The sequence below is a fragment of the Prionailurus viverrinus genome, chromosome B3 (assembly GCF_022837055.1).
Source record: "Prionailurus viverrinus isolate Anna chromosome B3, UM_Priviv_1.0, whole genome shotgun sequence".
Taxonomy (NCBI): domain Eukaryota; kingdom Metazoa; phylum Chordata; class Mammalia; order Carnivora; family Felidae; genus Prionailurus; species Prionailurus viverrinus.
Genome location: NC_062566.1, coordinates 92,370,639 through 92,442,727, shown reverse-complemented (window position 1 = coordinate 92,442,727; position 72,089 = coordinate 92,370,639).

Genomic DNA, 72,089 nt, shown 5'->3' with positions numbered 1-72,089 from the left:
GCTTTACAGTTGCCATGAGGCTTACATAAAAGATCTCATAGATAAAACGTCCATTATATGCTGATAGCAACTTATCTTCATTTGCCAATAAAATCTCTGCCCTTTTGCTCCTCAACTTTTATGTCAACTTTGATGTCACAATTTACCTCTTTTTATGCTGTGAATTCATTAACAAATTATAGTAGCTATAGTCATTTTTAATGCTCTTTCCCTTTAACCTATATACTATAATTTGTTAACACACCTTTCTAGTAAAGTTCCAGTTTTCTAATTCTATTTTTCACTTTTACCAGAATGTTGTATACTTCCGTATGTTTCCGTGTCCCTGATTAGCATCTTTTTTCTTTAATTCCAATGTAATTAAGGTAAAGCATTACATTAGTTTCAGGAGTACAATATGGTGATTCAACAATTCTATACATTACTTAGTGCTCATCATGATAAGTGTAGTTTTTAAAATGTTTTTATTTATTTTTGAGAGAAAGAGTGAGAGTGGGGGCAGAGGCAGAGAGAGGGAGACACAAAATTGGAAGCAGATTTTGAACTGTCAGCACAGAGCCCGACTTGGGCCTTGAATTCACCAACTGTGAAATCATGACCTGAGTTGAAGTCGGACACCTAACTGACTGAGCTCTATCCCAGGTATCCTGATAAGTGTACTCTTAATCCTCTTCACCTATTTCACGCATCCACCCAACTACCTCCCCTCTGGTAGCCACCAATTAGTTCTATGTATCTAAAAGTCTGTTTTTTGGTTTGTTTCATTTTTAGTTTGTTCATTTGTTTGGCTTAAGTTCCACATTTTTCTGATTTACTTTACTTAGCATTATATCCTCTAGATTCCTCCATGTCATTGCAAATGGCAAGATTTCAGTCTTTTTTGTATGCTTGAGTAATATTTCTTCATATATACATACTACTTCTTCTTTATCCATTCATCTATGGATAGACACTCGCATTATGTCCACATTTTGCCTGACATCTTTTAATTTCAGCATGAAGAATTCCTTTTAGCATTTCTTGCAAGGCAGTTATTTTTTTTTTTTTATTTTTTTTTCAACGTTTATTTATTTATTTTTTTGGCGACAGAGAGAGACAGAGCATGAACGGGCGAAGGGCAGAGAGAGAAGGAGACACAGAATCGGAAACAGACTCCAGGCTCTGAGCCATCAGCCCAGAGCCTGATGCGGGGCTCGAACTCCCGGACCGCGAGATCGTGACCTGGCTGAAGTTGGACGCTTAACCGACTGCGCCACCCAGGCGCCCCAAGGCAGTTCTAATAGTGGTGAACTCCCTCAGCTTTTGTCTAGGATAGCCTTATTTCTTTGTACTTGAAGGATAACTTTGACAGATAAAGCATTCTTGGCTGGCAGTTTTTATTTTTCAATACTTTGAATATGCCATTCCATTATCTTCTGGCCTATAGAGTTTCTGCTGAGAAATCTGCTAATAGCCTAATGGGGGTTCCTTTGTAGATTTCCTTTTTCCTCTGACTGCCTTTAAGTTTCTTTATTTTTGACAGCTTTATTTTACTAGGTCTTGGAGAAGGTCTTTTTGAATTATAATAATAGGGTGTTGTATTAACTTTGTGGACTTTATGTACAGTTCCTTCCCAAGGTTTAAGAAATGCTTGGCTGGGGGTGCCTGGGTGGCTCAGTCGGTTGAGCGTCCGACTTCGGCTCAGGTCATGATCTCACAGTCCGTGAGTTTGAGCCCTGCGTCGGGCTCTGTGCTGACAGCTCAGACCCTGGAGCCTGCTTCAGATTCTGTGTCTCCCTCTCTCTCTGCCCCTCCCCTGATCATGCTCTGTCTCTCTCTGTCTCAAAAAGAAAAAAAAAAAAAAAGAAAAAAAAATGCTTGGCTGTTACTTCTTTAAACTCTCTGCTCCCTTCTCCCTCTCTTCTAGTACACTGATGATTCTTGGATTTGACTTCCTAAATGAATTTGATAGCTTTCTAAATGAACAGTTTTTTTTTTAAACTGTTCTCTTCTCTGAACTGAATTATTTTTATATTTCTATCCTTGAAGTCACATATTCTTTTTTCTATCTGGTCTGCCCTGTTACCAATGCTGCCAATGTATTCTCCAGCTCCAGAATTCTGTTTGGTTCTTTTTAATAATTTAAGTCTCTTTAATCAACAGAAGGAGGACTTTACCAGTATTATTTCTGAGTTTTTTGGTAATTTACAGAATTTCTTTAAAACAGCTATTTTGAATTCTTTATCAGTTAGATTGCAATATTCTATGCCTTTGAGTTAAGTTATTGGAGAATTATTTTCTTTTTTTGTGACACCTATTTTCTTGATTTTTCATGTCTAACGATTCGCATGTAAAGTAACAAAGACCTTCCTGGGGTAAGGATTTATGTTTACTTTGTCTCTTATAATTCAACAGTCTGGCAATTAGAATCCTTTCTTTTGCATACTAGAAGGTGACTATTACTCAAGTTTGTGATTTCTCCTTCTGCAAGAGCTAGTTGCAGAGGTGGGAAAGATGTGTACTTAGCATCTGGGGCTTTGGGGGGTGCCCACTTGCCCAGTAGGGGGATATTCAAGTGAGGCACTTCCCAGAGGTTCATGAGAGATCGCCTGCTGAAATCTTGAAACAAACATCAGGACCTATGTTCATTCAGTGCCCTTTGATAAACTTGTCTGCCTCTTTCACTTTCCTCCCAGAGATCTTTCCTTAGCAATTCAGGTGCTGCTGGCGAGAAATGGATCCCTTAACCTGTGACTCAATCAACTGGGGCAACTAGGTAGTCACTTGTCACTTTTTGCTTTCCATCTCCTCTGTTGGAGAGGTAGCCTTTTATGCTACCAAAAGCTCAATGCTGACTTGGCAAGTTCTGTCTCCCTTGCCTCAAAACTTGTCTTTATTTCTCACTGATGGCATGCTGGATTCCCCTGTCAGGCAGGCTGGACCTCTGCAAATTCTCTACCTTCCAATGGCATCCATCCAGTTTTTTACCCTCTCCATTCCCCTTTTCCTGATTGTGTTAAACTGGGGTAGGACAGGTTCACCCATTCCCTTAGATCCACTGCCCACACTGAGGTCCTCTCTGCTCACTTTGGGATGCACAGGTGTGTAAAAAATCCTGGGTGTTCTGTTCTAATGTGCAGAGGCAATAGTGACAGTAATGGATGTTCAGGTGGCCTTAACTGATTATAGGAAAATAAATGCTGTTTTCAAGCCTAATCTTCTATTAGAATTTCTATGGTGAGAAGACACAAGCTAATAGAACTTGGGGGCTGTTTTTTTTTTTGTTTGTTTGTTTTTGTTTTTTTAACTTGTAAAAGTAGTACTAAAACTAATAAAATACTTGGGGTGTGAAAAAAAAGATTAAACTCTTGAAATTTGAGAATTGTTTAAGATTTGCCACTGCCATTTTCATGGAATATTCTCTCTAAATATCTGTGTTTCCCTGATATTTTCTCATTTTTCAATAATGGAATATTCTGGAAACTGGTACTGAATTTAAAAAAAAGGAGAATAGTAACCACTTACCTATCCATAATAATTCATGAATTTTGATTTTATTTTAAAATATTGCTTTTAAAATTATTAATAACAAATATATTTGCTTTTGTATGTTAAGGAGTTTCTGGAGAAAAAAGATATTTTGCTGTTTATCTTTAAAGTGTCAATTTATTGTAATTAATTTAATGGAGGATTATATTAATTGTGGAATTTTCCTATTGAGTAAAAAAGTAGATAAAAATCATTTTGCACAAAGCTTATTTCATGTTCTGACCATAAACTGGTATATTCTGGAAAAGTCTGTTGAGATAATTCAAGGGTGTTTAAAAAATAATATTGTTTCAAGTAAATGATGGATTATTTGTGGCCTAGAATGAGATCTTTTGCAATAACATGTATTGATGGCTTGATTATTTTTAGTTCAGTCATAGAAAAATGCCTGAAACATTTGGAAACTGTTGTTGAAGCAATTCAGAAAGTTCGCTTAAAGGTAAAAGTAATTGTTGGTTTGGATTTCCTAATCTGCATACATAATTATTAGGATACTGTATGTGGAGTGAAATGAACACTTTTTCTGAGATAGTGTTGAGGTCTTTAACATGGAGAGGGAGTGCTCAAAAAACAAAGACCATTTCTTTAACAAATTATTAGAATTTGTGTAGTTCACTATCGATAGACCAGAAAGGGGAAAGAATGCTATTATTTGTGCAATTTGTGGGGCTATTACAGAGAATAGTTTTGCCATCCAAACACCAGTCTACTGCTGGAAGTAATAAAGACTCCTGCTCACTTGTTCGGGATGGCCTGTGGTATAGAGGATACTTTGTATAACCATCCTTACTCTATAAATGAAACTGTGTATAAGCCTATATAATAATAGACCAATATAAAAACTGAGAAAATATGACCACAAATAAAATTAAGATGATAGTATAAAGTTAAGATGATAGTATAAAGTTAGAGTTACAATTAGTATATAAAATAGATCTCATCAAGTCCCGGAGTCCATAGTCATTAGAAGTGATTATGTATTAAGTATTGTACTTCCTGGTGGCATAAACAAAGAAGGAAAGCAAATCAGTGAGTAAAATTTTACAAGGCAAGAAAACAATGTTATCTATCTAAGCAGCTTTCTGATTATCTAGTTTGATCTAAGGATAAAATCTAACAAAATGCAAATCCCTTAATTTTGGAGCTTCTATGGTTAAGTCACATTAGGTCCTTATTACCTTGCAGATCCCAGTACTTTATTTAAAGGTATTCTATGGACCACAGGTTGCCTTAAACATGGCTTTAAGCAGTCTTTCATGAATATTGTGTGAGTTAGAATTCTATTCAGCTGGAAGTGTGGAACACTTAACATCATGGGCTTAGATGAGGGGTACTACTCCTGTAACAAAGTGTGAGGGAGAAAAGACAAAGCAGTTCCTCAGCATCATGGAGGACCTAGGCATCCTATCTTGTTGCTGTGAAATCTTTAGCATGTGCCTTTAGCCCATTCAGTCACAAAATTTTTCCTGTACCTTCAATGTATCCTATTTTAAGCAGGAAGAAGAATGAAGAAAGATGCAGTCTTATTCTGTCCTTTTGAAAAAAATTTCCAAGAGACCCACCTGTTATATAATTCCTCTTATTACATTTCAGTCACTTGAACTAAGTCACATGCCTACTGCTAGAAGCAAGAAAGTTTGAGATGGTGGCGACTGTAAACAAAATGTATGGCTGAACCATAGAAAAAGCAAAATTCTCTTAATAAGGGGCAAGAAAAGAATGTATCTATGTCGGCATATGTATCATTTCTTTCTTTTTAAAAAAATTTTTTTAACGTTTACTTATTATTGAGAGGCAGAGCATGAGCAGGGGAGGGGCAGAGAGAGGGGAGACACAGAATGTGAAGCAGGCTCCAGGTTCTGAGCTGTCAGCACACACCCCGATGTGGGCCTTGAACCCACAAACCGTGAGATCATGACCTGAGCCAAAGTCGGATGCTTAACTGATTAAATCACCAGGCACCCCTCATTTTGTGTAACCAAGCTTTAAGAAAAAATTATTATCAGAAAGATCAAGGCTATATTTTATGTCAAGAATATGAAGTGCAGTTTTGCTATGTTGCCAGGGAAGGGTACCCATGGGTTTGATGTACAACTGAGCATAGAAAAGTGCTGATAGACTTTCATGAAAGTAAATAAGCCTCACTAGGATACAAGCTTCATATGTACTCAACCTTCTTGTGTCCAGGTTTATACGAAAGGAATAATTGGGATGGAACAGGAGCTTGTCTCAAAAAATAGCCATGATCCCATTTAACGCATTGAGAAAAAGTGTGCTAAGATATTCAGTAAATGATCAGTTCGTTCAGAAAATACGTTTGTGTATCATTTATACAAAGCTTGTGCCTGTTCCTTCTTTGTGTCATCCATAACACTTGGTATGTGCCACATGTATAGAGTATTGTTTGCTAGGAGAGATTCATATGTACAAGTAGCTATTAAAATCTACAAACTATGACAAATAACATAAAATATATCAGTATATATTAGGAAAGAGCTGACATAATTGCATGAGATTTGTATTTATTTCCTGGTTGTGGAGATAGAAACAATAAAACTGAAGATGATCTAGGTAGAAGAGGGTGATGGTTTTAAGACTTTGGAGCCAAAAATCCTAGGTTCAGTGTCTATCTAGATAAGCCACTCTCCACCTGTACAATCTTGCATAGAGATGAAGCCAGCCTCACAGGGTGTGTGTGTGTGTGTGTGTGTGTGTGTGTGTGTGTGTCTGTCTATCAACAGAGAGAGGTCAGTTAAACCTTTATCAACTACTGTAGGATGGTTCTGATTTTCAAAAAGTATAGATTAAAAAAATCTGTTAATTTGATATTACATGTTTGCAAAGAAATAGTCTCCAAAATAGCAATGCTGTACTACCTTATTTTCCCTCTGGATCTTTTTATACTTTTACAATCTAAAACCCTTAATCTTAATTAAAGGTCAAATATCTCTGTTGCCCAGGAAATATTAAACATTTTAGGGTAAAATTAACATGAAGATGTAAAAAATAACATCATCTATAATGCATTCTTATTTGTATATAATAAGCCTGCAGTAAATTCTGAATAGACATATCTTAAATCAACATTACTATTTGTGTTAACTACAGTGTGGCACATTGAATAAGTGAACTCAAAAGCCTTATTCATCATTCTCCTATGATATTGGCCTCAAGATATCCCTGATGATATGCACAAAATTTTCAGTATGAATGCTAAGTAGTATTAGTATTTGAAGTAGCTTAAGTATTTTGAAAATTCTTTACAATAGGCTGAGTTAAATATATCACCCCTTGTACCTGAAACTTTGAATTAAATTGGACTAGAAGCCCCCTTAAACCATTAGCTTTCTATAACACATTAAAATAGTCTTGCAAATTTAATACTGACTTTTGATAAGGCCTTTTTATTTATAATCCTTCAGAAAGTTGAGGACTTTAATAGAGTATGGTAAGTATGTTCGTAATTCCCAAGTATAGTTCTTTGTATAGATTTGATTATGATACACAAAATAACAATCAGATGTAGTTTTAGCTAATATTTTCCAGTGAATGGATAGTTCTTGGAGTAGGAACATATGACTATCCCTAGGAAAAGAAACCTATTTTCAATAAAACTTCATCATTTATGAACAGATAATTCAGTAATGAATCATCTCTTAAACTCTCAAAATGGGTTAATTATAATGGAAAACAAAAATTAGGTAAGAGTAAAATTCAATTACAGCTATTCTTTGATCACCAAAGATGAGAGATGACTTGAATATTATCTATACAAGTGTCATTATTTATTAGCTGTGATGAAATTGATGGAGTTTAGATTTTTTGACAAGCTTACATCCATAAGGATATAAAGGATTAAATCATTGAAGACTATCAATACATTGGTGTTGTTTTGAGGGGCAGTTGCCATTACTACCAGAACAATTGTTGTAGCCGACCTGGTAGAGTCCTGTGTAACAGGGACATGTGGTTCCATTAGATATTTAAGATTTTCAAACAATAGTTCTCTCAGGGAATAAAGAAATGTTTTAGTTGATTCATACAACAAATGTTTTTGAGTAGTAACCATATTCTGGGTATGGTTGTCGCTGGAATTGGTTAATGGTCATAACCAGAGGAAATATTAAATTTCTCCTGTAAACTTCCAAAGCAGGGGCAATTGGTTGTTTTTTATTGTCTGAATGTTACTGGGACAGAGATTTGTTCTGACTGCTATCGATCCCATGATACTTTTGTAAAATCCCATTTCTGGATTTGACAAGAGATTTCTCTATTATGAAGCTATGATACATGATTTTTGTAATCCTGAGAAATGAATGTTGGTCTCATCCATTTCTAACAGTTCTAAACTATGTCAATGTGCTTTTCTCCTTTGACATTTTATGTAATTAAATTTTCTGCCTTGGGGTCAGTTGATTGAATGTTAAAGGCTGAAGTGAAGAATACTTAAGGGAAAAAAGTAAATATTCAGTTTTGATATTTAAAGCAGAATTTTGCAGTAAAAGCTCATCTTGAAATCTGAGATTAGTGGATAAAGAAAGGATTTCCTTAGCTTTCATTTACTAGATCATGAATGAATACTAAAAAAATTATAGTTTGAATTCTTCCAAGTATTGAAAGGACATCTCTTTGTTCATGAAAACTAAGTTTTCTGCATTAGATAAAAGAAGGAAATAATGCTGAGGAATTAAAAAAAACCTAAATCTTGAACCTCCAGTTTCTAGTGGGTTGTAGGGAGAAGTCGATAGGAGAGAAAAGAGGAAGGACATTAAATGGGTAGGATGTCAGTTTCTGCAGGATTTGAATCCAGAGTTGGTGGGGATACCTTAGAAATATCCTAATCATCCAAGTTAGTATTAAAACATGGAGTGACAATATTCTACCTGTGGCACACTTGCTTTAGGAGATGCCTTAATCATTGGGCTATTACCAGAATAGCATGCAATGATTGATAGTCAACACTTACGCAAAGGAGCCTGAATTACTCTTCGTCTCTGCACCATAGGTAAGGAAGCCACAAGGCTCCATATGTCCCATGTTGGAGACTCTTAATATCTATCTGGGAGGTTTGGTAGCCTAGGTAGAGGTGGGGCAAAAACTTTGAGATTGTAGGAAATTGTTGGAGGCGTAGACTGTATCTAACATTCAGGTAGAACCAGTTGCAGTTCAGTATTTGCCCAGTTATCCCTGACACTCAGGTGGAACCAATCACATGAGCACCCACCACTCCAACCACTAGTTCAAAATAGAAATGAGAGAAAACACAAAAGAGCACTAAGTAGATCTAAGGCTCCCCCTCTTAAGCAATGAGGCTCCATAAAACAAAATTCTACTCCAAATACTTAAGTCAGTCTTGGAGAAGTAAAAGGAAAGGAGTCAGAAATCCAGAAGATTTCTACTAGAGAAACCCAATTAAGATAATCACTTGGGACTGTATTTTCATCCTTTCTGTCCCAATCCTAAGGATTAAAGACATACAATAGTTTAGAAGCAATCAACCATCAGTCAATTATATTTTTGTTGCCTATTTGAGAAAATTTCTAACCTCTTTAGCATTTGTAAAATTCCCTATGAATATTAATGTACTCATGTGTGCAGCATATATAAAATCTTGATAAATATGAGTTCCAAAGAACTAAAATCAAATATTTAAAACCATCATGGATATTGGGGCACCTGGGGGCTCAGCTGGTTAAGCATCTGATCATTGGTTTTGGCTCAGGTCATGATCTTGTGGCTTCGTGGGTTCAAGCCCTGCATTGGGCTTTGTGCTGGCAGCATGGAGCCTGCTTAGGGTTCTCTCTCTCAAAATAAATAATAAACTTGAAACTTTAGTGAAAATGGACTAAGTGAAATTGCTTTCCAAAAGGAACTGAAGATGCATTTCATAATGCCTAATATTTAGTACTGACTTGGGAGTTGGCAATAATCCTATTTTTCTTTGTCAGAAGTTGACATTGTATGAGGTTGACAAAATAATCTGAAGGAAGTATTACATACAACTATAGGAATTCAAAGGGAACAGATGCCTAAAGGTAAAAGAGACATGAGTTGATAAAATTAGTTGAATACCTCATGTTCCATTTGGTATTCTATTTAATTTTTATTTTCTTCTAACTTGTTATTTCCCATATGATTGTCTTATTCACTAAGCCATAACCTCACAGAAATCTGTCCATCAGTTTTTTAGTTATGGGGGAGAAATCAGAAATGTGTATGTTCTGCTTACCTAGGGCAAAATAGGGTAGGTATTGCTTCAAAGGGAAATTTTCATGTTTCTAAAATAATGACTACATAAAATACATCTGTATATAGTGCATATAAAAATAATTATGCAGCTATTCCTCATACTAAGTAGATTTTTAATAAATGATATTAAGAAAATTTAAATTCAAAGTTACTTGATTCTCAGTCATGTAAATTTTATGGTATGAAGTGTTTAGATAACAGAATTTCAGCTATACTTGAGAGTGAATAGTCTCTGAATTTTCCTGCATAAGTGTCAGTAATATGTCTCTTATTACAGGATTTTCAAGGTTATCATTTTCTACATAAAGAGGCTTAAAAACAATGAGAATGAAAAATTAAATGCCCCAAAGAGGTGGCTTGTGGTGACCTATATGGGTGTAAAATCCACTGTAAAAATATTCACTATTTAATTTATTCTGTCGAAGTGAGATTGCATTTTTCTCCTGCTTATCATGTTTCATGAGCAACTTGTATTAAAGATGAGAAAAAAAGTTTAGGATTTTTTTTTTTTGAGATTCAAGACAGGTATATATACCTTATCTATAATTAAAACATTTAATACTTGCTGTAAGTTCATTCCACTTACAATATTTTAAGGCTTTTGCTTTTTCATGCATGAAACCAGCTTATGTAGGAGGTGAATCAGTGCAATTGATATCCTGAATGCATCCAGGTTCCAGAAATAACAGCTGCAACAAGAGGGTAAAAAAGGTAGATAAAAAGAAAGGGAAAGGAACTTCCATTCATATTTTGTGACAGGCACATCTCTGTTAGCTTATAAGGCCTAAAATGAATAACTACTGCAAAGAGATTTGGACTGATGAATCTAAAATTTGAGAGTACTTGACATGCCTGGGAAGGCAGCCATGTGAAAGATTAAAATAGCCCACTCTGAGTTCAGCTCCATTGAAGAATAACAGAATCAGTCATGGAAGAGGATTCAGAGGCATATTTATTTCAGTGTGATGTTATTGTCACACAGGAGCCATTTATTTGCTGATAAAATTATTCCTAAGGTTTTTAATTTTACTCTTGTAATACTTGGTTTAGAATTTTTTTATCCCATATCTATAAATATGAAGCCTAATTTAGATACATATTACAACTGGTTAACATGTACATAGCATAGAAAGAAGAAAAGAGTCCTGCTTCCCCCAATGTTATGTTGAAAACCTTTGAATTGGGGAATTTTTTGAATTTTTCTTAGTTCGACTTTCACTTCCTATAAATTTGGTTTACCCTGTCACTCAAAAATGCAAGATTGGGGTTTACTAACTTTTTTGGGGGGAGGATGGTTACTGACTTTTTAATTCCTGAAGAGCTTACTGCCCTTGAAAATATGATTTTTAAACAAAGGTTCACCCTCAGCTAACTTGGAGTTTACTCAGTCAACAACCCTGGTTTACAAGACTGCATAATAGAATAGTGGTTAATCCCTCATCCCCAGGTCAGCAAGAACCTGTTTGGAATCTCAGCTCTGACTCTTAGTAATTGTGTATTTTAATTTTTCTGATCTTAGAGAAATAAACATACTTTATATGTTAAAAAATAAACTACTTTATAGAATTATAGTGAGGATTTAAATGAGATCATGAACATAAAATTAGCCAAATACTTAGCAATGAAGTATTAAAACTTAGTGATTATGCACCAACCATAAAATACCTAAGAATAAATCTAACCAAAGAATTGAAAATCTATACACTGAAAACTATAGAAAGCTTATGAAAGAAATTGAAGAAGCACAAATATTGCTTCAAAAAACAAGTGGTAGCTTTTCCCAACAAGGTAGAACAAATATTGTTAAAATGTCAATACTACCCAAAGCAATCTACATATTCAATGCAATACCTATCAAAATAACACCAACATTCTTTTCAGCTAGAACAAACAATTCTAAAATTTGTATCGAACCAGAAGATACCCCAAATAGCCAAAGCAATCTTGAAAAAGAAAACCAAAGCTGGAGGCATCACAGTCCCAGACTTCAAGCTGTATCACAAAGCTGTAATCATCAAGACAGAATGGTACTGGCACAAAAACAGACACTCAGATCAATGGAACAGAGACCCCAGAAATGGACCCACAAACGTATGACCAACTAATCTTTGACAAAGCAGGAAAGACTATCCAATAGAATAAAGACAATCTCTTCAGCAAGTGGTGCTGGGAAAACTGGACAGCGACATGCAGAAAAATGAACCTGGACCACTTTCTTACACCATACACAAAATAAACTCAGAACAGATGAAAGACCTAAATGCAAGACTGGAAACCATCAAAATCCTCAAGGGGAAGGCAGGCAAAAACCTCTTTGACCTTGGCCGCAGCAACTTCTTACTCAACATGTCTCCAGAGGCAAGGGAAACAAAAGCAAAAATGAACTATTGGGACCTCATCAAAATAAAAAGCTTCTGCACAACAAAGGAAACAATCAACAAAACATAAAACACAACTGATGGAATGACTGAAGATATTTGCAAATGACATATCAGATAAAGGGTTAGGATCCAAAATCTATAAAAAACTTATCAAACTCAACACCCAAAAAACAAATAATCCAGTGAGGAAATGGGCAAAAGACATGAATAGACACTTCTCCAAAGAAGACATCCAGATGGCCAATTGACACATGAAAAAATGCTCAACATCACTCATCATTAGGGAAATACAAATCAAAACCACAATGAGATACCACCTCACATCTGTCAGAATGGCTAACATTAACAACTCAAGCAACAACAGATGTTGGCAAGGATGCAGAGAAAGAGGATCTCTTTTGCGGTGCTGGTGGGGATGCAAACTGGTGCAGCCACTCTAGGAAACATTACAGAGGTTCCTCAAAAAATTAAAAATAGAACTACCCTACAACCCAGCAATTGCACTACTAGGTATTTATCCAAGGGATGCAGGTGTGTTGTTTCAAAGGGGCACATGCACTCCAGTGTTTATAGCAGCACTATCAACAATAGCTGAAGTATGGAAAGTGCCCAAATGTCCATCAATGGATGAATGGATAGAGAAGATGTGGTATATATATACAATGCGTATTACTCAGCAAGCAAAAAGAATGGCAAGATTTCATTCACAACTACATGGATGGAACGAGAGGGTATTATGTTAAGCAAAATTAGAGAAAGACAAATATCATATGACTTCACTCATATGAGGACTTGAAGATACAAAACAGATGAACATAAGGGAAGGGAAGCAAAAATCATACAAAAACAGGGAGAGGGACAAAAACATGAGACTCTTAAATATGGAGAACACACAGAGGGTTATTGGTGGGGTTGTAGGAGAGGGGATGGGCTAAATGTATAAGGGGCATTAAGGAATCTACTCCTGAAATCATCATTGATGACGATGCTAAGTTGGATGTAAATTAAAAAAATAAAAAAAACACAGTGATTATTTTTTCAAAATGTTATTTAAGAAATTTAGACAAGCATGTATGTAGGTGACAAACAGAAAAGGACCAGTATAATATTTACCATTTAAAGAATACATCCAAAAACAAGTGGCAGCTTTTCCCAGCAAGACTGTAATAGCATTCTATGGGACTAAAATGGATGTCCAGGCATAATTTTTAATAAGGAATACAAATATTCACAAAGTGTTACCTGGGTGGCTCAGTTGGTTAAGCTTCCAACTTTGGCTCAGGTCATGATCTCGCAGTTTGTGAGTTCAAGCCCCACCTCGGGCTCTGGGCTGACAGGTCGGAGCCTGGAGCCTGCTTCGGATTCTGTATCTGTCTCTCTCTCAAAAATAAACAGTAAAAAACAAATATTCACAAAGGAAAAGAAATCATTAGCAAACCCAAAGACTTGGCAGTATATAAGAAATGAGATACTATCCTACTGGAGCGTAGTAGAGCAAAACAGCAGGCATGTGGTTTGACTTTTTAAAGTAGAAAATAAGACATAAATATTGGTAAAGTTTTTAAACCTTTCATTCCTTAAATATCAAATTATATTTTAGTCATTTAATGTTTGAAAATATTTGAATTCCTTTAACATCCAGAGAAGTAAAACTTGAGATTATTCTAAGTCAAGTTTTCCTTTTACTGATCAGACTTGCACTCCTCTGGGCACCTGGTGGCCCAGTTGAGTGTCCGACTGTGACTCAGGTCATGATCTCAAGTTTTGTGGGTTCAAGCCCCGCATCAGACTCTGTGCTGACAGCAGGGAGCCTGATTCAGATCTGTATCTCCTTCTCTCTCTGCCCCTCCCCGGTTCATGCTCACTCTCTCTCTCAAAATTAAATAAACCTTAAAAAAATTTTTAAGAAAACAAGCACTCTCCTACACTGCTGGTGAAAAATCAAATTTTTACAATCTTTTTTGTCCAGCAACCCACTTCCAGGAATGTAACCTAAAGATATACCCAACAAGGGGTGGCTGGCTGGCTTACTTGGTAGAGCATGCTGCTCTTGATATCAGAGTCGAGTTGGAGCCCCGTGTTAGACACAGAGATTGCATAGAAATCTACATGTATACAATAAGAGTTTCCCTTTGGAAGATACATATCCCCAACAGTACAAAAATATACATGCACAATCACTCATTCCAGAATTGTTTTGGAAAACGTAATTTCTTATATGACTTTATTTGGATAATGGATGAGAAAACTGGTATATTCACACAGGGAAGTACATTTCTTTAAAAAAAAAAATGAGGAAGGTTCTATGAACCAATATAGAATGATGTCCAGGAGAAACCAAGTGTCAGGTGAAAAAGCAAAGTAAGAAAGAGTATTTTTAGTGTACTATTATTTTGTAAAAAAATAAGAGGAAATAGGAAAATATATAGATAGATGCACATTTTTGTGGAAAGGAATTCATGAAGAATAAAATGAGCCTAGGAAGATTGGTGACTTATAAGTAAAGAACAAAGTGGAAAGGAAGAAATGTGGGGAGGGGGTAAAGACACTTCTCTAAACATAACCTTGATGCAGTTCTGACTTTGGAACCATGTTATTGTCTCATGCACTCAAACACAATTTTTAAAAATCAACCAGATTAGGTAAAAATCCTAAAAACCACAAAAACAAATGAACTGAACCATGTTTCACATGAGTCCTCATTGAAGGGAGGGGAAGAAAAAAATTAACTTTTGAATATTTATAGACACAAATACTGAACTCCAGTTAGTAGGTATGCTTTTTCAGTTGTATAGGTTAGCAGTTCACAAACTGTTTTCTGTGTATTCTGGGATTAAGCAAGTTAGTAAATATAGATTTCTGAACTTACTCTCAAAAGGTATAGAATAAAAATTTTAAGCATATATGTGTGTGTTGTAAAGGCAAATACAAATTAAAAAGAAGATTATTCCTATTGAAAATAAGTGACTTTCCTTCTCTCTTTTCATAGAGCATGAACTTTAGACAACTTGTACGTGTATTCTCAATATCTTTGAAAAGTAAGTAAATAGAAGCTAAATTTTAGAAGCTAAATAAGCCTCTTGTCAGCTTTCAGCTCCAGGAATAATCTTTTTTAAAGACCTAGGAACCATCTCTGAAATATAATCATCTAGGGAAAGAGATCTCCCATTTTCTGTGGAAGGGCACGAGTCTAACTGGAGTGGGTCCCTTGATCTGGGCTGCAAAGTTCTTGTACCTGCTTACCAATATAAAAGGACAATATTTCTTTCTGTCTAAGCAATTTCTTAGCAGACTGCCTATGAAAAGCATCTGGAGTTTTTTGGGATTAATACTTATTCAATAAAACTTTCTCTTCTACCTTTGTGGAAAGGTTTTCTGGGTTGAGAGATTTTCTTCGTAATTATATTTCCTCAACAGCAGAGAAATGGAGGAGAGAAGCAAAAGCAAATGTGGTAAAGTGTTAACATTTGAGGAATTTGGAGAAAGATTATAGGGAATTCTTTATACTGTTTTTTCACCTCTTCATTCAGCCTAAAACTATGTCAAAATAAGAAGATTAAAGGGGCACCTTGATGACTCAGTTGGTTAAGCGTCCACCCTCAGGTCAGGTCATGATCTCGTGGTTTGTGAGTTCAAATCCCACTTTGGAGTCCCTGCTGACAGCATGAAGCCTGCTTGGGATTCTCTCTCTCTCTCTGCCCCTCTCAGCTTGTGCTTTCTCTCTCTCAAAAATAAACATTAAAAAAGTTTAAAAAAAGAAGATTAAAAAAGAATAAAATGGAGTAAATAAGAGAGGGGTACAGTAAAGTCACCAACCTTAGGTTATTTTTATTTGGGAAATCTGGTGCCTCAGCCCTTCTTTTGGAGTTTTGTCCCGCTTTTCACAGAAAAGAGATCTCAAGCCTGGTCTGTAACAAATTTATCCACCTTGTTAGTTTATTGCTTAAGAACAATTAATAGAAATTTTTTAGAATATAGAATTCTTGTTTCCTTTTATAGTGATAGGAACTATTTTACTCAATTTGTGACAAATCAAGATGCAATTTCCAAAAATGAGGAGTTATTTTATTTAGAAATAATGCATTATGCAATAGTTAGCAAATTCAGCAAATCTGTTATTTCTAAAGGTAAAAAATATTTGCTTTTTAAAACATTTTTTTTATTCTTTATTTATTTTTGAGAGAGAGACAGCATGTGAGCAGGGGAAGAGCAGAGAGAGGGAGACACAGAATCCGAAGCAGGCTCCAGGCTCTGAGCCGTCAGCACAGAGCCTGACGTGGGGCTCAAACCCACAAACTGTGAGATCATGAACTGAGCTGAAGTCGGATGCTCAACCAACTGAGCCACCCAGGTGCCCCTAGGCAAAAATATTTGTAAATAGCCCTTAATATAATAAAATTATAATGCCCAGAAGATATAAACTTCTGAATTAAAATTATAAAAGTTCTTAATAGTTTAATTAAACTTTTTATGTTAAAAACATCTATGGGGTGCTTGGGTGGCTCAGTAGTTGGGCATCGGGCTTCGGCTCAGGCCATGATCTCACGGGTCGTGGGTTCGAGCCCTGCCTCAGGCTCTGTGCTGACGGCTCAGAGCCTGGAGCTTGCTTTGAATTCTGTGTCTCCCTCTCTCGCTGCCCTTCCCTACTCATGCTCTGTCTCTCTGTCACTCAAAAATAAATAAACATTGAAAAATAATTTTAAAATTTATCAAAACTTAAAGAAACACACAGACCATAACATGGCACCATTACGGTCAAGAGAAATGTAAGATGAGCATTAAATCATAACTGCATAAAATTAACTATAGTAAATACTGTATTACTGTAATAATTTCACAGCCACCTCCTGGTGCTATTGGGTGAGCTCAAGTATTGCAAGGATCCACTCAAAATGCCCTGTGACACTAATTATCTCCGCATGAGCAGTTATCTCTTTAGTGAATTGCATACTGCAGTAAAAAGGGATCTCATGATTCTCGTGTATTTTTCATTGTGTTCCGTGCAAAACTATAAACCTTGAATAACTCCATGGGAACCATACAAAGTGCCAATAGTGATTCTTGAAGCACTCCGAAGAAACAGAGAAAAGTCATGACATTACAAGAAAAAAGTCAAAATGCTTGATATGTACCATAGATTGAGGTCTCCTTCTGAGGCTGGCCACCATTTCAGGATAAATGAATTCACTGTAAGGACCATTGTTAAAAAAATAAAAAAAGGAATTCATGAAGCCATTGCTGCAGGTACACCAGCAAGAGCAAAAATTTTGCACTTTTTACAAAATGCCTTTTTATCTTGTATTGAAAATAAAGCTTTTATGTGGGTACAGGATTGCTACAAGAAAGGCATTCCTATAGACGGCAACAGGATTCAAGAAAAAGTGAAGTCATCATATGACAATTTAAAGCAAAAGGAAGGTGAAGGATCCAAATCTGGAGAATTTAGTGCCAGCAAAGAGTGGTTTAATTTCAGATCAAGAGGTTTGGCTTTAAAAATGTCAACATAAAGGGGAAGCGCATCTGTCAACCAAGAGACAGCAGACAAGTTTCTAGACACCATTAAGAAAATCATTGAGGAGAAAGGATATCTGCTATCTTTATGGTAGATGAAAGTCACGTTGGACTCATGGGGATCTGGGTAGCCAGAGACATTGTCCAACAGCAAAAGAACTTTAAAATGCAGTTCTTCACTTCAAGGTACTTCTTGACCTCAGGGACAAAGCATCCAGAGAAGCAATCAAGCAAAGGTGTTCTTGTCTAGGACTTCTTGTTGTGCAACCCCCAAAATGGCAGTTGGTATTTATCTTTTCCTTTTAAGGCTCAGGGATTAGCAGCTTTATAGATAAGGGCAGTCCTGATCATAACCTAACTGCATTTGTACAAAACAGTAGTCAGCTTATCCCTTCCTGCTTTAAATCCTGGTGCTTTCTTCTCTTCCTTACTAACGTATGTTCTATTGTGACTCCCCACACCCCCAGATTAGAAAGTTGTTGAAATGGTTTTCTTACCCCCAAGCACAACGTCTATAATTCAGTCCCTAGATCAGTGGGTCATAAGAACCTTTAAGGCTTATTACACATGGTACTCTATGGAAAGGATTGTAAATGTTATGGAAGAGAACCCTGATAGAACATCATGCAAGTCAGGAAGGATTGAAGGAATGCCACTGAAGATGCTGTTATAGGAAAACCATCAAGTCTGAGCCTAATCCTGCTGGAGAAAATGGTGTCTTGATAATGGTGCGCGTAACTTCACAGGATGTATGACAGAGCCAACCAACAAAATCCTACAAGATATTGTGGATATGGTAAAAACAAAACAAAACAAAACAAAACAAAACAAAAAAAACGTGGTGGTGAAGAGTTTCAAGATCTGGAACTTAGAGAAATTCAAGAGCTAATTAGCAGAAGACGACTTGATGGAGGTGAGTTCTTCCGAACCCAGTGCCAGATGATGATGAAGATGTAGAAGAAGCAGTGCCACACAACACATCGACGTTGGACCCTATGGCAGAAGTGTTCCAATGATTTAAGACTGTTTTTGACTTATTTTATGATGTTGACCCTTCTAGGATATGGGCGCTGAAACTAAAGCAAACAGTAGAAGAAGGTTTGGTGCCCTATATAAATATTTCTTGAGAAATGAACAAGCTACAAGGCCATAAATTTTGATATCTTTCCATGAAGTTACATTGAGTAGGCCCGCCTCTCCTCCCTCCCCTTCTACCACTCTGAGACCGTAAGACCAACCCCATCTTTCTCCTCAGCCTATTTAATGTGAAGATGATGAGGATGAAGACCTTTAGGATGACCCACTTCCACTTAGTGAAAAGCAAATAAGTTTATGAACTATATAGCATAATAATTAATTATCTGTTGTGTGTGTGTGTGTGTCTTTAATTAAAAATCGAATTAGTGTATGGCAAGAACTGTAGGAGACATTTTTGTGTTATCATCCTCATTGCCTAAGTATTCACCGTGTAGAACATCATGTGAAAGATTTGTATGGATGTGGTTAGCCAATCCTTACATAAGCGTAAATTGACTTATATTTAATAACTAAAATTAATATTGTGTTTTCTTATTGCTTTAGGACTTTGTTTGAAGAATTATATTACCATATAGTATGCCCCCACCCCATACCACCTGAAGAAACTGTAACAGTCTATCATCACAGGTAAGTGGTTTTTCAAAAAACCAAATTACCATTTTTTCTTGTTCTATAAACATGACTATAATACTGTGTGCCACAAAATTTTCATCATCATTGTTAGTACAAGGTAGGTTACCATGAAGCAATCATATCAATTACATTAAGCTGTCATAAAGCATTAATATTGCTACTTTTTTGTTAGCAGTGAATGAATCATTATATCCATAAATAAAGATTTCTTTTTCACAAGATCTTTCCATTTTTGATGTTTCGTGTTAGTAATACTCAGTATCTACAGTGTTTTCTATCATCTAGGAAAATATTGATGCAGCTGACAGACGATTCATCTTGTAAACAAATGACATAAACTTATAGTATCAATATAGTATTGTAAATGCATTTTCTTTATGATTTTAATAGCATTTTGTTTTCTCTAGAATGAAGTTTATGATACGTGTAACATACAAAATATATGTTAATCAATTATTTATGTCAGTAAGTCTTCCTTCCAGTTAACAGTAGGCTATTGTTAGTTAAGTTTTGGGGGAATCAAAAAGTTTATGGGGAATGTTGACTGTGTAGGAGCCAGTGCCCCTAATACTGTATTGTTCAAGGGTCAGTTATACTCATAGATATCTATATCTACCAGGAACACTTTTTAATATCACCATACATGTCAGTTTTTACAAATTCAGCATTCCAAGGTTACATGCCCCTGTTATTATGGAGTGGATAATCTCTTAAATGATGTTTATTTCTCACTAGCAATAATGGTGTTAAATATTACTTTTTGTCACACTGGTTAATGTCAGTTCAAACCAACTTTACTTACTAAAATTATAGGAATATCAAAATGTTAAGCATCAAGAAATAAAGGCAAAAACCACAACTTTTATTACCTTCCTTTTCTTGTACTCCTATTATCCTTTTGCCAAATCCTCTTTCTGTACCTCTAACACTATCTTCATTACCTGTCTTGCCACAAAAGAATTCTAAAGGTATACGAACAGTAATATTATAAAATAATGCTAACCAACATGTTATGAGAACTTGCTACATGCCCTACACAATGTTATGGATGTGCATTTATTTTTCAGGATTGTTGTGAGAAACAAGCCTTCTCTCCAGTTTATAAATGAGCTAACTGAATGCTCAGGAAGTTTAACTTTTCCAACAAAAAGCTAGTAAATGAATAGGTCAGGTTAAATCTAGGACTATTTCAAAGTCTGGAAGAATTATCTGTAATGGTATTTCTCAAACTGGATTATCATCTTCACTAGAGAATACCAAAAATGATTTGTCTACTTCCTCAATATTCCCAAGATGCAAAACTATTCTATATACATAGAAGTTAAATCGTTAGCCTCTATTCAGTAGTGATTAGAATGTTCTTGATAATGTGATATGTACTACATGCACATTAACTCATTTAGCACCCAGAGCCACCCTCAGGGAAACGGCATCACTTCAAGCTTCTAGGCTGGGAAACTGTTACTCAGAAGGGAGAGAGAAATTGGCCAATTTCATACAGACCCTAAGTGGTGGTAAAAGAACAAATAATAAGCACAGTATTTTGTGGATGCAGATACACTACTAAAACTTTATGAGAGGTAGAAACTTCAGTTAATGGATAGGTTGTTTACTCTATGTCATTTATTTTCTTTTTTAAAAATATTTTTTAATGTTTTATTTATTTTTGAGAGAGTGAGAGACAGAGTGCAAGCTGGGGTAGGGCAGAGAGAGAGGGTGACACAGAATCCGAAGGCTCTACCCTCTGATCTCTCACCACAGAGACCGACAGGAGGCTCGAACTCACAAACTTTGAGATCATGACCTGAGCCAAAGTCGGATGCTTAACCGATTGAGCCACCCCGGCACCCCCTGTGTTATTTGTTTTCAAACTTGACTGCACAAAAGTGGCCTGAGATCCACTCACGGAAATTCTAATATAATTGATATGGAGTAGTTTCTGGGCATCAAGTTTTTTTAAAGCTCCTCAGGTAACTCTGAGGTACAGTCAAGTTCTACCTAGTCTCAAAAATCATCATCTCCTACTCCTCATTCATCATTATCCCTATCATCTTTCTAATTAGTTAACCAATTACCTTAGGCACTACAGAAATATATCAGGTTATATACCAAAGAGAAGCAACTAGGTTTTCTGAGGCTACATGTTGATTTCACACATTATCTCTACATCAGCCAAACCAGAAGAAAGCATAAGTTATTTCCACAAAGAACTACTTCGTACCCACTTTATATTTACTGCTGTATGCTTCCCAGTAGGAGGTCTGTCTTCAGAGGAAAACTCAACTGTGGTACAAGTTACCTAGTAATTTGCTGAGTTGGTCATTATCACCACTTTGTTTGAACAGAGGGCTTATCTGTGCGTTGCAAAATGAGGGGTAAGAGACACACCAAATGATTACCTGAGCAGGCATGACACAGGGGATTGTGAAATTGTGTAGATTCATACAATCAGAGGCTGGATGGTCACCCATATCACAGGTAAACAAACAGAAATATGATGCAGTAAACCGGCCAGGTTTCAGAGCAGTGCTTCCACCAGTAATCAAACACTAAGTAGAACCACCACTATTGAAAATTAAGGTTTTGCTTGTGTGGCCTTCCATGGCTTTGTTTTTCTTGCCTCCCTAACCCAAGGCTCAGATGGAATAAAGAGGGACCAACCACTTGTGCATGTTAGCATGTAGCAAAGGGCAAATGCGCCATCTTCTAAGAAAAGTGAGCCCCCTCACTCTTAAACTTTTTGATTTTGTGACATTTGATAGGGAAACAATCTTGAGAAAGAACAAATCTGGATGCATTAAACTTCCTGATTTTTAAACTATATTACAAAGCCACAGTAATCGAATAGGGTGTTATTGGCATTTGTATAAGTATAAACACACTTATACAAATGGAACAAAATAGCCCAGAAATAAGCCCATACACACATGGTCAATCGGTTTTCAGCCAAAGAACAAAGAATATACAATGGAAACAAAAAATCTCTTCAATAAATGGTGTTAAGAAAACTGGGCTGCCACAGCAAAAGCAAAATAAATAAGTGTGATACCATGACACTAAAACACTTCAGCAAAGGAAACCGTTAACGAAATGAAAAGGCAACCTATGGAATGGGAGAAAATATTTTCAAACCACATATCCAACAAGGGGTTAATATTTAAAAATACAAGAAACTAATACAACTTATTAGGAATAAGCCAAAGCAACCCTATTAAAAAAATAGCAAAGGGCCTGAATAGACATTTTCCCACAGAAGACACTCAAATGGCCAACAGATACATGAAAAGATGTTCAACATGACTCATCATCGGGGAAATGGAAATCAAAATCACAGTGAAGTATCACCTCACCTGTTAGGATGGCCTTCATCAAAAAGACAAAAGATAACAAATGCTGGAGAAGATATGGAAAAAGGGGAAGCCTGTACACCTTTGGTTGGAATGTAAACTGGTACAGCCACTATGGAAAGTAGTATGGACATTCCTCAAGAAATTAAATAATAGAGCCACCGTAGGACACAGCAGTGCCCCTTCTGTGTGTATGTCCAAGGAAATGAAGCCATTATAAGAGGTATCTGTACCTCCATGTTCATTGCAGCATCATTCACAATAACCAACATATAGAAACAACCTAAGTGTTCATCACTGGATCAATGAATTAAGAAAAATGAGACACACACACACAGGAATATTATTCAGCCTTAAAAAAAAATAAGGGAATCACGGCACCTGGGTGGCTCAGTTGGTAGAGCGGCCAACTTCGGCTCAGGTCATGATATCCTGGTTCCTGAGTTCGAGCCCCACATGGGGTTCTCTGCTGTCAGCATGGAGTCAGTGTTGGGCACGCTTTGGATCCCATCCCCCCCCACCTCAATGCACCTCCCCCACTTGTGCTCTGTCTCTGAAAAATAAATACACACATAAAAAAAAAAAAAGGAAATCCTGTCATTTGTAAGCAACATGGCTGAAACTGGAGGGCATTATGCTAAGTGACATAAGCCAGACAGAAAAAGACATATACTGAATGGTATCATTTATATGAGGAACATTAAAAAGAATATCCAAACTTCTAAAAACAGTAAAAAGGGGGGTGCCTGGGTGGCTCAGTCGGTTGGGCATCTGACTTCGGCTCAGGTCATGATCTCATGGTTTGTGGGTTCAAGGCCCATGGCAGGCTCTGTGCTGACAGCTTGGAGCCTGGACCCTGCTTCAGATTCTGTGTCTCCCTTTCTCTGTGCGTGCTCTCTCTCCCTCTCTCTCTCTCAAAAATAAATGTTAAAAAAACAAACAAACTAAAAACAGTAAAAAAGTAGTTGCCAGGGGATGGAGGAAATAGGGTAAAAGAGTGTAAACTTTCAGTTACAAGATGTATAAGGTCTGAGGATCTAATGTATAACTTGGTGAGTATAGTTACGAAAGGAATGAAAAAGGTAAATATGTGAGGTGATGGATGTGTTAACTAACACGATGGGGGGAATCCCTTCACCACGTGTACATATATCAAATAATCAAGTTATAGTCTTTAAATATCTTACAACTTTGGCAATAAAACCTCAATAAAGGTGGGAAAAGACATTTCCATGAAGTCAGAAATTGTATTTTATTTGCTGCTTTAGACCTACTTTTTTAAATAGTGCCTGACACATAGTAGGGATTAAATACTTTTTAATTTTTTTAATATTTATTTTTGCAAGGAAGCATGCACGGGGGAGGGGCAGAGACAGAGAGGGAGACACAGACTCTGAAGCAGCCTCCAGGCTCCTAGCTGTGAGCACAGAGCCTGATCCGGGGCTTGAACCCACAAACCATGAGATCATGACCTGAGCTGAAGTCCGACACCTAACTGAGCCACCCAGTGGCCCCAAATACGTTTTCCATTTCCCCAATGGTATTTTGTCATCATCTCTAAGTTCCCTCCACTTAATTTACTCTGTTTACATTTCTTCCTTTGACCAACTATCCTTCTCTTTGAGATTCCTATTTTGTTTAAAATCCTTCCTGAGTTTTCGTCTGCTTCATGTATTCATACACTTACATTGTCTTTAATCTTAATTTAGATACTGTAGTTACTTTAATAGAAATTTCCATTTTACCTTTTCTAGTTAAAAATTATTAGTAAAGTATCAGCTTCTGCTTATTGTAGAGGATACAAAAAACATTTTAAGAGAAAGTAGCTTCCTTCCATTAGCTAAAAATATAGTTGGGTAAAATACAGAAGAAATAGGAAAATATTTGCTTAAAGGGGGTAGTTCTGTTACTACTATATGCAACATAGACTGGGAAGAGACAGCTCTGTGTAGGCTAATTTCATTTCTCTTTGCCTTTATGGTAAGGAACATCCTTTACTCCTTATTCAGTCTTCTCTTCCATTTATAGGAGAATTTTGCTTCTAGGTTTTGTTTTATATTATAGACAAATAATACCTATACACAAGACAAGAGAATATTGTATTGAACATCAGGGACCCAACACCTAGTTTTAATGACTGCTACTCAAAACCAAGCTTGTTTCATTCATACCTATACCTACTCCCCTTGCTGGATCATTGTGAAGCCAATCCCAAATATCATATCATTTTATTCATAAATAGGCCATTTTAAAAACACACTAATGTCATTATTGCACTTCTATAAAGGAAACAATTTCTTAATATCATCAAAATGTATTCAAACTGTTCCAATTGTCTTAATTTTTATAGTCTTTTTTATTTGAATCAGAATACAGAACCTCTTTATATTTGCAATTGAATGAGATCTCAAGAGTATTGACATATGTTTAATTCTAAAGCTAGAAATTTATTCCTTTTGATTGTCAGGCTTTTGTCTCAACTTGTCCCGGAGAACATATTTGGTACCAGCTAAAACCGGAGGCAGAAAATTAAGATACCAGAGTATGGTTTCTGCAAGGAATCATTCATGCCTCACTGGTTTGTAGACAAAGGCTTAAACCAAGCAGCCTAGACCTTCTTAGTAATCACTCACTCACACACCACACACTGTAGTGGCCACTCGGAGTGCAGTACCTCCAAGAGTGCATAAGTAATAGTTAGTGATTCTCATACCATAGGGATTCTTGGGCTGCCTTTTTACCAGTATGGCTGTTATTATGTAAGAAGCTATTCTATTCTAATGACAATATTTATTCAATATCTGCTATTATAGCTTTATAGGATCCCCCCCTTTTTTTTTGCAAGGAAAAGCAGTATATAGCACACTGTAGCCGCAATGATTGGAAATAACTCTTGAAATGTCAAGGACGTTTTCTTTACACAGTAATTAGCAGATCAAATGCCAACAGGTACATTTAATAACCCTGATATTTCGCATTTGGACCATAGCCAACAACATCAGTAAATATAGTCACTTAGGATCCCATAGCAGTATAATCTTGAATTTAAATGTTACTTATTCAGGTATATTTTAATTACCTAACAGTAACCTCCACTACATCAGGTATATGTACCAGTACTAGAAAAATTACACTGCCCATAGTTTGCTAAATAACAGGCAAGTATTTGGAAGTAAATTTCATGTCATGTTAACTTTTGCCTTAAAATATTGTTTGATATAATTCTATTACACTACAGTCAGTATTCAAGTATTTTGAATTCATACACAATGCTTTAGAAAATATGAATATTGATTAAATCATTAATTCAATGAATATTTATAGAATGCCTATTATGTGCCAGATACCATTCTAAGGAGGAGGTATAAACCAGACACGAAAACAAAAACATCTCTGCCTTTATGGAGTCCCCTTTAGATAACCCTCCCAAAAGAAAATAGGAAGGGAGAGTTTTCATTGACATTTCTAAAAAAAAAAAATTAAGAGTGTATTTATTAAATATCTAACATGTCCCAGGGACTGTGCTAAGCAGCAGGGACAATGAAACGACCTGGAAAGATTTTTCCCTCCAGAATGATCTGAGAAGCTAATGGAGATAGTTAGAAAGCAGCAGCAGACTAGGCAAAGTAAAGGTTAACAGTAGAAACCTCAGGTGAAAACCAAAGGCAGTGTGGTAAGTGAAAATATTTACTAGAAGATGATGAAAGGAAAGGAAATGAACATAAAAGGATATGGATACAGAACTTCCCCACCTTATTTTGGTGGTAAATTCTTTGACAAATAGATAAGATTGATTTAGCTTTTAGTTTGCTGTAGATTGAACTGTATGACAAGCTATTAAGAATAACAAGTTCAGATTGCTGAGGGTGGGAACTGAAATGCCCTTTAACAAGTAGGAAAGTCAAAGCAACAGTGTTGAAAAGCAGTTTACTAAATCAAGTTGATGCAGAACTTGAACTAAATCAAAATTTATAAGGCTCTCACAAATGGATTTGGTTTCTGTAATTCAGTTTATGAATATTAATAAGTTTATCTCTTTCAGGATTTCTTTTTTGGTACAATTCTTACAAGTCAGTATTGGAATCAGAGAAAAAAATACTTCTTTTAGTAACTTTTGGATTTTATCATCTTTTCCTTCCCCTTCATGAGAGGCCACATTCTTCCCATATCAGAACCTTTACATATGCTGTTCCCTAGGCCTAGAATGGTCCTCTCCCCACACTAACTGTAAATTCCTTCTTCTCCTAATTCCTTAGGAAATCTTTCCAGACCTGGGACTAGTCAGCACTCCCACCTCCGTGGAAATAACTTAGTTCATCAAAAGTAATTGCAAATTTCTTTTTAAGTTTATTTATTTTGAGAGAAAGCACACAGCTGAGGGCTGCAGGGGGTGTAGGGGGGGGGAAGGACAGAAAGAGAGGGAGAGAATCCCAAGCAGGCTCTGCACTCTAAGTGCAGAGTACAACATGGTACTTGAACGAACTGTGAGATCACGACCTGAGCCGAAACCAAGAGACAGATGCTCCATCGACTGAGCCACACAGGTGCCCTCAGACATTGCAAATATTAATGTCTACATCCTCCACTGGACTCTAATCTCATAAAGGTAATAACCCAATCTGTTCTCCAATGTCTTTTCAGTATTTTCACAGCAAATAATACAGATTAGAAGATACTCAGTAAACATATGCTGGATAAATGAATTCAGCATGTTTCTTCGAGCTAGCTGTCTCTTCTCAAGAATACTGAACCCCCAGTCTAGTGAATATATAACTCTGAAGGGGAGGAAAAAATACCAAACACTTTCCACAGAATTACTGTTGACACAGGATTATTGAAAAACAAAAGGTCTGTCTGGTCACTGTTTTCTAATCAATACCTTTCGAAAACCAGAACCAAATTCTTTGGACGCTTTATATATGGAAAGGTAAGTCCCCAACAACCTTAAAGGAACCAATTAGAGAACCAATAGTGTCCTAAAACATCATCAGCTGAAGACTGATTTAGAGTAGACCATCTTACACAATATGAAGTCATTAAAAAATAAAACAATAATGAAAAGGTCTAAAAAGTCAAGATAAAGATTTTATTCCTTACTGGATCATAATAGGCCCCCTATTTCCAGGGACCAAGGTAACTGAATTTCAAAAATGTTAGCACTGGTGAGTGGGGTTAAGTATTTGATGGAATTTCTGCACACTCAGCAAGTCATATTCTCTGCTTAGAGCTGGGCTAATTTGGAAAGAATATTGAGGTGCTGATGCTGTTGTTCTAGGCATGAAGCAAATGGGCTCTGACAAAGAGCCTTCCTCCCAGAAACAAAGATAAATGCACAATGTGCAAGCAACATCTTCCCAATGGCTCTGCGTGCAAGTGGGTATATATGCTATTTTTAATCTTTCTTCATAGATCTGGTCAGTTGGAATATCAGGAGATTAGGAGTCATACAGTACACATTTTGGAAAGTTTGAAGGACAAACACAGGTGTAAATAAAAATCAGGTAAAAGAAGCAGGAAAAAAAGTGGCCTTCTGAGGGACAAATAACTTAACCCAGGTATGGGTGGAGCAAATCATCAGACAAAGCATCATTGGCACACATATTCCCACTTAAATATTGATTTTCCTTTTTTTTAATGTTTATTCTTTGAGAGAGAAAGAGAGCACGAGCAGGGGAGGGCCACAGAGAGGGAGACACAGAATCTGAAGCAGGCTCCAGGCTCTGAGCTGTCAGCACAGAGCCCGATGTGGGGCTCAAACCCACAAACCATGAGATCATGACCTGAGCAGAAGTTGGATGCTTAACCAACTGAGCCACCCAGGCATCCCTGTTGATTTTCTTTTTTAGAGAAATATATTCTGTCATATAATACTTGCAGAATTTTTGCCACTTCAGTATGATTGTTATTTTTCTGTTGGTATGAGTACATTAAAAAATACGCAATTGGGAGCTGAGAGCTTCAAGTAAAGATCAGAATTGTACACAGCAAAACACTAAGAACCAAAAAACACACAGAGTCTAGGTTTTGAAAAGCTCAGAAAGACTGGAAAAGTAATCTTCTCATCTGATCTACTCCCAATGTAGGAAAAACGGAAAATTAGATCTTGCAAGTATGTCAGTAAAATGTAGCCCTACTTAAAAGGTGTCCCTCTAGACAATCCAATGACATGAGGACAAATGCTGAGATGCAGTTTTCAAGCCATTAACCCAAGTTCTAAAAAAGAACTTCAATATAAAAGCGTAGATGAATGAATGAAATATAAACTACTGCTTTTCCCTCTAGACTTTTGCAATGAGAAAGACACTTTTCAAAGACGTTATCACCAGGGTGCATGAGCAGTATGTTGTAGCAGGGCACACGGAAGAATCCACAGGGCCCGTCTTTCACTGACAAGTAATCATAGCAGTAAGATTATTCTAATTACAAGCAGCCCAAGTAGGTTTCTTTCCAGTGTCCGAGAAATAATGGAATCACTGCCTCTTCCAGGGGCTAACTCATCAGTCCCCTCTGTGAGAATTCAGAAACAAAACAAAACTTTGCTTCCTTGGGGCAGGTTTAGCCCAGCCTTTTTGTGTTCCTCTTACACTCGGGCTCCTGATCATGATGAAGTATTTCCATTGCTGACTTCAGGGGGGGATGTACACAAAGGTTTTGTTTAACTGACAAATGTGTTGTATCTAATTCGTGAATGACTTATAAGAGACAAGCACTTACCTAGAAATGATTTTTATCTAAGGCCTACTGCTAATGCTATTTGAGAAAATGGCAAATTCATTTCTAAGCCAAATGGAGAAGCCAAAGCCTGTTTATTTTTATTACTGTTTTTGAATTGACATTGAAAAGTGAATATAATGTCCAGTTAATTAATAGGGCCAGAATATACTAATGTGGTCAAACAATAATTATTTTTAGTTGTTGTTCTACTACACATTTGATGAGAAACTTAAAAATTATGCCTGTGACAATTTAGAAAAGCAAAAAAAAAAATGACAAGAATACATCACTTTAAACATGTTTCTAGCTATCTTCAGTAAGGTACCTTCTCCACACATGAAGGCATTATTTATATATTTACTTAGTGATGAAGTGAAAGTAGAGAGGGAAAATATAAATTCTATTTGCCAGTTCATTTAAAACCCAGTCAAGGGGCGCCTGGGTGGCTTAGTTGGTTGAGCGGCTGACTTCGGCTCAGGTCATGATCTCACAGTCTGTGAGTTCGAGCCCCGCATCCAGCTCTGTGCTGACAGTTCAGAACCTGGAGCCTGCTTCTGTTTCTGTGTCTTCCTCTCTCTGCCCCTCCCCCATTCTTACTCTGTCTGTCTCTCTCTGCCTTTCAAAAATGAATAAATGTTAAAAAAAAATTAAAACCCAGTCAAGACAGAGAATCCTAAAGTAGTAAGTACATAAAGGTATATAAACTTTTATTTTAACCTAAAAATCCAATGTATATTTATTGTATGTAATAATTACATAATATATAGTATATGTAACATAAAATAGGATAAAACAATTTAAAATTTTTTAAACTTATTTTTGAGATAGCAAGCTAGGGAAAGGGAGAGAGAAGTCCCAATCAGGCTCTCACTGTCAGTGCAGAGCCTGATGTGGTGCTCAAACCCACGAACTGTGCGATCGTGACCTGAGCTGAAACTGAGAGCTGGATGCTTAACCAACTGAGACACACAGGCACCCCAGAATAAAACAACTAAGACAAATTGTACTTTCTTTTTAAATTAAAAAGAATGTTTTTAAATATTTATTAATTTTTTGGAGACAGAGACAGAGCACAGTAGGAGTGGGGCAGAGAGAGAGGGAGACATAGAATCCAAAGCAGGCTCCAGCAGGATCTGAACTGTCAGCACAGAGCCCGATGCTGGATTCAAACCCACTAACCATGAGATCATGACTTGAGCTGGTCAGACGTTCAACTGACTGAGCCACCCAGGCACCCCTTTTTAAATGTTTTTTAATGTTTATTTATTTTTGAGGGAGGAGGGGCAGGGAGACAGGGAAACACAGAATCTGAAGCAGGCTCCAGGCTCTGAGCTGTCAGCACAGAGCCTGATGTGGGGCTTGAAACCACGAGCTGGGGATCATGACCTGAGCTGAAGTCGGTTGCTCAACCAGCTGAGCCACCCAGGCGCCCCACAACAAACTGTACTTTCTGAGTACTGTAGGAAATATATTTGCTCTACTATGGGCAGTACCTTTTTAGAGTTTAGTATTTACAATCAGTTTTAATAAATCTTAGTCACCCATTAGTATAATTATCTACTGTGGACTGAATGTTTTCATCTCCCCAAATTCCTATGTTTAAATCCTAACCCCCTATATAATTGTAATAGGAAGTGGGGGCTATGGGAGGGAATTAGGTCATGATGTAGAACCTCCATGAATGGGGTTAGTGTCCTTATAAGAGGGTGATGTGACTAACGCTAGCACATACTCACTCTCACTTTTTGATGAGGAGGTACAATGATACCAGGGCTGTCTACAAACCAGGCAGAATGTACTCACCTGATACCAGATCTGCCAGAGCCTTGATCTTGGACTTCCCAGTCCACAGAACTGTGAGAAATAAATTTTTGTTGTTCAAGTCACCCAATCTGTGGTTACTTGTTGCAGCAGCCTCAACTAACACAATTACTTATATCAAATTTTTCTTTTTTTCCAAAACACCCAAATAGCCTCTATAAACATAACTTTTTACAAACATTTCAAGTAATGGTACATAATGAAATTTCATCACTAAATTCAAAATACAATCAGCATCATCTATTTAAGAAACACACAGATGAGTCATTTTAATTGTATCATTCAGGTAGTGGAATAAAAGTGGCTACAGGGATGCAAAACAAACCGACAGTAGTCAAAATGACCATGATGAGAAGTGGGATATTCCAGCTACTTAGCTCCAAAGGCAGTTTCTTCTATAAAATACACAAAGTTTATTTAGGGAGACTATTTACTTCCAACACACTTCCCCTTTCCTCGTTTGAATTATTCCAAGATCAAAGTTTCTTTGTTGCAGAAGAATGTACACCAGCATTCATAGAAAACCTAAAAATGTGGATATCTTACCAACTATGCTAAGTAAGGCAGGTACAATTCATGCAAAGAGGAGCGTTCTTGTCTTTTTATTGTTCTTGTTGCTCTGTTTTGTTTTTCTCTCTTGATAGTTATCAGATATGTTCCTGGAAATATTACCAGCTTGTGTATTCAGTTGGAAAACCACCTTGGTTCTAACGATATTTATCTGTTTTATATCACTAAAAAATGTTTATCTTTCTTACTTGTAGAACAACTTTTGAAAAGAGATCCCATGATTTGGGAGGGAATTTTTTTTTTCTTGATAACTTTTTTTTTTAAAGTAAGTTGACAGCAAAGAAAAGGAGATGGTTAAACACCGTATAAATGTGAAGCATCAGACATACACATTGAAATCAACAGTAAAATATTGAGTTTGTTGGCACTTGGAATTTCTCTCTGCGATGAAGGACTTTTATCCGAATGCCAATATTGTAAATTTACCTCAATCTCATAATTATATGCTTAGAATACTACATTATGTATTTTGGTGAAGGAGTACTTTGAATCTAATTGCACTCTAAAATTTTATAATTTATTCTATATGTAGGCCTGTCAATTGCATCTACATATAGATAATCATAGCCATAAATTGACTCTTCTGTGCTTTTCACATTTGACAGAGATTTTAATGATAGGCAAAAACCAAGTATATAATTACTTGCTCTGTTCATGCCCCATTAAATGAAAAGGGTTCTAAATTTTCCATTGGGTAATAGTAGTGAGAAGGTAGATTCTTCCCACCCAAACTTCCTACATTAAAAAAAAGGGGGGGGGGGAAGAATAACTAAGGCACTCAGTATTTAACTCTCTATATTAACAAATCTAGTCTCCTAAAAATATTTTCTTCTGGGGTGTTCTAATGAATAATTTTTTCTTCTAAAAAATAAAAAATGCGTTCTATTATTTTTTTAATTCTAAATATAGTATTTTTCCTCCTGATTCAATGAAGTTTTCTTTCTTTTTGGGGTGTGTGTGTAATATTTTAGGAAAATCTAATGGCTTTCTCAAACTCCTAAGATGCCCTTTTTCCAGTGAGGTCTAGGAAAAAAAATGAAAAGCAGAAATAATTATTTTGAAAGTCTAATATATGGTTACTATAACAGACACAATAACTATTAAAGAAATAGGCTTATTGCAATGACTTCTTTTCACACTTAGAAAAATATATTTTAGGGGCACCTGGGTGGCTCAACTGGTTAAGGATCTGACTTTGGCTCAGGTCATGATCTCATAGCACATGAGCTCCAGCCCCTCGTTGGGCTCTGTGCTGACAGCTCAGAGCCTGGAGCCTGCTTTGGATTCTGTGTCTCCCTCTCTCTCTGCCCCTTCCCCACTTGCGAGCTCTCTCTCTCTCTCAAAAATAAACAAACATTAAAAAATTTTAAGAAAAGAAAAATACATTTTAAAAATCATGTTTACCTCATTCTATAAACTCATTTTATAAATGAGAAATCTCAAAATCCCATTTAGCTCTGATGGAAATGGAGTGAGCAGGGGAACAATCTTTGCCTGTTTTCATTCACATCTGGCAAATGTTTTGCTTTGTAGATCATTAAAATCCACTTTATGAGTTAGAATAAAACACACTAGTTTTAAGAACACTTTTAAATACGTGCTAATGAAAATTATTTTATCTTTTATAGTTTCAAAAGTTTATGACTTCAAAATTAATTTTAAAAGGTATATATGTATATCCAGCCAATTTAGATTATAATGTACATTTGTGTTGATTTGAATTAAGAAACAGATACTGAGGAGATATATATAGATATATATATATATCTATATATATATGGAAAATTTGTAATTAATATCTATTACTTATTGGGTATTCATCTAGAAATTTCTTTTATTTTCCCTATGATGCATAAGTATAGTTTTAAAGTGTATTCAGTATTATAGAAGTATCTCAGAAATAGTATAAGCACATTCAAAGAAAATTAACCAATAATATTTTGTATTTATGTTCCAACTTAGCTTCCAATGACAGCCACTTCTAATTATTTATCATCAATAAGTACTTGAGACCAGATAAATCCAACTTTCCTAAATATAGTAATTTTTTTTCACACCTCCAAATTTGGTAAAATGAAATTCCAAACACAAAAGAATGAGGTAGGTGTGTGTGTGTGTGTGTGTGTGTGTGTGTGTATGTGTATCTCACAGTTAATCCTAACTAATGCTAGCTAATTGTTTTGAAATTTGTTTCAATAGGATGTAGAAAAGCACATCATAACATCTGTGACACATTGTGATCATTCATTTTAAGTTAACTTGACTGAGTCATGGTGCCCAGATATGTGCTCACATGTGCTCTGGATGTTTCTTTGAGGGTGTTAAATAAGTGGACTTTGGATGAGGCCCATCCACATTATGAAGGATGATCTGCTTTATTCAATCAGTTGAGGTCCTGACTAGAACAGAAAACTGAACTTCTCTGAACAAGAGGGAACTCTGATAGCAGATGGTCTTCAGACAAACTGCAACATAGGCTTTCCCTGTCTTTTCAGCCTGAAGGCCTTTGGACTTGAACTATAACATTTGCTCTTCCCTGAGTCTCCAACCTCCTGGAGATTTGGACTTGCCAGCCTCCCTGATCACTGAGCCAATTTTTAAAAGTCAATGTCTCTCTCCCTCTTCCCCAGTTTCTCTCTCTCCCTCCTCAGGGTTAGGGTTAGGGTTGGCCCTTGCAAAGATTTCTTGGATTTGACATGAAAAGCAAAGGCAACAAATGCAAAAATGAACAAGTGGGGCTGCATCCAACTAAAAAGCTTCCATTTAGCAGAAGAAACCCTCTACAATATGAAAAAGTAACCTACCAAAAGGGGCAAAATATTTGCAAACCACATATGTGATAAGGGGTTAATACACAAAATATATAAAGGACTTCCACACCTCAAAAGAACAAAAACAATTAAAAAATGGGCAGAGGATGTGAATAAGCATTTTTCCAAAGATGACATACAAACAACCAACAGCTCCATGAAATGTGTCCAATGTCACTAATCATCAGGGAAATGAAAACCAAAACAATGAGAGCTGACCTCATACCCATTAGATTGCATGTTATCAAAAAGACAAGAAAGAACAAGTGTTGGTAAGGATAGACAGAAAAGTGAGCTCTTGTGCACTGTTTGAGAGAATATAAATTGATATAGTCACTTCAGAAAACAGTATGGAGATTCCTCAAAAAAAGTTTTATATATATATATATATATATATATATATATATATATAAAACTACCATATGAACTAGCAATTCTACTACTGGGTGTTTATCTGAAAATAAATCACTATCTCGGAAAGACCTCTGCACCTCCATGTTTATTGAGCATTATTTACAATAGCCAAGAAATGGAAACAGGCTGTGTTCATCAAAAGATAAGTGAATAAAGAAAATTTAGTGTGGTATATGGATACAATGGAAGATTATCCTGCAAGGTGCCATAACATGGATAGACTTGAGCACATTATACTAAATAAAATAAGCCAGACAGAGTAAGACAGATACTGTATGTTCTCACATATATGTGGAATCGAAAACAAAACAAAACAGAGCTCATAGATATAGAAAACAGATTGGTGGTTACCAGAGGTGGGGTTGGGTGAAATAGGTGAAGGTAGTCCAAAGGTATAAACTTCCCGTTACACTATAAATTAGTCCTGAGGATGTAATATAAGCATAATAACTATAGTTAAAAATATTGTGTCATATATTTCAAAGTTACTAGAAGAGTAGATCTTAAACGTTCTCATTACAAGAGGAAAAAAACAGCTCATAACTATGTCTGGTGATGAATATTATACACTTAAAATTGACATATAACATTGTATTAGTTTTATCTGATTTTAAAAAATCACCGTGATAAAATGCTGCATACAGAAGACATTGCTGCAAAAAGCACAGAGGCTTCAGGCTTTGGAACCAGATAGAATTGAGTTTGAAGTCAGTTTTTGCTGTGGAATTTTGAGAAATTCACTGAGCCTTAGTTCTTCATCTGTAACATGGTGGTTCTAACATTTGCTGTAATGGACATTCCTGTCTGCCCATATTCTTTCTAGCTGTGGGACTTTACATGATATGGGTCACCTTGCTAGAAAGACAGAAATCTCACTTACCCAGCTTTTCTTGCAAGTGACTGTGGGCATGTGACCTGGGCTTTTCCAACAAGATACATTTGTGTGCAACTTTGATTTTGAAAAGAATGACTTGAGGAAAGAAGTTCCCTGAAGAATCACTGTGGTGAGGATGGCAAGAAATGTTTGTTTCCAAGGGCAGCACTTGCAGAGTGAATGCCACACCTGTATCCTCTAGACTGACCTGGGGGTATAATTTGAATTACGTGTCAAAATTAAATCCTTGGTCTCCTCAGAGATTCTGTGGGATAATATGATTTAATGAATCCTGCTTAAATTAGCTAGGATGGATTCTCTCACGATGGAGACCTTAACTTGACAGCTATACCATGAATTGTTAAATGTACAAAGCGCTTGAGAGAATACCCATTACATATAGTAGGGTTACAACATTGTGGTATTCTCAACCACTTAAGCTTTTTACAATTGAAGATATTCTCCAAAATTTTTTATTCAAGTTTTTGGAAATTTTTCTGTGGGGTATATGGAAAAATTAGCACAGTGTCAGTATTTTAGAATGCAATTATAGTCTGTATCAGTGGATGAAACATACAGGGAAATTTCTTGTAAAATTGGACAACCAATATGTCTAAAAATTATAAAAGCTTTTAGAAATTATTCAGAGACTGCATATTTTATTCATATTTGTTCTTGTCAAAGACTGCATTTTATACTTTGCCTAGGGAATTTTACAAGACATCTCCTCCCTAAAAAATGAATGTACCACATCACAAAGAGATCTGGATCCAATATTGAGACATTTTGTTTACCACATACGTTTAAGCAGAAGGAAAAACAGAACTAACAAGGAAAAGACAAGTTTTCAAACTCAAATCAAGAAGGGAGGGGTTAGTGGAAGGCAGAGAATTATTTTAAGCAACCCTGGCTGTCTTAGATATAAGGGAGGATGATTGAAGAAAGTGGCAAATGAGATGGATGGATAAAATGACATATGAAAAAATATTCCACAACCCCTTTCCCCACAAGATTAATTCAGTTCAGCTAAGGAAATTGAATGAACAAATTTGTTCATTGAAGAAGTATTTATTGAACTCCTGTTACTTGCCACCCACTATTTAAACATTAGTGTGCAGCTGTGAACAAAGTACCTTTCCATGTGACCCACAGGGAAAAATAAGCTGTTCTTCCTGTATCCTCAGGAGAGTTGATATATGCTCAGATGGAGGGAAGTGAAACAAAATATCAAGGATATGGGTGGGGGCGGGGCAGGGAAGGAGGAGGGTGGAGACAGTATTTCCTTGTATGTCTCCCGGTTTTGCTTTGGTTTTCTGCCGTACCACCAGGACTGCTCCTGAGTCGACGGTGCTTTGAAAGAAAGGTAGAAATACCAAATGGCAACTAACCCTCCTCATCTTGTAACTAAAGCAATCAAAATGTTATACCAATCACATTTTATACTAACAGAATATCCTTCATATGCCGTCTAATGTAGGAAAAAAAACATAATTAGAGCAAAAGAGGGATTTCCACAAAACTAGTGTTGCCTTGAAACCGAGTCTCACACTTCTGCACCTTTTAAACAATCAGTGGCATTTGAAAGGGCGAAAGAATGGTGTTTGTACAATCTACCCAATATTTTCAATACCTATGGGACAAGTCTACTTATCTTGGTGGTGAAGAGATATTTTGTGCTTTAGAACAGAGCCTGTTTCTCAACACGAACACAGTAATAACTTTTAGTTTCAGCAGTCTCTCTTACTTGTATCATTTTAATTGAAAATCTTTCAGGATATTTTCTAAGAAACCACATTTCTATATTATATATGCACACACTTGAATCAGCATCAACATCACTAGATTCTTGAAAAGGGACTTGACTGAAAACCCCTCTATAGACAATTTGCAGGCCAAAAGAAGACAGAAAATGACAATACACAAAATTTAAATATCACTAAGTATATATTTAAAAGAGGAAAAAAAACCCAAAAATTAAATATCACATATAACATATGCTTACAAAAATAGCAAATACACATACATGAAAAATCCTGCATTGGGAGTTAACTCTAATAGGCACAAACTAAGAGGCAGCCTCTCTAACTCACAATAAGTCTCAGAGTGACTATTCACTCTCTTCCATTGCTTTGAAGAACCGATTCTCTTTTTTAACAATCCTCCACAAAGGTGTAAAGAATTATATGATATGATGCTTCCTCCTAGGACAGAGTGATTGGTGTAAAAACGGATCATGACCCATTAGGCCAATACTATACATCACATACTTGGCCTCCATGACTGGTCCAGGATGCTGTTTACCAATCTTTTCTAATGTGAAGCAATCACTGTTAAATACATTGCTTTCCAGGCCTTTCTCCTGGAGATTCAGCTCTAGTGAGTCTGGGTAGGGCTTGGCAACAGGTATTTTAACAAGCTTTCTGATGAGGAAATTTAAACGTGTCTTGCTCTAAAATGGTGCTTCTAAAACTTTGCCCTGGGGAAATTTAAAACTCCAAATGTCCAGGCCCTCTTTTTTTTTCTTTTTTTAAATTTTTTTTCAACGTTTTTATTTATTTTTGGAACAGAGAGAGACAGAGCATGAACGGGGGAGGGGCAGAGAGAGAGGGAGACACAGAATCCAAAGCAGGCTCCAGGCTCTGAGCCATCAGCCCAGAGCCCGACGCGGGGCTCGAACTCACGGAGCGCGAGATCGTGACCTGGCTGAAGTCGGACGCTTAACTGACTGCGCCACCCAGGCGCCCCCAGGCCCTCTTTCTATAGACTAGATAACAAACTCTGGCCGTAGGAAACAGGCATCAGTGTGTTGTTTGTTTGTTTGTTTGTTTGAATTCTGAATATAAGCAGCATCAGTCTCATTTGAGGGCTCATTAGAAATGTAGACTCTCAGACTCTACTTCCTATTTACCTAATCTTCGTAATCAGAATTTTCATTTCATCAAAATTCCCAGGTGTCTTTTATGCACATAAAGCTTTAGAAGCATGGCTGGGGTGGAATTCTGGTGAAAATAGGGTAAAGGGTTTTCTGAATTGAGCTGGGAAAGAACTTCCTCATTGGTGGGGAAGGGCCAGCAGCAGTCATTTCTACCCTTCTTATAATTTGGTCATGTGAATTGTTGAGTTAAATATGAGTTTAGTTTTACAAACTAAAACGTTCTAACTCAGTAAGCTTCTAAAACCACCTTTATTCAATTAAAAAACGTTCAAGTTTCATAGTAAATTGCTAAGGCTCATTCTATTACCAAATGTGTTTTTTGTTTTTAAAATTCCTTATTTGTTTGAAATTTCATTCACTTCCTTGTGCTTGCATTCTTTAAATTCCTCTCTTTGCAAAACGCTCATGCAAATGTGTGGCCATTTTGTATATTATCAAGGTGCTAAAAATATGTTTTCCTGAACCTGCCATAATACATATTCATTGGGAAATTACTTCTCTTTTCACCACCTTCATATACCAGCTCAAGGCAGGTGAGAATAATTATTAGAGTGGGGTGCCTGGGTGGCTCAGTCAGTTGAGCGTCTGACTTTTAATTTCAGCTCAGGTCATGATCCCAGGGTCATGAGTTCGAGCTCTGCATTGGGCTCTGTGCTGACAGTGTGGAGCCTGCTTTGGATTCTCTCTTTTCCTCTCTCTGCCACTCCCCTGCTTGTTCTCTCTCTCAAAATAAAGAAACTTTAAAAAATTATTAGAGCATTCCTTTTTCTGTGGCATAAATGGTTTTGTGAATATATGAACAGATTGAATATTTTTAAAATTGGGGGAAAATTAGAAGCCTTAAATGAATCTTTGGAATGGTGATTTAACATTGGTAAACAATATTCAAATAATTTAATTCAAATAGAAAAGCTTATTGGAAGAGAGGGGTGGTACAACCTTTTGGGGGGGTGTCTTCTGTGAGCCAAATATATATTAAGACCTAGAAGAAGTTATGACAAAGTCAGCAAGCCCTCTGGCCTTTAGGACAACCACCACAATTTTGCCCACAGCCTGGACTAAAGACAATAAAACGTCTACTAGAGTGAGTGAGGGAAAGAAAACCTCTTGAGATCTGATTGAGAAATGGAATAATGAAGCAGTGTAGCTTCCACATGCATTCGTTGTTCTAAATATCCTGATAGGCTCCCAGTTCTTGAGGCAGCAGTATAAACACAGACTACTGGCCTGTCTCAGTAATCTTCAGAAAGCCTCAGACAACATTTTTTTCCCCAGTCGTTCTCCTACCAAACTCCTCACACCTATCAATGAGGACCCATTAGAGTCACCATAACAACTTGTAGAAATATTTAATTTTCTTCCCCCAGAAAGAACTTACTGTCCTGATCATCCAAATACATTTTACACTTTGTGTCTAAAGGATCTGATTTCTGTGAAACAGGATAGGTCACATCAGGTCTTTATATAAGGTCCTTTGAGACTGTTTTCTACAGAGACACGGAGAAAGGGTTTTGGCTTTGTTTTGTTTTCTTTGGAGACAGAAAAAAAAAATGAAGGTGTTAGCCTTCATACAAGTAGTTCTGCTTATATATGAAGCCACAAGAACCAATGCTTAAGCCTGGAAAATAATCATATCTCATTGTACCTTGTTTTAATTTATTCCTTCCTTTATCTTGTAGATTATTCCTTATCATAAAATAGCCTTATAAAAATATGAAAGTTGCTTACTTTAAGTCAGTATGATACCCATCATAACAAATTCTAGTCTCCTATTCCACTATCTTTTATACAACTGAGTCTTCAAAATAATTATAGATATGTCCTTAATGTTAATAATCACTTTTAACTTAAAACTTCAGGAATTCTATCCTTCAGTGGAAATTTACCAACATTTTACCATATTTTGAGAGTGTACAGGAAGTAATGTCAGAAACATTGTGGGGTAGGAAGAATTCCCTGAAAAACACAATGATTCAAGAATTAATGGACAAGTTTCCTTTGTGAGCAATTAGAAAATTGAAAGGCTCTTATTTCCTGGGAGTATGCAAAACCACACTCACCAAAGCTAGTAGGGAGATTTGGGACACCTTCCTGCCAGAGACCCTTTCCTGTAATGATGATGTATAATCAGGAAGAGACTCCCTAACTTTCAGTTTCACCAAGGGAGGGAGAGATTGGTTCACATGTCTATTGCCCCAACATTTCTGAGGAGGCTTTTAAGAGCTTTGGCTTCTGAGTTGCCATATTTGGAGCTCTTACAGTTCTGGCAAAGACTACCTACCCAGGGATAAGAAAAGCAACAGTTTGGGATGGTAGATTCCATTGACCTTGCCCCCTGGCTCAGCACAGAATGAATGGACAAAAGTTGCCTACTTCTCCCTGGGAAGGGAAAGAGTTGGTAGAGGCCTCTAGAATCTCATGCTGGGCTGATTGGTAAGAATATTCTCCTTTATGAGACCAGTCCATGAAGGCACTGGGGGGGTGAATGGATTAAAAAAAAAAAAGACCTAACTCTACCATCTATAAGAACTCTAGACTTAAGAAAATGGGCTGAAATTGAAGAGATGGAAAAAAAATACTCCATACAAATGGTAAGCAAAAGAGAACAGCAGCAGCTATACTTACATCACATATCAGACAAAACAGACTTCAGATCAAAACTGTCACCAGAGACTCAAAGGACATTATATAACGATAAAAGAGTCAATTTATCAGGAAGATATAACAATTACAAACCTATATGCACCCAATATGAGAGCACCTAAATATATAAGGCAAACATTGACAACAATGAAGGAAGAAATAGATAGCAATGAAATAATAAAATTTCAATAATATCCTTCAATAATGGACAGAAAATCCAGAGAGATTATCAATAAGGAAACAGAGGGCTTAAATAATACTGTAGACCAAATAGACCTAACAGACAAATGTAGAACAGTTCATCCCGTAAGAACAGAATCCATTCTATTCAAGCACACACAGTTCTTTCTCCAGGATAGATCACAAGTTAGGTCAAAGAAACAAGTTTAAAATGTTTAAGAAAACTGAAATGATACCATGTATTTTTTCTGACTATATGGAATTAAACTAGAAATCAAAGAAGGAATGAAAATTAAATATACAAATACAAATAAAATATACAAATAAAAAAATAAAATATACACACTCTGGAGTGACTGTTGGGTCAAAGAGAAAATCAAAAAGGAAATGGCAAAGTGCCTTAAGAAACATGAAAACAAAAAGCAAAGCTTACCAAAACTTATGGTATACAGTAAAAGCAGTACTAAGGATAAATTTCATAGTGCTAAACACCTATACTAAAGAAGAAGATCTCAAACAGCATTATACCTCAAGGAACTGGAAAAACAAACTAAACTCAAAATTAGCAGAAGGAAGGAAATAAGGATTAGAGCAAAAATAAATGAAAAGAAACCTTCCAAAAAGGAAAAAAAATGGATTGAGTTGTTTTTTTTCAAAATATAAACAAAATTGACCAACCCTCAAAAAGACTAGGTAAAAAAGAAAGGATTAAAATAAATCAGAAGTGAAAATACAGACATTATAAATGATGCTACAGAAATAAAAGGGTCATAAGAGACTGCTATGAACAATTATATGCCAAAAAATCTGAATAACCTAAGTGAAATGGATAAATTCCTAGAAACACAAAACCTACCAATTTTAAATTGTGAAGAAATGGAGTCTGAACAGACACACAACTAGTATGGAGATTAAATAAGTAATGAAAAATCACCCAACATCAACAACAACAAAAATCAAGAACCAAATGGCTTCACTGGTGAATTTTATCAAACATTTAAAGAATTAATGTTAATCCTTCTCAAACTTGTCCAAATATTCAAAAAAGGGGGAATGATCTCAAACTTATTTTATAAGGCTAGCATTATCCTGATATCCAAGCTAGAAAAGGACACAATAGGAAAACTACAAGCCAATATCCCTGATGAATTCTCCAAAAAAAAAAAAAAGGCAAACCAAATTTAGCAGGTTTTTTAAAAGGATCATGTGCCATGCTCAAGTGGGACTTATATTTGGAATTTGGAATTCAAGGATGGTTTGATACAGACAAATCAATGTGTTGTATCACAACAGAGTAAAAGAAAAAAATCATATGATCATGTTAATAGACACAGAGGAAGCATTTGCCAAAATTCAACATCCATTCATGATAAAAACTCTTAACAAATTAGGTACAGAAAGAATGTACCTCAACATATGACAAGCCCACAGCTATTATACACAATGGTGAAAAGTTGAAAGCTTTTTCCCTAAGATCAGGAATATGACGAAGGTAATCACTACTCTTGTCATTTCTATTCAACATAGTATTGGAAGTCCTAGCTAGAACAATCAGCAAGAAAGATAAATTAAAAATAAAATTAGAATTAGAAAGAAGTACAATGTTCTGTATTTGCAAACAACATGATTTTATAAATAGAAAATTCTAAAAACTTCACCAAAACACATTAGATCTAATCAACAAATTCATTAAAGTTGCACGATACAAAATTAACATACATAATCAGTAGTGTTTTAATACACCAACAAATTAAATACACCAACATATTATATAAAGAAAAAAAAGATCCCATTTACAATAGCATCAAAAACAACAAAATGCCTAAAAATAAACTTAACCAAAAAGGTGAAAGATATTTACTCTGAAAACTATGAGACACTGATGAAAGAAATCAAATGGTAACCCATGTTCATGAATTGGACAAATTAATATTGTTAAAATGTCAATATTACCAAAGCCATTTATAGATTCAATGCAACCCCTATCAAGATTCCAATGGAATTCACAGAACTAGAAAAAAACAAATCCTAAAATGTATATGGAACCACAAAAGACCTTGAATAGCCAAAACAATCCTGAGAAAGACCAGAGCAGGAGTCATTACACTTCTTGATATTTAAGTTATACTATAAAGTATATGGTATACTATCAAAAATCAAAATAATATGGTTGTAGTTTAACAACAAAGAGATCAAACAGTACTGAGAGCCCAGAAATAAACCAAAGATATATATATCAACTAATATTTGACGAGGGAACAAAGAATAGTCAATGGAGAAAAGACAGTTTCTTTAATAAATGGTGCTGGGAAAATTGGATATTACATGTAAAAGAATGAAACTAGGCCCCTATCTTACACCACTCACAAAAATTAATTCAAAATGCACTAATGACTTAAATGTAAAACTTGAAACCATGAAACTCCTAGAAGAAAACAGGAAAAATGTTGGTTGACATTTGGCATTATTGACAAATGGCTTTTTGAATATGACATCTAAAGCACAAGAAACATAAAACATAAACAAGTAGGACTACATCAAACAGAAGAGCTTTTGCACAGCAAACTATCAACAAAGTAAAAAGGACAACCTATGAATAATAAAAAAAAAGACAACTTATGGATACAAGATGTATGATTATCTCAATAGTTGCAGAAAAAGCATGTGACAAAGTGCAACATGCATTCTTAATAAAAACTCCCAAGAAAGTAGGTTTAGAGGGACTATACCTCCACATAATAAAGGCCACCCATGCAAAAATCACAGCTAACATCATCCTCACTGGGAAAAGACTGAAAAGTTATCCTCCAAGATCAGGAACAAGACAAGAATGTCCACTCCCACTACTATCATTCAAAATATTGCTGGTAGTCTTAGCTGCAGCAAACAGATAAGAAAAGGAAATAAAAGGCATTCAAATTAGTAAGCAGTAAAGGTTTAAGTGTTTGCAGATGACATGATACTACATATAGAAAACTCTCAAGACTCCACCAATAAAACTATAAGAACTGATAAGTGAATTCAGTAAAGTCATAGAGTACAAAATTAACAGATAGAAATCTGTTGCATTTCTATACACTAATAAATGATCCACTAATTCCACTACTGGGTTTTTACCCAAAGAAAATGAAAAACGCTATTATTTTTTATCTAAGAGAGCAAGTGAGCAGTGGGGGAGAGGAGCAGAGGGAGAGAGAGAGAATCTTAAGTAGGCTTCAATTTCAACATAGAGCCCGATGTGGGGCTCAATCCTGTAATCCTGGGATCATGACCTGAACTGAAATCAAGATTTGAACACTCAACTGACTGAGTCACCGAGGTGCCCCTGAAAAATATTAATTTGAAAAATATATACACACCCTGATTATTTCGACATTATTTACAATAGCCAAGCGACAGAAGCAACCCAAATGTCCATCCATAGGTGAATGAATAAAGAAGATGTGGTGTATATACATACAATGGAATATTACTAAGCCATAAAAGAGAATAAGATCTTGCCATTTGAAACACCATGGGTAGGCCTAGAGGGTATAGTGCTAAGTGAAATAAGTCAGAAAAAAACATACCATATGATTTCACTTATATGTGGACAATTAGGAAAGAAATGAATAAACAAAGGGAAAAAAAGACAAAAAACAAACTCTTATATACAGAAAACTGGTAGCTGCAAAAAGTGGCGGGGTGGGGGGAGGAGAAGGGTGAAATAAAGAGGATTAAGAGTACAGCTAGGGGGATCCTGGGAAGATGGCGGCATAGGAGGACCCTGGGCTCACCGCGTATCCTGCTAATAACTTAGATTCCACCTACACCTGCCTAAATAACCCAGAAAACCACCAGAAGACTAGGAAAACAGAGTCTCCGGGGCCAAGAGCAGATGAGAGGCCCATGGAAGAGGGTAGGAAGGGCAGCGAAGCGGTCCACGCTACACGGACTGGCAGGAGGGAGCCGGGGCAGAGGGGTGGTCCGCCAGCCAAGCAGAGCCCATGAGTCTGGCTTGCAAAAGCGGAGGGGCCGGACAGAGTGTGTTTGGCAGCAAGCGGGACTTGACATCTGGAAGGTTATAAGCTAAAAGCTCTGCTTGGAGAACGGGAGGGCTGGAGGACAATGAGAGGGAGAGTTGTTGAGCCCCAGATGACAGAGCTCAGCTTGGCGGGGAACAAAGGCGCTCGCCAGCGCCATCTCCCTCGCCCATTCCCCAGCCAAAATCCCAAAGGGAACCAGTTCCTGCCAGGGAACTTGCTTGCACCGCACAAACACCCAACGCTGTGCTTCTGCGGATCCCTCCCTCAGTGGGTCTGACTCCCTCCTGGTGCCACAAGGCCCCTCCCGAAGAGGATCTCTGAAGGAAAAGCAAGACTGAGCCTGCCCCTCCCGCCCCTGTGCACCTTGCCGATCCACCCCAGCTAATACGCCAGATCCCCAGCAGCACAAGCCTGGCAGTGTGCAAGTAGCCCAGACGGGCCACGCCACCCCACAGTGAGTCCTCCCCCTAGGAGAGGGGAAAAGAAGGCACACACCAGTCTGACTGTGGCCCCAGCGGTGGGCTGGGGGCAGACATCAGGTCTGACTGCGGCCCCGCCCACCAACGCAAGTTATTCAAGACAGCACAGGGGAAGTGCCCCACAGTCCCACAACACTCCAGGGACTATCCAAAATGACCAAACTGAAGAATTCCCCTCAAAAAAACATCCAGGAAATAACAACAGCTAACGAACTGAACAAAAATGATTTAAACAATATAACAGAAAGTGAATTTAGAATAATAGTCATAAAATTAATCACTGGGCTTGAAAACAGTATAAAGGACAGAAGAGAATCTCTTGCTACAGAGATCAAGGGACTAAGGAACAGCCAGGAGGAGCTAAAAAAAATGCTATCAATAAGCTGCAAAATAAAATGGAGACAACCACAGCTCGGATTGAAGAGGCAGAGGAGAGAATAGGTGAAGAACTAGAAGATAAAATTATGGAAAAAGAAGCTGAGAAAAAGAGAGATAAAAAAATCCAGGAGTATGAGGGGAAAATTAGAGAACTAAGTGATGCACTAAAGAGAAATAATCTACGCATAATTGGTATTCCAGAGGAGGAAGAGAGAGGGAAAGGTGCTGAAGGTGTACTTGAAGAAATCATAGCTGAGAACTTCCTGGATCTGGGGAAGGAAAAAGGCATTGAAATCCAAGAGGCACAAGAACTCCCTTCAGACGTAACTTGAATCGATCTTCTGCACGACATATCATAGTGAAACTGGCAAAATACAAGGATAAAGAGAAAATTCTGAAAGCAGCTAGAGATAAACGTGCTCTAACATATAAAGGGAGACCTATAAGACTCGTGACCGATCTCTACTGAAACTTGGCAGGCCAGAAAGGAATGGCAGGAGATCTTCAATGTGATGAACACAAAAAATATGCAGCCGAGAAGCTTTTATCCAGCAAGTCTGTCATTTAGAATAGAAGGAGAGATAAAGGTCTTCCCAAACAAACAAAAACTGAAGGAATTCGTCACCACTAAACCAGCCCTACAACAAATCCTAAGGGTGATCCTGTGAGACAAAGTACCAGAGACATCGCTACAAGCATGAAACCTATGGACATCACAATGACTCTAAACCCATATCTTTCGATAATAACACTGAAGGTAAATGGACTAAATGCGCCAACCAAAAGACATAGCGTATCAGAATGGATAAAAAAACAAGACCCATCCATTTGTTGTCTACAAGAGACTCATTTTAGACCTGAGGACACCTTCAGATTGAGAGTGAGGGGATGGGGAACTATTTATCATGCCACTGGAAGTCAAAAGAAAGCTGGAGTAGCCATACTTATATCAGACAAACTAGACTTTAAATTAAAGGCTGTAACAAGAGATGAAGAAGGGCATTATAAAATAGTCACAGGGTATCCATCAGGAAGAGCTAACAATTATAAATGTCTATGTGCCGAGTACGGGAGCCCCCAAAATATATAAAACATAAACATAAGCAAACATAACATAAGCAAACATATGCTCACATAACATAAGCATAACAAATGCTCACAAACATAAGCAACCTTATTGATAAGAATGTGGTAATTGCAGGGGACTTTAACACTCCACTTACAGATGGATAGATCATCTAGATACATGGTCAATAAAGAAACAAGGGCCCTGAATGATACATTGGATCAGATAGACTTGACAGATAGATTTAGAACTCTGCATCCCAAAGCAACAGAATATACCTTCTCCTCAAGTGCACATGGAACATTCTCCAAGATAGATCACATACTGGGTCACAAAACAGCCCTTCATAAGTATACAAGAATTGAAATCATACCATGCATACTTTCAGACCACAATGCTATGAAGTTTGAAATCAACCACAGGAAAAAGTCTGGAAAACCCCCAAAAGCATGGAGGTTAAAGAACACCCTACTAAAGAAGGAATGGATCAACCAGGCATTAGAGAAGAAATTATAAAATATATGGAAACAAATGAAAATGAAAATACAACAATCCAAATGCTTTGGGATGCAGCGAAGGCAGTCCTGAGAGGAAAATACATTGCAATCCAGGCCTAGGTCAAGAAACAAGAAAAATCCCAAATACAAAATCTAACAGCACACCTAAAGGAAATAGAAGCATAACAGCAAAGGCAGCCTAAACCCAGCAGAAGAAGAGAAATAATAAAGATCAGAGCAGAAATAAACAATATAGAATCTAAAAAAACTGTAGAGCAGATCAACGAAACCAAGAGTTGGTTTTTTGAAAAAATAAACACAATTGACAAACCTCTAGCCAGGCTTCTCAAAAAGAAAAGGGAGATGACCCAAATAGATAAAATCATGAATGAAAATGGAATTATTACAACCAATCCCTCAGAGATACAAGCAATTATCAGGGAATACTATGAATAATTATATGCCAACAAACTGGACAACCTGAAAGAAATGGACAAATTCCTAAACACCCACACTCTTCCAAAACTCAATCAGGAGGAAATAGAAAGCTTGAACAGACCCATAACCAGCGAAGAAATTGAATCAGTCATCAAAAATCTCCCAACAAATAAGAGTCCAGGATCAGATGGCTTCCCAGGGGACTTCTACCAGGAGTTTAAAGCAGAGATAATACCTATCCTTCTCGAGCTATTCCAAAAAATAGAAAGGGAAGGAAAACTTCCAGACTCATTCTATGAAGCCAATATTACTTTGATTCCTAAACCAGACAGAGACCCAGTAAAAAAAGAGAACTACAGGCCAATATCCCTGATGAATATGGATGCAAAAATTCTCAATAAGGTACTAGCAAATCGAATTCAACGGCATATAAAAAGAATTATTCACCATGGTCAAGTGGGATTCATTCCTGGGATGCAGGGCTGGTTCAGCATTCGCAAATCAATCAATGTGATACATCACATTAATAAAAGAAAAGATAAGAACCATATGATCCTGTCAATCGATGCAGAAAAGGCCTTTGACAAAATTCAGCAACCTTTCTTAATAACAACCCTCGAGAAAGTCGGGATAGAAGGAACATATTTAAAGATCATAAAAGCCATTTATGAAAAGCCCACAGCTAACATCATCCTCAATGGGGAAAAACTGAGAGCTTTTTCCCTGAGATCAGGAACACGAGAGGGATGCCCACTCTCACCGCTGATGTTTAACATAGTGTTGGAAGTTCTAGCATCAGCAATCAGACAACAAAAGGAAATCAAAGGCATCAAAATTGGCAAAGATGAAGTCAAGCTTTCACTTTTTGCAGATGACATGATATTATACATGGAAAATCCGATAGACTCCACCAAAAGTCTGCTAGTACTGATACATGAATTCAGTAAAGTCGCATGATATAAAATCAACGTACAGGAATCAGTTGCATTCTTAGACACTAACAATGAAGCAACAGAAAGACAAATAAAGAAACTGATCCCATTCACAATTGCACCAAGAAGCATAAAATACCTAGGAATAAACTTAACCAAAGATGTAAAAGATCTGTATGCTGAAAACTATAGGAAGCTTATGAAGGAAATTGAAGAAGATATAAAGAAATGGAAAAACATTCCGTGCTCATGGAAGAATAAATATTGTTAAAATGTCAATACTACCCAAAGAAATCTACACATTCAATGCAATCCCAATCAAAATTGCACCAGCATTCTTCTCGAAACTAGAACAAGCAATCCTAAAATTCATATGGAACCACAAAAGGCCTCGAATAGTCAAAGGAATTTTGAAGAAGAAGACCAAAGCAGGAGGCATCACAATCCCAGACTTTAGCCTCTACTACAAAGCTGTAATCATCAAGACAGCATGGTATTGGCACAAAAACAGACACACAGACCAATGGAATAGAATAGAAACCCCAGAACTAGACCCACAAACGTATGGCCAACTAATCTTTGACAAAGCAGGAAAGAACATCCAATGGACAATCGACAGTCTCTTTAACAAATGGTGCTGGGAGAACTGGACAGCAACATGCAGAAGGATGAAACTAGACCACTTTCTTACACCATTCACAAAAAACAAACTCAAAATGGGTAAAGGACCTGAATGTGAGACAGGAAACCATCAAAACCCTAGAGGAGAAAGCAGGAGAAGACCTCTCTGACCTCAGCCGTAGCAATTTCTTACTTGACACATCCCCAAAGGCAAGGGAATTAAAAGCAAAAACGAACTATTGGGACCTCACGAAGATAAAGAGCTTCTGCACAGCAAAGGAAACAACCAACAAAACTAAAAGGCAACCAACGGAATGAAAAAGATATTTGCAAATGACATATTGGACAAAGGGCTAGTATCCAAAATCTATAAAGAGCTCACCAAACTCCACACCTGAAAAACAGGCAGAAAACATGAATAGACACTTCTCTAAAGAAGACATCCGGATGGCCAACAGGCACATGAAAAGATGCTTAACGTCGCTTCTCATTGGGGAAATACAAATCAAAACCACACTCAGATATCACTTCACGCCAGTCAGAGTGGCCAAAATGAACAAATCAGGAGACTAGAGATGCTGGAGAGGATCTGGAGAAACTGGAACCCTCTTGCACTGTTGGTGGGAATGCAAATTGGTGCAGCCACTCTGGAAAACAGTGTGGAGGTTCCTCAAAAAATTAAAAATAGACCTACCCTATGACCCAGCAATAGCACTGCTAGGAATTTACCCAAGGGATACAGGAGTACTGATGCATAGGGGCACTGGTACCCCAATGTTTATAGCAGCACTCTCAACAATAGCCAAAATATGGAAAGAGCCTAAATGTCCATCAACTGATGAATGGATAAAGAAATCGTGGTTTATATACACAATCGAGTACTATGTGGCAATGAGAAAGAATGAAATATGGCCCTTTGTAGCAACATGGATGGAACTGGAGAGTGTTATGCTAAGTGAAATAAGCCATACAGAGAAAGACATGATACCATATGGTTTCACTCTTATGTGGATCCTGAGAAACTTAACAGAAACCCATGGGAGAGGGGAAGGGGGGGGAAGGAGGTTAGAGTGGGAGAGAGCCAAAGCATAAGAGACTCTTGAAAACTGAGAACAAACTGTCGGCTGATGGGGGGTGGGAGGGAGGGGAGGGAGGGTGATGGGTATTGAGGAGGGCACCTTTTGGGATGAGCACTGGGTGTTGTATGGAAACCGATTTGACAATAAACTTCATATATTGAAATAAAATAAACAATTTCTCTGGTTCTATGTAAAAAAAAAAAAGAGTACAGGTAGGGGCGTCTGGGTGGCTCAGTGGATTAAGCATCTGACTTCCGCTCAGGTCATGATTTCACCATTATGGGTTCGAGCCCCACGTCAGGCTCTGTGCTGACAGCTCAGAGCCTGGAGCCTGCTTCAGATTCTGTGTCTCCCTCTCTCTCTCCCTCTCTCTCTCTCCCTCATAAATAAATAAACATCAAAAAGAAAAGAGTACAGTTATAGTTATGAGCATTGAGCAATATATGGAATTGTTGAATCATATTGTACACCAGAAATTAACACTTTATGTTAGTTATACTTCAATAAAAAAAAAATGAAAAAGACAAGAGATAACAATTGCTGGCAAGGTTGTGAAGAAAAAGAAAGCTTGTATACTGTTGGGATTGTAAACTGGTACAGCCACTATGGAAAATAGTATGGAGGATTCTCAAAAAATTAAAAAAATAGATCTGCCATATGATCCAGCAGTTCTACTGCTGGGAATATCCCCTCTCTCAGAATCCCAAAACACTAACTTGATAATCTGCTCCCTCCTCTTCATAAGAACTTTGTTTATAATAGCCAAGACATGGAAACAACTTAGGTGTCCACTGGTGGATGGACAGGTAAAGAAGTTGTGGTACATATATACAGAAAGAAGTGACAAAGTCTTGTCATTTTTGACAAAATCAATGGAAAAAGTCATTATGCTAAGTGAAATAAGACAGATAGTGAAAAATATTGTATGATCTCACTTATATGTTGAATCTAAAAACAAAAACAAACTCATAGAAAAAGAGATCAGATTTATGGTTGGCAGAGGAGGGGGCTGGGGTAGAGGGATTGGAGGAAGGTGGGCAAAGGTACAAACTTCCAGTTATAAGATAAATAAGCACTAGGGATGTAATGTACAACATGATGACTGCAGCTAACATTGCTGTAGGGTATACAGGAAAATTGTTAAGCGAGTAAGTCAACAAAATTGGGGAAAAAAACCTAAAAGACAACAAATGCTCAAAGATGTGGAGCAAGTGAAACTCTTGCACACTGTTGGTGCGAATGCAAAATGGGGTAGCCACTAGGGAAAATGGTATTTTGTTTCCTCGATAAATTAAAAATAGAATTACCACAGTAATCCCACTTCTGGGTGTTTACCCAGAAGAATTAATGTCTGAATCTAGAAGAGATACCTGCAATCCCATTTTCTTTTTTTTTCTTTTTTAAAATTTACATTTATTTATTTTTGAGAGACAGAATGAGACAGAGCATGAATGGAGGAGGGGCAGAGTGAGGGCACACAGAATCTGAAGCAGGCTCCAGGCTCTGAGCAAGCATTCAGCACAGAGTCTGGTGTGGGTCTCAAACCCATGAACCGTGAAATCATGACGTGAGCTGAAGTCAAACATTTAATCGACTGACCCACCCAGGTGCCCCTGCAATCCCATGTTCATTGCAGCACTATTTACAATAGCCAATATGTGGAAACAACCTAAATGTCCATTGAAGGATGTATATACATATGATGGAATACCATTCAGTCTTCAAAAAATGGAAATTCTGAAAAATACAATTTCATGGGTAAAATTTGAGGACATTATAAGCCAATCACAGAGATTTTTTTTCCCTTCATGGAGAAATAAAGGAGAATAAAGACATGAGGTGCCTGGATGGCTCAGTCTGTTGAGGTCTGGCTCTTGATTTCAGCTCAGGTCATGATCTCACAGTTTGTGGGTTCAAACCCACACTGAGCTCTGCACTGACAGCATGGAAACTGGCTGGGATTCTCTCACTCTCCCTCTCTCTGCCCCTTCCCTGCTCAACCACTCTTTCTCTCTCTCAAAATAACTAAATACACATAAAAAAAAAAGACATGGATGTAAAGCAACTATCTTATGCCAATGAATAAAAATCACATGTTAATGGTAGAGCACTTGGGGGCGATAGTTGCTTGAAGAAAGTAGACCTTGAGCTGTTATATGGTCCTAGAACAGAACCAGATAATCATGCCCTTTTCTGAAATTTAATATTAGAGTTAATCCTACTATGTTAGCAATAATAACAAAATTATCTGCCTTATAGTACTTTCATTGTATTACAATTGCAGAGTATGTATTGTCCTTTTAAACAACCTTAACTCTGTTTTTTAGAATATGGCCGATGCATACCTACCTGTAAGTTAATTGTGATTGCATTTACCTCCACTACATTGTGAGTTTCTTTGGGGCCAGCAGTATGTCATATTGTCTCTGTTGCAATATATTGCTAAGAACATAATCGATTGAACTGGAAAATCAGGAGCAATAGGAAATAAGGATAACAAAATGTCCTTGAAAGTAGAAAAATGGAGGATATAAGCCATGTAATTCAGTAGGCAAATGCTCCTCTCAGTGAACAGCAAAAAGATACAGCTTTCAAAGCAGGAGCTTTTAGGGACACCTGGGTGGCTTGGTTGGGCAATTGACTTTGGCTCAGATCATGACCTCACGGTTCTTGAGTTCAAGCTCCACATTGGGCTCACTGCTGTCTGCCTGTCAGCACAGAGACCACTTCAGATCCTCTGTTCCCCTCTCTCTGCCCCTCTCCCACTTGCACTCTCTAAAAAATAAACATAAAAACAAAACCAAAGCAGGAGTGTCTCCCCTGTCTTGCCCAGACCCTGAAAGCAGACCTTTCCCTTTCACTAAAGTAGTTTTATGAAAGAAGTCATCCTATCCCCTTTTATTTATATAAATACAAAGGTAGAATGAGATCAAGGACAGTTCGCTATGTCAAGTATTTATTAATATCTATTGGTTGTATACAGAAATTAGTTTCAGTTTTCATGAAAGAAGCTATTACTGAAGAGGCGACTTAAGCCCAGTAGTATGCTGGTACATGTTTAATGACAAGCTTTCTGGAAGCAAAAAAGGAAAACAATCCTATTCCCCCACCAAAAAAGGAAGAAAGAGATAGAGAAGAAGCCATGACTGGTAGGGTTTGCCAGATTCTATGGTGTAAATGCTGTTTTCATGGATGATAATCATGCTACAAACTATTTTACCAATGGTTCATAAAACCCCCCCAGATTTAACAATCTCCTCTCACCAGCAGGCAGAGGCTGCCATAGTGAGCCTTTCTTTCTTCAAGGAGAATTGTGCTTCAAGCTCGTGCTCCCTATAAATTTCTATTGTAAAAAATAAATCTCCTTTTAAAGAACTTAATTTTAAACGGTATTTCTTAAAACCATTTACTGTGCTCCTTCATATCTACAAATAGTCCCCTCCTTGATTACTTGACTGGCAATGTTTAGATAACTATTCTTTGAGTTGAAGAACACAGGTGCAATTCCAGATTTGATCAGTTCATCCAGGCGATATGAAAAATAAAGGCAGAAGGAAATGGTGGATAAAATTAAATGTCCTTATAACCTGCAATCCATTAACAAATACTTGAGGCAGTCAGATTATAACATTTCTCTAGGAACTCGTAACTGTCTTAATGCTTTGCTAGAGGGAAAAACAACTTTAGCTTGACAATAGCTAGGCCTCCAGTATCCTGTGAATCTCTTTGGTATATTAAAATCCTTTTGGAAACTTCCCCTTGCCTTTACCTCTCCCAACTCCCAAGTATATAATCAGTCACTCCTCATAACCCCTGTGTAGCTCTTTCTGCCCACAGGTCCTGTGTCCAAGCTTTAACAAAACCACATTTTTGCCCCAAAGACAGCTCAAGGATTCTTTCTGTGGGCTTGAAACTCCAAACATTTTCCACATCACAAAGAACCCACAGCAAAGCCAAGAAACAAGCCCCTGTATGTTGTATTCTCTCAGAGACCTTTGCTATTTCAGAGACTGAAGACATGAATGTTCCTGAACCAGCTAAACTTCGAGTTAAGCAGTAAGAGCTCCCATTTATTTAAATCACAGGATAGGTATTCTGGAGAAATTTAATTAGTCTTTGCTGTTTGCACATCATTTATAGTACTCTTGATCCTAAGTCATTTTTACATTGAAACCAACCTGAGATATGTGTTTGTTTCATACACAGGGTGTAGTCCTCATGCTGTAAGTAACACATGTCAATCAAATTTCTAAGTCAAACCCTGGAAACTCTTTATTTTTTCATTTTTTTAATGTGTATTTATTTTCGAAAGAGAAAGACCGCATGTGGCAGGGGGAGAGGGAGACACAATTCAAAGCAGGCTCCAGGCTCTGAGCTGTCAGCACAGAGCCCAATGCAGAGCTCAAACCCATGACCCATGAGATCATGACCTGAGCATAAGTTGGATGTTTAACCAACTGAGCCACCCAGGCTTCCTGCAACTGTGTTTTCACACCTTAATGCAAGTGATCCATAAACTAGTATCCAAGGAAACTAGTAAAGAAAAACAATCACCCCCAAATAGTGTTAAGTGTAGCAAATAACCAATACAATGAGTCTTTATTATTTTTAATGTTTGCCTCAGGGCAAACATTATATATATGTACATTATATATACATGTATGTATACATATATATACATTTACATGTATAAATACAACTTATGCTATAAAGAAATAATCATAACATAATTACACTAGCTAAGAGCACAGTACTTTCAGTTTGCAAGGCACTAGCACAAATATTTTATTTTGTTTGTCAAAATAGTTCTCTAAGATGGATAGGGAAGAAGTGACCTCCCCAAGTAGAGAATATATTATATACTTATATTGCAATTTATGTGAGGGTTTTAAACGGAAATGTTTCTGGAAGAAAAATCCTGGAAGTGATGGACTTCATGCCATTTTTAAGAATGGAAAGACAGTGAACAAGAATTTATATTCGAAATTGATTTATCTTATTATTATTCTGTGCAGAAAACCAGCCATGAAAGGTCTACCCATCCAAAGAAAGGATAGAAGGAAAGGAGGAGGAGGAGAAAATAAGTATCTTCCAGCAGAAATGATAGAAGGAAGGAAGAAGGGAAAAGGGGAGGGAAGGAGGCAAGGGGGTAGGAAATCACACATCAAAATTAAATAAATGTTTATTTACAAGGACAAGGACAAGGATGTAGCTAATGTTGTAATTATCACCCTGTTCCCTTGAAATTTGTACTCCCAAATCTCATTAGCAAAATTCTTTTGTGAGCCTCACTTGGAGAGGGAAGTAAAAAGTGTTGGTCCATTTAACAAATATGTATTGAGCCCCTAGACTAGGTCCTGAACAGTCTCACTTACAGACCTCTCAGGGAAAATTTATATGGTATTCCACTTAGTTTCTACCAGAACAAGCAGCTAAATACATTAGGAAACATGGTGTCTATCAGCTGCAATACCTTACAGGTGCATTCATTTAGGCGGTGTCCCAAGAAGGGCTTTTTAGAAGGTAATGTGCATGGAATTTTGGCCCATTTTCAACTGATAAGTTACAGCGTCAACATTGTGTATTATTAGTCAGTGTTCTCCAGAGAAACAGAACCAGTAGGAAGATACTTTATATGAGAGAGAGTGAGCTTTGTTATGAGGAATCTATTTACTATGAGCAGGAGGACATCCAGGAAAGCCATTGGTCTAATTCAGTCTGAATCTGAAGGTCTGAGAATCAGGGAAGCCACCGGTGTAAATCTCAGTTTAAGAGCTGAAGAAGTTGAAGTCAGAAGTCCCAGTTCAATTAGTAAGGCAGTAAAAAGGTGGGAGGGGGAAAATTCCTCCTTCCTATACCTTTTGTTATATATTTAGGTCCTCACTGGATTGGGTACGATTTGCCAACACTGTGGAGGGTAGTGTACTTTATACTGAGTCCACTGATGCAAATGCTAATTTCATTCTAGAACTCCATCACAAACATACCCAGAAATAATGTTTAATCTGGGCACCCAGTGGTTAGTCGAGGCATAAAATGATCACACACTGCATGACAGCTTCTGAACCAAGGTATAAGCTAGTCTAAACTCTTCACTAGAAAGTGGACGACACATTTATTCTACTATATTTCAAGGTGCCGATATCCTTGAAACTCAATACCTTAGATATAACAGGCAAATAAATCATGATTTCTGGGACCGCCAATACTGATTCTGACAGTTCTTGATGACCATACATGTCTGCATACATTCAGAAATATCCCCTAGGGACTTCCAACATAATAAATAAAATTTCTTTAAAGTTTGTTTTTTGCTTTGTTCCTCTCCTGAAACTTTCAATCTTCTAAGAACACAGTGAGCACTCACTAGTTATTTGTTCAACAAAAAATGAATCTAATTGGCACATAAAGTTTATCTGGATTCATTATATCATAAGACTTGATGTTTTTATTCATGCTGTGTATGTGTGGGAGACACAGGCTATTTATGATTAACTAAGCTTGCATTTGATTCTTGTTAAATTTAGATATTCAAGTCAGCATTAACATTTTAGTTTTCCCTTCTAAAAGCTTGATTGAAATTTTAGCATTTAAATTTTTTTCTTTTTAACGTTTATTTATTATTGAGAGATAGAGAGAAACAGAGCATGAGCATGGGAGGGGCTGACACAGAATCCGAAACAGGTTCCAGGCTCTGAGCTGTCAGCACAGAGCCTGACACGGAGCTTGAACCCACCAACCGGGAGATCATGACCTGAGCCAAAGTCGGACATTCAACTGACTGAGCCACCCAGGCGCCCTGAAATTTTAGCATTTTAATCCTAAATTGTGTTCATGGAAGCCTTGAAAATAAATAGTCAGAATATTCTAGTTCAGTTATAGAATTTCAGATACTCTATTTGGAAGAAAGTTCACAGGTCATTCATTCCATCTATATCAGGGCATGACAGGGATTTTTATGTAATGTTCTTTGTATAGTGGAATTGTTTACGCCTCAGAAACTTTGTTTAAAATTCACTCATCTAATAACTGTCAGAAATGTCTTCCATTAAATGTGAAAACTTTATAGTTTAGAGTCTATAGTATAGACTCACAGATTTTTTACAATTTGCAGAGAGGAAAGGAAGTTTTACATAAAATCTGTCAATAAGAGAACACTGTACATAATTGATAGCAATGGAATATATTCAATATATATTATATACTGCTATGGACCTTAGCTACTCTGATAACTTTATTTCCCATTTTTCGGTACCATATATCTTTATTATCAGTTTCATATTTACTCACAACTGAATATTTTTAATTCTTTTAATGTTTATTTATTTTTGAGAGAGACAGACAGAACACAAGCAGGGGAAGGTCAGAGAGACAGGGAGACACTGAATTGGAAGCAGGTTCCAGGCTCTGAGCTGTCAGAGCCCAATGCAGGGCTTCAACTCACAAACCATGAGATCATGACCCGAGCCAAAGTTGGACGCTTAACCAACTGAGCCACCCAGGCGCTCCACAACTCAACATTTGTTAAAGGATCAGAGCAGATTTGTGAGGATAAATGGGTTGCTCAACAGCTATTAATAAAAGATCTACTGTTTTTAAGTGAACACTGTCATTTGCTTCACAGTTTCCATTAATATTACAATGTTTTAAAATAAATATAAATACTAATTTTGAAGTATCTTTTTAATATAAAGCATTTCCCCCATGAAATAAGGAAAAACCACAATCCCAATTATTTGGCAATTTCAAGTGTCTTTTGAGTTTTCCTAAGAAATCTACAATTCCAACTGGAAAGAAGTATCATGCTTCCAGAAAAATAAAATAATGTGTGCACTTTATGAAACAGAATGCTTGTGAAAGATTCTTCAAAAGCATCCGTTATCTTCCTCTGGCATATGCATAAAAAATATTCTAAACATTTAAAAAAATTTTTCAATTTCCAGGAATATGCCAAGATAAGTGAAAATATTTCTGTTTGTATCCATGAAATGCATATTCATGCTATCCTGGCAGCACAATCTGTGATTAACTTTGCAAATGGAGAAGAATATAAGGATTTGCACAATAACGTAATGAGTAGTTTGATGGGAATGATTTATGAACAGATTCTCCTCTCATTTTTCAAAGGTAACTTTTCTTTACAAGGAAAGACTTTGATGCATTACCTATTTAGTTGTCTCACTTTTGAAAGGTGTGTGGATAAGTGTAAATCATCCAAACATTCAGCATGTAACATTGCACCATAATCAGTAACTTAGTCTTTGATATCTTTTAGGTCTTACAGTGCCATGTTAGATGGCAGACACCAACGTCAAAAATAACTCCTGCCACACCTCTATTACAAAGCATAAAAAAGGAAAGTGTCCAAGCTAAAAGGCCAGTCGCTGCTTTGAACGCATTACACCACAATCAGTGCTTATGAGGTGAAGGGGAAAGAGTTACATTATTTTGGCCAGTGTGTTTCCTTCATCAGGGTCACAGCATGCTTTCTGCAGTCATGAACCACAAAAGCGGCAAGAATACACAAGGAGAAAATCTTATTAAATTGTCAGGAATCTCAGCGCTAGAGTCTGGCTGTCATTGTTTTATGGCTAAAATTCCCTTTTCTACTTGCAGCTAGAGGTAAGTGCTCTGTAAACCAAGGAGAGAGAGGAATGATGAATCCCACTTGCTAGAGCTATTAGTCTTGAAATGCTTCCCACCACTGCTCCAAAAAGATCTAAAAAATGCAGCCAAAGATAAGAAATTTCAGCTATTAGTCTTTGATTCCATGCAAGAGGCTCCATGGCTTGAATTAAAAGGATCTTGTCTGCAAGCCAAACACCACGTTTCAGAATATCAAATGGCATGAGCCTAATTTTCATTTTTTTATGGATGTGTGAAGTATCTTTATGGGATTCCCATCACTTAATTCAAGAAGAGAGTTCATCTATGGCTAAAGATTTAAATATTTTACTTTCATTATAGCATCTACATAGGGCTGACAGGAAATTTTGCAAAAGCATTGCTGGTGTCCATCAAATACTAGACATGCATGCATAAGGATATTTTGCAGAGGCCCCAAGAGATTGGGTTTTAGCTAAAATCAGCCTGTCAGTATTAGTCTTTCTGTAGGTCTCACTTGGTTCTTTATGAGAAAAATGGAACAATATAAGTTGACTGTCTCTAATTCTATAGAATGGAAAATGTGTGTGTGTGTGTGTGTGTGTGTGTGTGTGTGTAAGACATATACATAGGTATATACAAATGGACCCTCTTTTATCCTTTGGAACTTTAGGATTTGTTTTTAATTTTCATTTTGAAATCTTATTTATTAGTCATTCCTTCCCACTACAATGTAAAAAGATATTTAAGTTGTCTCATAAGCTATTACTACTCTATTTAATTGTGTAATTTAGAAAAAAACATGTCCCCTTCTCCTGGGAACACTGCTTGCTAAGAGGAATTCAGGTTGAATTTCAGTCTTTAGCTGCTCCCTCCGGCAGGTCCCTTTGTGTGGTGTCCAAACTGCACAACTGTACATGGCAAGCTGGTTGTCAGTGAGGTGGGAACAAGAAAGTAGAAAAAGAGAAAAGAATTTAATAAGAGAATTGGAGCATGGTCAAGAAGGTGAGTTTTACTGCATTACTAAGCCTTATCTACTTGAACAGAGGCTGATTCTGAACTCTAGAAGAAGGAAAGAGCAGTAATCAGTAGACATGATATTAACTAACGTACATTTTTAGAGATAAAAGTAAGACTATCAGCCCTTAACATCCCAGGATACATGGTAATTGCTTCTTCCTTGTGGTCACTCTATACTTTGATGAAAGAATCCTGGGCAATATTATGGGAGATGTTCAGAAAATGCTATCTTGAGATTTTCTAGATTAAACACTCAACTGCTCTCTGTTCAGAGATACAATCCCAACTTGACATGAATAATGTGTAGTTTCTGGTATTTTTGAGACATTTCTCTCTCTGAAAATTTTATAATGTGTGTATTTCATACAAAATATTTTCAGTCAACTACTACCAAAGACTTTCATATAGTCACATTATTCTGTCCTAGGTGCATATCTGTTTAACCTGGAGGCTGAAGAAACAGAGGTAAAGAAACTTCAATAGCTTGCCCAGGATCACACAGATAGAAATGATGAAGCTCCAACTTGAATCAGGAAATCTGTATCTAGCAGGGTTAGAAGATACTGTCATGATTTCACTGAACCTCAAATCCCCACATGCCTCTGGGCAGCTCAAACAGCACTGGAAATCTGATATCCAACATGTATACAGGTATTACAGGTGGCAAAAGGCATCTATGAACACCTGTCATTACCACATGGAATCAAACTCCAAAGCCTGTGTGAGCTAGTGTGTATATGTGTGTGTGTGTGTGTGTGTGTGTGTGTGTGCATAGTGTGTGTATATATATATATATATTATGTATACGTGTATATATATATGTATACATGTATATGCATATGTATATACATACATATACATGTATATATATACACACACACATATATACACATACACACACATATGTAAATAAATACAGAACACACAAGCACAGAAAGGGTCAGCCTATAAGACTTCCTGTAGGGAGTATAGGCATACCTGAAAAATATCGTGGGTTTGGTTCCAGACCACCACAGTAAAGCAAATATTACAATGAAGTGAGTCAAATGAATAATAAGGTTTCCAAGTACATATGAAAGTTATGTTTACACTTTACTGGAGTCTATTAAGTGTGCAATAACATTATGTCTATATATATATATACACACACACATATATATATATATATATATATATATATACCTTAATTAAAAAGTACTTTATTGCTAACAAGTGCTAACCATCATCAGAGTTTTACTGAGGCATAATCTCAGATCACAGATCACCATAACAAATACAGTAATGAAAAAGTTTGAAATTGTGGGAGTTAGCAAAATATAATGGAGACAAGGTAAGCAAATACTATTGGGAAAATGGCACAGATAGACTTGCCTGATGCAAGGTAGCCACAAACCATCAATTTGTACAAACCACAATATCTGTGGAGTGCAATAAAGCAAAGTGCGATAACACGAGGTACATCTGTGTATGGAATATTCCAGAAAACATTATAGCGCTTTTCTTGAAGTACAATTATAGTGTATTTTGGAAATGCCAAGCATTTTATGTATTTCTCAAGAAAACTCTAAAATGCTTATTTGATTTATCAAATGGAGACAACGCTCCAGCCTAGTTGATGAGTCCTTTCTATTTCTATGTCAAAAACCCAGTAGTCCATAGGGAGTTTCAAACTGCTTAGAAAGCAATAAAAGTTACCGGTTTCTCCACAAAGCTGTGCCAGCATGGAGCTGCTTAGTTTCGACTCAGGCTAGAAAATAAATGAAGCACTTGCTGTTTTAGTCTTGTTGCCTGTTACTCAAAAAATACAGATGTGAATTACTGAGTATCTAACAAGGCTTAGAGAAAGAGATCTGTTTGCTGTGAATCACCTGTTATTGGTTTTTTACCTATAGCAAGTAGAAAATATGCTTGTTTTCTTTCTTTATGGGTACCAATATCTCTTTAATCACTGTGTGGTATAACTCAACAACTTCAAGCCTACTGTTTTCATTATCACCAAATACACTCTGGTGCAGCCTATTAATCCAATCACGAGACATTTCTCTGTAGCTGAAGAATGCCATCGCCATTGCATTTAGCGTTCCATTTTATGAGAGGTACGAAAGACTAAGTAAATATAAAAAGAGTATATCAAAATACTTTAAAGCTATTATTTAATTTTCATTCCAGAATTTCCAGTCTATTTCTAGTTTTTTCAGATACCCTGCCGTCTATTTTAAAATCATACATGAAAAGAATACAAGTTTACAGAGAAAACTCTAGATATAAGCTGCTGATCCACTTGATTATACAAGATAAAGCAAACTAACTGCAAGAAGTCGTTGTTCTAGTAACTTTATTATCAAAATCATAAAGGTAATATGCTTTTAACATCAAGATATCTTGATCTCATTTATTCTTTCTATACTCTTCTCTCACCCACACCCATTCTGTAGGTCTCTTGTCTAATATCCTGCATAGTTATTGGCTAAATGTGATTGATGCTCAGTTCTTTCAAGAGTTCTCGTCTTTCTCTGCCCCTCCCCTGTTTGCTCTCTCTCAAAATAAATAAATAAACATTTAAGGGAGGGGGGAAGCCAGGGTGGCTCAGTCAGTTAAGCCTCTGACTGTTGATTTCGGTTCATGTCACTATCTCCCAGGCTGTGAGATGGAGCCCCACATAGGGCTCTGTGCTGTCAGCTTGGGATTCTCTCTCTTCTATGCCCCTTTCATGCTAGCTCTCTCTCAAAATAAATAAATAAACATTAAGAAATAGTTCTCTAGTACTTGAAGACTGGAAACTTGCGATTTTTTCCCCTTATTAACTACTAGATTTACAGTTTTAAAAATCTATTCTAATGGTATGCTAAAATCATAGATCAACTGCTTTTTATAAAATAGTTTAATAGGCTTGAAATTAAGATGTATTTGACAGTTGATAGATACCATTTTACATGTCAGATGGTTAAACCTAAACCCTAGCATAAGGATGGCAATCATCATGACTTCAGGGACTGGTGAAGTAAATTAAGGTTAAGTATCCATGCTATTCTGGTACAAATAAAATTTTAATTTTTTTTTACATTTATTCAATTTTGAGAGACAGAAGGAGACAGAGCACAAGTGGGGGAGGGACAGAGAGAGAGGGAGACACAGAATCCAAAGCAGGCTCCAGGCTCTGAGCTGTCAGCACGGAGCCCGACATGGGGCTCAAACTCACAAACCGCAAGATCATGACCTGAGCCGAAGTCGGACGCTTAACCGACTGAGCCACCCAGGCGCCCCTGGTACAAATAAAATTTTAGATAAAATATCTAAAAAGAACAAAGGACTAGGGATTAGAAGTATTAGATCTAGACATCTATTATTAAACAGGTGGGAGACTTTGGGCAAAGCATTTACTCACATATCTCATTTTCGTTATTCATAAGGCGAAAGTCAGGCTACACATCTATAAAATGACTCCCAATTCCAAAATTTATTGATTTATGAGTTTCTAAAGTTTCTTAATCTTTGTTTCACTTAGGTAGAGATTTTGTCCATAGTTTAATTGAATACTTTATACAAGCTCTCACTGTATGATTGACTACATGGTGGTTATATAGAAACAAAATGTTGCCTCTTTATAAATCTATAATGGCCCATCTAACCTATTTTCTTTTCTTTTAATTTTTAAGCTTATTTATTTATTTTGAGAGAGAGACAGAGAGAGTGGGTGGGAGAGGGGCAGAGGGAGAGAGGGAGGGAGGGAGGAAAGGGGAGAGGGAGAGAGGGAGAGGGAGTGGGAGAGAGAGAGGGAGTGGGAGAGGGAGGGAGGGAGGGAGGGAGGGAGGGAGGAGAGAGAGAGAGAGAGAGAGAGAGAGAGAGAGAGAGAGAGAGAGAGAGAGAATATCTCAAGCAGGCTCCACACTGTCAGTGCAAAGCCCAATGCGGAGCTTGAACTCATGAACCATAAGATCATGACCTGAGCAGAAACCAAGCATTGGATGCTTAGTTGACTGAGCCACCCAGGTGCCCCCTATCTGCTTATTTTAATTCATTTGCTCATCAAAGCTAATAGAAGAATCCAATGATCAATATACTTGATAGCTAGGATGATGAGTGTATTTATAGAGGAACAACTTCTCATTCATTCACTTGAGTTGCAATTAAATAAATTATACTGTTTAGCAGGATCATGTTTTAAAAATTCCTGACATAAATCTATTTTGGACTCATGGAATCAGAATCCTTCATGGAGATTATAGTTTAGAGAAAAAAAATTATCAAATAATTAAAACTGACAATTGTGATAAAACAGAGAAGTATTTGATTTATAATACAAGTTTTAGAGAGAGAATGAGAAATTGAACTTTGAGCAGAGATCTGAAGAAAGAGTCCAAGTTAACTAAGGCAGTGCATACAGGGCAGAGAAAAGGAGGCTAACGGAACAGCCTTTGCAAAGCTAATTCTTGAAGCTATAGGAAATACTGTACGCTTAAACAATGAACATATACAAACATTGCTGGAGAAATTTACACAAGTTTGTGACCACAACAAGATAAGGTGTGAGTATTAACATAGAGCCTCATATGCCATGTAAGTAGTTTTGTTTTCAATTTCAAGAGCAATAGAAAACTATTTAAACAAAATTTTTAGAGAAGGGCCACCTGGGTGGTTCAGTCAATTGGGTGTCTGATTTCAGCTCAGGTCATGATCTCACAGCTTGTGAGTTCGAGCCCCGTGTCAGGCTCTGTGCTGACAGCTCAGAGCCTGGAGCCTGCTTCAGATTCTGTGTGTCTCTCTCCCCTCCTCCACTCATGCTGTCTCTCTCTGTCTCAAAAATAAATAAACTTTAAAAAATATTTAGAGAAGAAGATAGATTCACTTTTGGAACATGTTTCATGTAAGTTATGATTAAGATTTTCAAGTAAAGTGGTCAGGTGGAAACTAGAAACTGCTGATTTCTTAAAATTGAGGTATAATTGACATAGAATTTTATATTCATTTCAGGGCTACAGCATACTATATATTGCAGAATGATCATTATAGTAAGTCTAGTTAACATCCATCCTCACACATGGTTAAAAAATTTTTAAACATTTATTTACTGTGAGAGAGAGTGTGTGCACATGAGGTAGGGAGGGGCAGAGAGAGAGAGAGGGAGAGAGAGCCCCAGGCAAGCTCCACCCTCAACATGGAGCCAGATGTGGTCCTTGATCTCATGATTGTGAGACCATGATCTGAGTCAAAATCAAGAGTTGGATGCTCAACGGACGGAGCCACCCAGGCACCCCTAAATTTTTTCTTGTGATGTGAACTTTTAAGATTTATTCTCTTGGCAACCTTTAAGTATACAGTACGGTATTACTAACTATAGTCACATGCTTTACATTGTATCTTCATGACTTATTTTACAACTGGAAGTTTGTGCCTTTTGACCACCTTTAATCCATTTCTCTCACCACCTGCCTTTTGCCTCTGACACAAACAATCTAATCTGTTCTCTGTATCTATGAGTTCAGGTTTTTTATACTGTTTTTCAGATTCTATATATAAGATATTACGGTATTCCTTTTTCTCTGACTTATTTCATTTAGCATAATGCTTTCAAGCTTCATCCATGTTGTTCCAAAAGCAAGATTTCCTTCTGTTTTATGCCTCAATGACATTCCATTGTGCATGGTGTGTATGTATACACGTGTCATATTTTCTTTATCCATTGATGGATACTTAGGTTATTTCCATGTCTTGAATAATTATGAATAATGTTGCAATAAACATAAGGACTCTTCTATTTTTAAATTTTTTTTTCAACGTTTATTTATTTTTGGGACAGAGAGAGACAGAGCATGAACGGGGGAGGGGCAGAGAGAGAGGGAGACACAGAATCAGAAACAGGCTCCAGGCTCTGAGCTGTCAGCACAGAGCCCGACGCGGGGCTCGAACTCACGGACCGTGAGATCGTGACCTGGCTGAAGTCGGACGCTTAACCGACTGCGCCACCCAGGCGCCCCAGGACTCTTCTATTTTTAATTTTTTTTCAGGAGCCATCACACTTTTCTATAGTGACTGCACCAATTTGAATTCCCAAGAGTACACAAGGATGGTCTTTTCTCTGTATCCCCGTCAACATTTTCTATTTCTTGCCTTTTTGATACTAGCCATTCTAAGCGATTTGAGGGGAGATACCTCATTGTAGTTTCACTTTGTATTTCCCTGATAATTAGTGGTGTTGAACATCTTTACATGTACCTGTTGGTCATCTGTGTATGTCTTTTGGGAAAATGTTTATTCTGTTTTTAATGGGATTTTTGTTTTATTATTAATTTGTATGGGTTATTTACATATTTTGGATATTAATCCCTTATCAAATTTGGAAATGTTTCACACATTTTGTTTACCTCAACCCCCTACCTCAGACAACCACCAACCTGTTCTATACTTAAGAGTTTAGGTTTTTTTTTTTTTTTTTTTTTTTTTTTTTTAAGATTCCACATGTAAGTGAGATCATATGGTCTTTGTCTTTCTGTGACTTATTTCACTTAGTGGAGTGCCCTCAGGGTCCATCCATATTGTTCCGAATGGCAAGATTTCTTTTCTTATGGATGAAAGAAATTGATGATCTAAATGAGAAAAACATTCTTAATCTCTTTTTTTAAAAGAGGGCATAGAGCATATTCCTAATTTATATGTTATGCACTTACGCCCAGAAGGAAAAGAACAAGATTTTAACTTTTTTGGGAAAAAAATGCAAAAGCTTATACATTCAGAAAAACATAGATATCTCTTTAAATATTATTTCTTGGGTAAGATCTTATCAAGCCAACTAATAAGAAAAACAGACTTTTAAAAGTTACTGTTGTGCTGTATAGGATAGAATGATTTCTCTTGTCTAGGTGTCCAAAAAGATTCCCCTTCAACCAATAATATTTGCAAGGGCAAAATTAACAGAAAATGAAATATAGTTACACAATTTGCACACCTCGTTATACTGAACACAGCATATAGCTTAATCTATTGATGTAGAATTGAATAATCTCAATTTATAACTTTATCGTAACTTTTAAAATTTTTTTAATGTTTATTTATTTTTGAGAGAGATAGAGAGCATGAGTTGGGGAGGGTCAGAGAGAAAGGGAGGCCCAGAATCTGAAGCAGGCTCCAAGTTCTGAGCTGTCAGCACCAAGCCTGACTTGGGGCTCGAACCTATGAACCATGAGATCATGACCTGAGACAAAGCCTGAGACTTAACCAACTGAGCCACCCAGGTGCCCCCAATTGTACCTATTTTTATGACACAGATTAGGGTCTGTTTTTCTGTACTGGTCAGGAAAAGAAACTTGTTTTTCTGAGACTCATTTTTGTTGACAGTTTTAAACAACTGTCAAAAAAAAAAAAAGGAGACACGAACTGTTACAAATGTAATATAAAATATACAATACCCTGCTTCTACCACATATAGGTCTACAGTTCTGAGGAGAGGACTTATCTGGTCATTTGTAGAAATGATCCAGACACCAAGGCATGCATGGCATCATCCTGCAAAACTGTAGTATGAGAAAGAATGAGTAACAACCCCCCATTTCTCTGTCCAGGATGCTGGGAGAGGGACCAGGCAAATTGTCCTCTCTGGCTTCTCTCCTGGACTAGCTTCCAGATGAACTCAGTGATCATAGAGATGTCAGCAGGAGAGTTGAGGGCAGTATGAGAGAGGAACCTGGGCGCTTCTTCCTAGCTTCCGCCCAAGTCTGGGCAGTAGCTGCAAACCTTCAGGGCCGTAGCTCCTCCCAGACAGCCGGTCCTCAATGACTTCTGCTCAGTGGGCTCTGCCAACACTATTTCCTCCCTTGCTTTTTCAGCATCAGAAATGGTAATATCTCAACATCCTTTGCTCTTGCCTGTACTTTTGTACACAAACTTTTCCATAAAGTCTCTTCATCTGAACCCTTGGGAGTTAATTCTGTGTGGTACTGAAACAAATCAATCTGTTTTTCTCTTCACCAACACGGATGACTAACGTGCCATGAGTCTCCTCACCTCCTCCTATAGGTAGGTCTCTGACACCAACACAGATTACAACTCCACGTGGGCTCCTGGGCTTCCAGCCACTGCAGCGGCTGCATTAGGTACATGGTCTGGAGTCAAAGTCGCAGAAACTGAAAAGTTGCTATCCTTGATTCTGGAGATTTCTAGCATTTGCGGCTCATGTGACGTGAATCTGAGCTTTCTCCTTTCGTGTCATGCTTAATTGCACATTGAGGAAAGATTGGGCTGGGTGTAGAAATAATTTCAGCAAGGTTGCTTGGGTAGAGAATTATTACAATTTACCTACTCTTACTGAGGCTTCACTATTCCAGATGTTAGGGCAAAGAAAGCTTGAGTCTGTAAATTAAATATGAAACAGGATCTTGTTTGTTAAAATCCAATGAATTCTGTAAGGGGAAACGATAGACAGAATAATAGTCTTTTAGTAACTTTCCTAGGGAGAGCTCTCCCTAGGGAGAGAGGGCAAAAAGCAGCTTGATACCGTCATTTATAAGTAGACCTATATATCTGGTCTTCATCTGCTCCTGGCACAGAGCTCCTGATAGCCTTAGAATTTCCTAAGTGAGGAGAGCAATAAAGGTGTCTTTTGTTACTCATGACAAGCCCCTTTCATCTACACCCAGTTATGTTAATGAGGGGACTTTTGGAAAGCTCCTAAGATGGAGAGCTAGTTGCCTGGGAAGCCAACTGTAACTGACGGGTGGAATTTTCTTCCCACTCCCAGGACTCTTAGGAGGGGAGAGGCTGGAGGTTCAGTCAGTCACCAATAGCCAATGATTCAATCAATCATGCATACACAATGACAGCTTCATACATAACCCTGAACTATGGCTTACAGAGCTTCCTGGTTGGTGAACACAGGGAGGTACTGGGAGGGTAGAATATGTGGAGGGAACTTGGAAGTCCTGTGCCCCTTCCCACACATCTTTGTCCTATGCGTCTCCTCCATCTAGCTTCCTTGAATAATATACGTTTTCTGTAATTGTTTTTTTATCTTTAGATTTATTGAGGTATAATTGACATATAACAGTTGCATATAAAGTGTACACCATGATTTGATATGTGTATCCTCCGTGACATGATTACTACCATCGGGTCAATTAACACATCCATCACCTCATGTAATTATTACTTCTGTATGTGTGTGTTGAGAATACTTAAGACCTACTGTCTTAGCAAATGTCAAGTATACAATGCAGTATTGTAAACTATAGTCACCATGTTGTACATTAGATCCTAAGAAGTTCTTCCCCTTAAAACTGAAGGCTTGAGTTCTATCCTTTTATAATAAATCCGTAATCTAGTAAGTAAAATGTTTTCCTGAGTTCTAGGAGCTGCTCTAGCAAACGAGTAAGTTTAAGGAGGGTGTTGTGAGAATTTCTGATTTATTGTTTATTCATTTTATTTGAAGTTTATTGGTTATTTTTAGAGAGAGAGGGAGAGAGAGGCGTGTGTGACAGGGGGATGGGGCTAAGAGAGAATCCCAACCAGGCTGGGACACTCAACCAACTGAGCCACCCAGCCACCCCACAAGAACCTCTGATTTATAGCCTGTTGCTCAGATGTACAGGTGCCAACCTGGACTTGTGATTGGTTTCTGAAGTGGATGGAGGGGGAGACAGTCTGTAGGAATGACCGGTTAACCTGTGTGATCTGATGCTGTCTCCAGATACATAGTGTTAGAATTGAGTTCAACTGTAGGACACCTTGCTGGTATCACAGAATTAGGTAGTATGAGGAACCCCAAGCACATTTGGTGGCCAGGATGGCAGAAGTAAAGTGGAGTTACAGCACTGAGAGTAGAGGAGAGACACCTCTGTTTTTCTTTTAGACAAGGTCTTTCCTTTTCTACAAAATTGTGGATAGACAGGCATGGTGCCACTCAAGAGAGAGAAAACCGGGTACAAGATGTACCCGACTCAGATGGGGACAAACCTCATTAAGATATTGTTCTCTAGGAGGTCCTAATTATGTGTTTTATAAGAGCAAGCAGTGTTATCTTAACCATAAAGACTGACTGTCCATATATTTATCTATAACAAGCACTGAAGAGTCTTATTTATTTGGGATGTGAAGACATTTAAAAAGAGAGAGGTTGTTGAGAGTGATTAAATGTACGCTATCAGATAAAAACTCTGCATAGATAATTAAATAAGTAATGACAAGTGATGCCAACCCTCACATTTCAGGGTGGATGAAACATCCTTAAAAAACTTTCCAGAGCCCTACAAGACCAAGTTCAATTTCCCTCCTACATGTCAGCATTTTACACAAAGCTGCACTCGACACCAACACGCATTACCTGATCATTTGCATGTCCCCACAAGATGACAGAAGCCATTACAGCATTATATGCCCAGTACATAGCACATAACTGAAAGGACAGTAAAAATAAATTAAATATTTTTTAAATAATTAGGAGACAGTACCAGTACTATTTTTTTCCAATATTTTCTTGCTAGGGAATTGGAAAAACTACCTCGCTAACAAAAATGCCTTTATTCTAGACTCATTCTTTTCTTCTTTGAAAGTGTTTAAGGGTTCTGCATTGCTTACAAAATAAAGGCCAAACTCTTCAACTTGATATCCTTCTTGATTGGATGCCATCTTATTTCCTGCCATTGTGCACTACGCATCCAAGAGTTCAACCACACTGAATTTATATAGAACTTCTCTACCTTGCATTTGAAAATGTTGCTTCTATATGAGATTTCCTATCTTTACCTTTTCCTCAAATTCCTACTGATCTGTCTAGGTCCAGTTCAAATTCCCTTCGCTGTGAATACCTCAGCCCAGACAGATTTAGCTTATTTTCTCCCATAGAGCTTTTATTTTTGGGCAAAATAGTTGTCCAAGAAGTTGAACCTAGTGGGTAATCCAAAGGACACTCTGTTTCATAGTCACTGTCCCTCAAACTCCTACTGTTCCCAAAATGTTGGCTGGCTAGATGCTCTGCTTCTATTCCTGGGGGGGTCTATACCCTTCCCTCTGATTACATATACGATACATAATACCACATAGTATTCTCAAGGAAATAAAGAAAGAAGTGAAGAGGAGGAAGGAAGGAGCAGTAAAGATAACCAAATATAATTATATTTTATATGTTTACCTCTTATTGAAAGTGACATCCCGTTTTTAAATGAAATGAATACAGAATTTAAACTAAGAAAAAAAGTAAGCAAATTGAGTTCACCCATTTCTCCTATGCCCTCCTCCCTGCCTCTGGCAACTATGAATCTGTTCTCTGTATCTACGATCTTGGTTTGTTTTTGTTGTTGTTTAGACTGCATATATA